Source organism: Benincasa hispida, chromosome 7 (assembly GCF_009727055.1).
Source record: "Benincasa hispida cultivar B227 chromosome 7, ASM972705v1, whole genome shotgun sequence".
NCBI classification, from domain to species: Eukaryota; Viridiplantae; Streptophyta; class Magnoliopsida; order Cucurbitales; family Cucurbitaceae; genus Benincasa; species Benincasa hispida.
The window spans coordinates 29,677,558-29,749,646 of NC_052355.1; the positions used below are offsets into that span (position 1 = coordinate 29,677,558).

Below are 72,089 nucleotides of genomic sequence, written 5' to 3' on the forward strand. Positions count from 1 at the left end.
CTCAAGTGCAAATTGAAATGTTTGGGATGCATATGACAGATGGATCAGGGGTAACGAGAAAGCTCATGCTTATATTCTTGCCAACATATCTGATGTATTGACCAAGAAACATGAGGGTATGAGTATTGCCAAGCAGATTATGGAATCTCTACGTGGGATGTTTGGACAACCGTCCTTCTCCCTAAGGCATGATACTATCAAATACATTTACAAATGTCGTATGAAAGAAGGGGCCTCTATTAGATAACATGTCCTGGAAATGATGGTCCATTTCAACATGGCAGAAGTAAATGGTGTTGTCGTTGATGAGAAAAGTCATATTGGTTTTATTCTTGAATCTCTTCCGAAGAGTTTCTTACAGTTCTGTACGAACACACTGATGAATAAATTAGAGTATAACTTGTTACACTTCTCAATGAGCTACAGGCTTACCAGACCATGATGAGAGCTAAAGGACTGGAACCAGAAGTAAATGTTACTACTGCTGAGAAAAAAGGATCGTCCTCTAAGAAGCCTGATATTGCTTCTTCTTCACAGAATAAAAGTATTCTAGTAAAGAAGAATAATGGGAAAGGATAAAAGAAACCTACTAGTAGAAAAGGCAAGACAAATGCTGCAGATAAAGGAAAATGTTTCCACTCTAGTAAAGAAGGGCACTGAAAGAGAAACTGCCCACAATACCTTGTAGAGAAAAAAGCAAAGAAAGCAAAACAAGGAAACTACTTCCTGAGGATTGCTTGTTGTGAGATAATACTCCAGATTGTGAATATAGGAGCATGTCTCAAAATGATCAGTGGGAGATGCTGCAGTTGCTGTCAGAAGATAAAATTGTTTACTTTTTGTTATTGTAATGAAAGTTATTTTATCTTGTTGTAAAGAACAAAATTGTATAATCTTTTTGTTATAAATGAAATGTCATTAGCAAAAGTTATATTTATTCTACTGTAAAGCAATTTCTGTTAGAACCAACCTAGTTAAAAGCCATTTGCAAATATTTAAATATTTAAAAACGGCTAGCAAACAATAAAGGCAAATAGTTATTTAACCTAAACTATAAGTTCAGAACACTTGAAAGGTTCAAAGTGTATAAAACTTGTTAGGTAAAATAAAATCCAGAATACTTCGATTGGATCAAAGTAAGGAATATAGAAAGTTTGAGATTTCTAGGGTTATTCTGATAGAGCATGAAATCAAATGAAAACTTTCTACACTTAGTTGCCTTAATTGATGCCCTAGTTTATTTTATTTCTCCATCAAACTAAAAAACTTAGTATTATATATTCAGATATATATGTTACCATTGGAGTTTCAGTCGTGGGAGCTCGTTGGGTTTTATGTTCTAAAACTCATGATTTGTAAACAATAAAACTTATTCTGAAAATTCAGTAAGTTGTTATTGAATATATGAATTGCTTATTTCGTTTTAGAAATAAATCCAATAAACTAAAAGATCCATGACTATTACATGAATATTTGAACTTTATGTGAAGACATAAAAGTGGATCATGTTCAAGTAAATTGTCAAAATGGTCTATAGTATATGAATAAATTTAGGTGCCTTATTTTGGTAACACTATCTGATGCGGCCCACTCTATAGTTGTTACAAGGAGTTGTAAAGTGCTACAGACGATGTGATCCTAATTCGTACATGTTATGACATGAGGAGTGGGGGTGTCCTACGCAATGGGTTTGTACAAGATTGGATCACGAAATCAGTCACTCTTACGTTATAACATTGTTTACTGTTTAAGACTAACTATTTCAAAGCGATGAGCTAGGTAACTTGAACTTAATCCTGAGCTAACTATAAACTCCTGTTTATTTGGGATTATCCTTATACTTGCATAGGTGAGGATTGGCTTAACAGCGCCGACTCAATAACCTCCATTTCAGGGGTAAGAACGGGTAGATAGCTGGGGACATAGGGTGGAAGATGGAATTCACTCCTACTTGTTTTCAAGGATATCAGAGAGGTTATTCCCTTAAGTGCTGACTCCGGGTTTTGAACAAGGGGCCCCATCCTCTCCTTGGCCCGAGAGGGACTCGGTTTGTTGATCGGATCACAAACCAATTGTTCATTAGAGGATTAGTGGGAGTTAAGGAACAAGAAGTAACCTCGGGGGTAAAACAGCCATTTGACCCAACCGTTATTACGAATAACCTGTGAAGGGTTAACTTACTAATCATGGTTATATCGAGTGGACATAATATATCTACAATGAGAGGAGTGCAACTTTGAGCTTTAGTGGAGTGACCCAGTAGTTAACGAATGAGGGCTAATTCAGTGTAAAGAGTTTAGCTAATTAATCTCGATCGTTGGAGCCCATGATTTGTACGTCCACGAGGTCCCCTACTAGCTCATAAATAGATTAGCCTTAGAGTAGCATGATAAGTTAACTTGAAACGTTCAAATTAGAATTAAAGGAATTAGTAATTATATATGATATAGTTACTAGTTTAATTTTGAAATTAAACGAAATTGGAGAATAAATTAATATTTAAATATGATTTAAATATTAAATTCATAAATAGGGATTCATGATGGTGGAATTGGTGTTAAATTAGTTTAATATTTAATATTTATTTAATTAGAATTAATTAAATTGTTTAAATAATTATTTATTATTAATTTTAGTAGAAAATTATAAGGAACTGATTTTGTAAAATTAATAAATATTTCAATTTTGAAAACAAAATTATTTTGGAAATCAATTTGTAAATTCAAAAATTGAAAAAGATTGAAAATGGAAAATCCCAAAAGTGGGATATCTCCACTTTCTATCCTTGTTGCTCACACATTCTCCACTCCTTTCTTGAGTCAATCTTCCAAGTATGAGGTGCAGTTCATGCAGATATCTTCTTGCATGATAGTCTTAAAATAAATAGAGAAGATTGAAGTGGAAATCGGGCAGGTAACTGATGCAACATATGAGTTTTTGCTGAAAACTTGAGGTTGAAGAAGGTCTTCTTCCATGGTGATGCAGTGGCTTCTTCTCCAAATTTCCTTTATTCAAGCTTATTTTGAGTCCCACAACTCAATCTAAGACACCAAGATAATCATAGGAAAGGCTTTGAGGTGGTTCACAAGTTGATTTGGAGAAGACTTATAGCTGGAATCAAAATTCAAGTGGTTCTACAAAGGTATGTCATGAAACCCTCTTATTAGTTTATGAGCATGCTTAATTTAAAGCCAAAATTAATTAATTAGAATGCTTATTGATCTGTTTAACTTCCGTTGTGCGTTCTCTGACTCTATCAGTTTGTACATTACAATTACAAACTACAGGACCCAACGAGATTTAGGGCATCAACCCCAACAATGCCTAATTTCGTTCTAATGTCTTCTGGTTAGAGAAAAATTGTATATTTCTAATAAATTTACTGAAAATGTAATATCTGGTCTTGTATTAATAACAAGTTACATAAGTGCACCAATTTCACTAAGATATGATACTTCTGGACCAAGAAGTTCTTCATTATCATCTCGAGGTCAAAATATATCTATCTTCATATCTAGTGAACGAACTTCCATTGAAATGTTCAATGGATGTGCTTTGTCCATATAAAATCCTTTCAAAACTTTTCCTGTATAAGTTGACTAATGAACAAATATCTCATATGCTAAATGCTCAGTTTACAAGCCAAGACAAAATTTGTTTTTTCGAGATATTTCATCTCAAATTCTTTCTTAAGATATTCTATAGTCTTTGAAAGCTCTTTAAGAGTTCCAATTATATTTAAATCATCAACATATATAGGAATAATAGTAAATCCTGACAGTGACTTCTTTTTAAAAACACATGGACATATTTGAGTTTAATTTTGCTTCGATTGCTTCTTTCCACTTAAGCCAATCTTTTCTATGTTAACATTCTTCAATAGATTTTAGTTCATGATCCTCACTTTCAGATATAATATCAAGAGCAACATTATACACAAAAGTGTTGTCAATAACTACATTAGTTCAGTTCCATCTTTTTCCTGTCATGACATAGTTTATTAAAATCTCATTATTATCTTTAGGCATTTCACCTTCCTCACTAGTCATGTCAAAGATTTCTTCATGGGTATTTATGTCCTCAACCAAGTCTTTTTTACTATTAATTATTTTTCATTTTCGAGGATTTTTATGTTTGGAACTCGCTGGTCTACCATGCTTCTGTTGTGTTCCAGACTCATTAATGACAATTTGCTGTGTTGGGATATCAATTTTCGATTGAACATTTACAGCTGGTATATGTGACTTAGTTACTTTCTTTGCATCTATAAATGTATCTGATAACTGATTTGCTATATTTTGCAAATGAGTTATCTTCTAAACTTCAAGTTCACATTGATCTGTACGGGGATCGAAATGAGACAATAATGATGTATTCCATGTAATTTCTTTTTCCAACTTTTTAATTCCTCCCCATAATGTAGGAAAATTTGTCTCATTAAAATGACAATCAACAAATCGTATGTAGTAAATACATCACCCGTTAGGGATTCAAGATATTTAATAATTGATGAGGAATCATATCCAATATATATTTTTAACCTCCTTTGAGGACTCATCTTAGTACGTTATGTTGAAGCAATTGGAACATATACTACACATCCAAAAATTCTCAAACGAGAGAAATATTTGGCTCATGGCCAGAAGTTATTTGTAATGGCGAGTACTTATGATAAGTTATTGGCTTAACATATACAAGTAACGCTGCATGCAAAATAGTATGTCCCTATACAGATGTAAGAAGTTTAGCTCTCATAAGTAATGGCCTAGCAATTAACTGCAAACGTTTTATGAATGATTCTGCTGAACCATTTTGTGTATGAACATGAGCTGCAGGATGTTCAACACTTATCCCAATTGACATACAATAATTATCAAAATCTTGGGATGTAAAATCACCAGAATTATCAAAACGAGTGGTCTCAATTGTATAATCAGAAAATTGTATACTTAACTTAATTATTTGAGCAAGTAATCTTGAAAATGAAAGATTTCGACTTGATAATAAGCACATGTGTCACCATTTGTTGGATGCGTCTATTAATACCATAAAATATATGAATGGTCCATTTGGTGGGTTAATAGGTTCACATATATCACCATGAATTTATTCGAAAAATGCAGGGGATTCAATTCCCACTTTGGCTGGTGATGGTCTAATTATTAATTTGCCTTGAGAGCAAACATCACTGAAGGATATCATGAATGGGGATTTCCATGAACAGCGGAAGGGATCGTTCCAAATTCCATTCAGATTGAACACAAACAATTACAGTCTTAAAATGGAAACTAATAGGTCATGCATATACAGAAATTACAGCATGCTATAAGAGAATTAAGGGATAAAGCATGCATACCTTTGAAGAACTATTTTTCGAGAATCCCTCGATTAGTCTCCAATTCGTCCAACAACAACATTCGAACGCAACGAACAGGCCACCAATAGCACGAACAACTTGATGCTCCTAAAACCCAATCAAGTCCAACTCGATTCACGAACTGAGTAAAGACATCACCACAAGTGTTACCTTGGTATTCACGGTGTGAGAATCTAGGAGTTGTGGACTCTGTATGAACTTAGCTTGAGGAAGAGAGGAGGTTTGCGATCGAATAGACGATCGAGTTAGTGGGAGATATGAAGTTGTCTATCGCATAGACGATGTACTCGATTGTTTAGTAAACTGAAGCCTATCGCATAGACGATGTACTCAATTGTTTAGTAAACTGAAGCCTATCGCATAGACTTTGCTACTCGATCGTGTAGCAACGATCAATTGAGTAACTATCATATAGTTAACTTTAAATGATCGTTTAGTCTTTCAATGGCGATCGCTTAGTAAAAACAATTTTCACTTGATAATCATTTTCGTGAGAATTATCCGAATGGATTAACTACTAAATTTAGGAAAACAATTTTCCTTTTATCTCAACGGTTACCATAAAACTTCCAATAACCTCCCACTCAATCGGTTATTAGAGAAAAAGAATTAATTATCATATAATTAATATATTATAAATAAATATGATAACCAACTTATCATATTATATTTATAGCCTATAGTTTTAATATTTCATCATGTGAAACATATAAACCATAGTTCTTTTTCTATTTTATGGTACTTAATATAAATCATATTTACATTAATTCCTCCAATTAATGTATCTCATACATCACACCAATTATATCACATATAATTGAATTTCCTCTTGTTAATTTGAACACTTCAAACTAACCCCAAAATATGATTCTCAACTTGAATCCATTGAGCTACCAAGGGGACCTTATGGACTTGGAGCTTAAGATCCAACAGTACGTGAATAACTCACTAAACTCTTTAGTCACGAGATCCACCATCCGTTAACTGTTGGGTACTTCACTAAAGACCAATAGCTACACTCTTTAGATCGACAGTTGTACTCTTCTCACTACAGATATATTTTTGTGTCCATTTTAACCAATCAACAATGCAATAACTTTTCACAAATCACTCGTAAGTACAGCTAGGCCAATTTACCGTTTTACCCCTGTAGTTACATCTAACTTCTTAAGTACCACTGATACCTCTAATGAACAATAAGTCATAGTCCTACTATGACTGAGTCCTCTCTTCCAAATAGAGGGTGTGGCCACTATGTTCAAGACCCGGAATCAGCCCTTAAGGGAGCAATTTATCTACTTACCCCTGCTTCGAGGAAAGAGTTAATTTCGTCTTGTATAACTGAGTTCCCAGTTCCCCAATCACACAAATCCCCAAAAAGGTAGGCTTGTTGAGTTGGTAATTTGGCCACTCTTACTCATACTAATCAAAGGACCGCCTTGATAGGCAGGAGTTTCCAAAACACTCAGGATTAAGGTCATGTCACCTATGGTCATTTTTGTGAAATGTAAGTCTCAATTATCAATGGCATTATATAAAGAGACTAATCATCTCATGGTCCGGTCTTATACAAACTCTTTGTATAAGATACCCCCGCTCGCATGTCTCCACATGAATGGTTAGGATCAGACCATTTGTAGCACGTTACAACACTTGTAATTATCTACAAAGTGAGCCGTATCCGTAGTGTCACCAGGATAAGGTATTCCTCATTTATCCTTATACTACAGACCACTTAGGTTATTACTTAAGGCATGATCCACTTTTATGTCTCATATACATGCTTAAGTTTACATGAAATAACCACAAATCTTAGTTTATTGGATATGAGTAAATGCAAATAAAATAATATTTATTTTATTAATAACAATGTGTACAAACTATTTACAACTACGAGACTCCGGGAGAATTAGGACACCAATCCCAACATCCCACTTGTCCTAATGCCTCGGGACACATGTACAATACATGAAAAATAGTACAATATACAATAAACTAGGGCATACTCTATACCCAAGTATCATCTCCCACTTGCCCTAGACAAGATGTCGCATGTTCCATAGACCCAGACTCTCTAGATGACCCTCGAACACTTTAGTCGTGAGAGCCTTTGTAAACGGATCAGCAACGTTGTGCTCCGATGCGATCTTCGTGACTATCACATCACTGTGATGCACAATCTCCCTGATCAAATGATACTTTCGTTCAATATACTTGCCTCTATGATGACTCCGAGGTTCCTTAGAATTTGCCACAACCCCGTTGTTATCCCAATAGAGTGTGATCGGCAACGACATATTTGGAACAACTTCTAAATTTGTAAGGAACTTCCTAAGCCAAACAGCCTCTTTAACAGCTTCACATGCGGTTACGTATTCGACTTCCATAGAGTGAAGTCCGTGATGCATCCTTGTTTGATACTTCGCCAAACTACAGCCCCTCCATTCAGAGTAAACACTAACCCTGATGTCGATTTTCGAGAATCTCTATCAGTCTGAAAGTCAGAGTATGTGTATCTTATAAGGATCAAATCCTTATCTCCATACACAAGCATATAGTCTCTCGTTCTCCGAAGATACTTGAGAATCGTTTTGACCATCGTCCAATGATCTAATCCTGGATTGGACTGATAACGACCGACAATCCCTACTGCTTAGCAAATGTCAGGTCTAGTACATAACATTGCATACATAAGACTTCCAACAGTCGAAGCATAGGGAATCCGTCTCATTTCCTCAACCTCTTGAGGTGTCTTAGGACACTATTCCTTAAACAAAACAATTCCATGCCTGAAGGGTAATAAACCCCTCTTGGAATTCTGCATACTGTACCTGATCAACATTTGGTCAATGTATGATGCCTGAGACAAGACTAACCTCTTGTTCTTATGATCCCGAATGATCTGGATCCCTAGAACATACTACGCCTCTCCCAAATCTTTCATTTGGAATTGAGCAGCTAGCCACTTTTTAATGTCAGTTAGAAAACCTACATCATTCCCAATGAGTAGGATATCATTCATTACAGTACCAGGAAAGCTACTGAGTTGTTGATGATTTTCTTGTAAACACAAGGCTCATCAATGTTTTGATCAAAGGCAAATGATTTCATCACAATGTCAAATCTAATGTTTCATGATCTAGACGCTTGTTTTAGCCCATAAATGGATCTATTAAGCTTGCAAACTCTTTGTTCTTGATCTGGAACGATGAACCCCTCTGGTTGAGCCATGTAGATGGTCTCCTCAAGATTACCATTCAGAAAGTTAGTCTTGACGTCCATTTGCCATATCTCGCAATCATAAAATGTGGTTATGGACATGAGAATCCTGATAGACTTCAACATGACAACAAGTGAGAAAGTTTCCTCATAGTCCACTCCCTCGACTTGGGTATAACCCTTTTTCCATGAGTCTAGCCTTAAAGGTCTGCACCTTTCCATCTACACCTCGTTTCTCTTGTAGATCCACTTACACCCTATAGGTTTTACCCCATCAGACTGATCCACAAGTTCCCAGATAGAATTGAAGTACATAGACTCCATTTCTTAATTCATGGCTTTAATCCACTCATTTTTGTCAACATCCTCCATTGCTTTATTATAAGACAATGGACCCTGAACTCCATCATCAGACATGATGTTTTGAGCTTCAGTCAAACCCATGTAGCGTTCTGGTGGGTTCACAACCCTCCCATTATGTCGATCCAGTCTCAACTCTTGAGATGGTTGACAAGATGAACCGACATCAACAACTCTTGTTGATCTATCAGTTTGTTCAACAACTCTTGTCGAACTCCCAGTAGTCTCATTAGAAATCTCATGTAAAACAAGCTTGCTTCGTGGTTTATGATCTCGGATGCGGTCCCCAAAATGAGTCTGGGTTAGCCACAAGCACGTGGGCCGGACACAAATCCCTTAATCTCACTTGGATCATTGAAGTATCCACCCTTCGTTTCCTTGGGGTAGCCTACAATGAGGCAAACTTTCGAACGTAGTTCTAACTTTTTAGGGTTAGCCACAAGCACGTGGGTCGGACATCTCCAAATCCTGAAGTGGCGTAAACTACCTTTACAGCATCTTCACAGCTCAAAATGCATTTCAAAAACACTTTTCGAGGGAATTTTGTTCAAAATATAACATGCAGTCTCCACTGCAAATCCCCAAAACAAGTCTGGAAGATGAGCATATCTGATCATAGACCGAACCATGTCCAACAGGGTTCTGTTTCTCCTTTCTGATACACCATTCTGCTGAGGTGCACCTGGGATTGAGAGTTTGGATGTGATTCTATGTTCTATCATATAGTTCGGGAATTTGAGGTCTATATACTCTCCACCACGATCAGATCATAGTGTTTTTATCTTCTTACCTAACAATTTTTCAACTTCACCCTTATACTCCTTGAACTTGTTAAGGGCTTTGGACTTATGTTGTATTAGGTATAGATACCCGTATCTTGAATAACCATCTATGAAAGAGATGAAATATTCATATCCACTTCAAGCCCTAACACTCACGAACCACAGAGGTCTGAATGTATAAATTTCAAGGTTTCTTTGGCTCTATAACCATTTCCAGTAAAAGATCGTTTAATCATCTTGCCTTCAAGGCATGATTCACATACCGGCAAGGAGTTTTCTTTTAAACCATTTAGAAGTCCACATTTCATCAACTTCTCAATCCTATTGAGGTTGATGTGACCTAACCTTAGAGGCCAAAGATGGGTGTTTTCTTTAGAAGAAACCTTTGGTCTTTTTGCAGTTGTCGTTGTTTTGAACATTTCAGTATTAAGCAAGGCTTTTATGACTAACGACCTTAGTACATACAAGTTATTTTCCATTGAACCAAAACCAATCTCCATACCATTCTTGAAAATAAACACTTTATTCTCAAGAAAAAAAAAAGATGGTACAACCTTGTTCAATCAGACAAGAAACTGAGATTAAGTTTCTTTTGATATGAGGAACTTCAAAAACATTATCCAGTAACAGATAACGTTTCTTGTCCAAAAATAACTACAGACTACCTACAGCAACAGCTGAAACAACCTCACCAGTACCGACTCGAAGAGTCAACTCTCCATATTCCAACATTTTCCAGGAACTAAATCATTGGTAGGAAGAACTTACGTGATTAGTAGCACTTGAATCAAGTATCCAGGCAGAATCATCATTCTCTACCAAACACATCTCCAAGACAAATAAATCACATTTATTGTCTTTAGACTTTTTCCTCTTCTGGAGAGTAGTGGGATCAGTGTCAGAACCTATATAAGCTCCAAGTTCCATTTCAGAGAAATGGTCGATGAACTTTTTCAGAGTCAGCAAAATTGCTTTCTTTTTTAGTCCCTTAACATTCAAGAAAGACTGGAGATTATCTTGGGAACTGACACTACTGGTTTCTTTGTCATCCATCTCTTTATGCTCAAAAGGTGAGAACTGACATAATTCTTGCAACGAGTCCATGATCTGACGTGCAATGATCATGTTCTCAACCCTTTTGGCCAATGCATCAGGTATGTGGTATGTAGAATTTGATGTTGTCTAAATAAGCATGTGGACAAATATGGATAATGATGAATGTGAATCATGTAAGCTCATGTTGCCATAAACTTGTTGACTTGGGATGGAAATGGAATGTGGTTGCTGTGATATGCTTATTCATACTTTATGTGATACTACTTCTAGATGTATGCATTATTAATGGAATGCTTGTAGTATGCTATGCGTTGTCACAAGTTTCCTTGCGCTGAAACCAAGTATAATTCCAACACAAGTTTCTCGGAGTGATCCGAGGTCAAACACATGGATTACTTAGTTAATGCGTTACGTTCGTGATATATGCAACCGGTGGTATTTCAATTAATAAAAGTCGTGTTTATATAAGTATTTAAAGTTGCAATAAAGTAAATATGTGCGGTAAAGTAAAGTTGCGATAATAAAATAAAGTGCGATAAAAGTAAACCTAAGCTATTATGATACAAGATACAGGATGCGTGATACATGATACTGAGTTTGAGACTGACTGTGAAGATTATACAAAGGGTCGTGTTATGCGGTGGCAAGTCTTTATGTATGAAACAGAAATAGAAAAAATAACTAGTATAAATATCGCAAGTTATTAATTGCGTTAAAGACATAACTACGGTTGCGCTTTCCCTTGGCGTACACCTTTCGGTGATCGGCCGAGTTCCCACATCTCTGTGCTGAAACAGGGATGAACGTAATGAATGCAAGGTTGCTTCCATCTCTGGAAGCACTTCTCGCTTTAGTCAATGCATTCTTTTAACCTTCTCTCGACAGAAGGAATGACATCTTCACTTCTGCTCTCACAGGTGAAGATGTCGTCTAGCATGCTTTAGCTAAACATGTTTATTTCCTAAACACAGATTAATTTACTTGTTAGATTCATGCTAATTACCAAGGGATTAAGAAAACATCGTGGATAAAGCGAATTATAGATGAACGGAAATAGACAGAAAGATGGAGATGGAAATGATCATGACATTTAATATTAATATTTAGCGTCTGATACATGGTGTGAATGATAGACTAAGAAGATGAATACAATTGATGATAAAGAGATAGAAACAAATACAAAAGAGTGCCAACGTCTTGACACAGATCTGGACGGTGGATTTGCTTGCCGGCGTATGGACTGGATGAAGAGAAGAGCTTCCCTCTCGGGCTTGCTCGTCCGGTAGAAGTGACCTTGGTACAGAGCTTCAACGGTGGGGATTGAAAGGATTTGTCCTGAGACTCACCTCTCGGCCTTGTCTCTTAAATCTTCCCGGATCTTCTCCGATCAGACTCTTCAGACCAGTATCTCTTTCAATATACAAATATCAAAATATGCTCGTATCAAGTATATTTTCTCAGTGGAATTGCCGGAGCTATTTATAGGCTCAGCTTTGACTCTCTGATTTATGGTTCCCACTTTATTGTTATGGCAGCTCCGGAAATGATGGAATAAATATTCCTTCTATTATGCAATCAATCCCGTCAAAAATGCACAACGGTTAGCTGTACACGTGTCAGGATTCTCTGCAATTGCGTTGTTCTTTTGCATCTTCGATTGTGTACCCATATGCGGTGCTAATTTTGATTACCGCATGCGGTTGAGATTGCGTTAATCGCTTAGCTCTTGATCGATTGTCGCATGCGTCGTTATTGCGTTGATCGTCTATTCATTCCTGAATGATGGGCACAATGCAACGTAAATGCGTTGTTCAGATTATCTTGAGCCATGAACGCATGCGGTGACTTGATTTCTTGCAAAGCAGACTTGAAATATTCTTTTCTACCATCGCAATGGTGTCAGTGGGTGTATTGACGAAAATTTATAATTCTCGCATTTCTTAGCTAATTTCCATACAATTGACGCAACTTTCCTTTCTTTTGGCTGTAATATCTAAGTAAAACAGTATAAATAACTTGTATTTCTACAAGTTATCAGTATGCTAGCCAAAATGTGAAGTCGGGCCAACGTGTTAGCTGTCATCCACACCTCATATGCATTACCAACATTTTGCGGTGCATCAAGGGTCGGGACTTGATGATACTTCTCAACCATGACAAACTCGAGGTTGTTTACCACGAAACATGTCTTAAAAGACTCTTTCCAATGTATATAATTAGTCAAATTAAAAGTGGCAACTAATGGAAAATCATTCATGTTGCTGAAAAAAACAAACACAATGATCTATATTAGATTTTAGCAAATACTCTTTGAAACAAAATCCAATATGGTTTAGCAAAACTTAAATAAACCCCGTGTGACATCTAGATTCGTAATGATGCTTCAGTGGTTTAGGACAAAAGCCACCAAAGGCTAGTCAATTTATCCCTCCTCTGAATTGAGACATTCTCAACCAGTCATTAATACCAGAAATACTTTTGTTCCTATAATGACTAACCATCATTGATTTGGTCAAGAAATCATTAACTTACTTAACAATTTCCCGTAAGTGTGAACCTTCATTTTAGATCCTCGAGTTCCGCCCTAAGTAGCCAATCCGAAGGGAAAAAATCCAATTGGTGAAAAAACTAAAGCGACCCTATCCATTTCTGAAGTTCACCTTGATATTGACCAACTGCACAAAAACCATCTGAAAGGGGATGCTCTCAAGGCACCAAGAGGTCGTGCAAAAAGATCTCACGGTGTAAATCAATGAAGAAGGTCGCAGGACATGTGCCCACTTACTATAAACACTCTCTTCGTCCACCTTCATATTGACTCATGCAAACACCATCCGAAGGGGGGATACTCCCAGGGCACCACGAGGCCAAGCATGAATCTCACAGCATAAACATTCAGGGAGAAACGTGAGTGGAATCAACATATCATATACATTTTTTTTCCTCCCACTAAGTATTTTATAACCTAGGGTTTAGTTTACTTAGAAAAAATATGACTAACGATTTTAACTAAGTGACTTTTTAGGTTTGCCCAAAAGTAACTATTACTTTGGAAAGTTGAACAACTTTTGATCATCATTCATTAAACTCTTTAACGAAGTCTTTAATCAACTGTCGCATGTTTGCAGTAAATCTATCTAATTCAAATTTCCAAGTAAGTTCCCAGGTAGGGGTGTTCCGTTTCCGTCAGCTTAAATACCCCAGCCTAGCCAGAACCCGCCTTAGACAAAAGGTCCTTTATAGATAGATTTAATACAAATTTAATCTTTTATGGAAATCAATTTAATCCTATTAAACCGATTTAAAAGATTAAACTTAGGTATCTAATCTCATAAGAACCAGGAGCTTAGGTCTATCTCAATCCAATTTTAAAACCTTTTTAAAACATGAGTTCACCTAAGTTCGCATGCAACTCTTTCTTATTGATTTTAGTTCTAATTTCCATTATAACTCTTATAATAGGAAACAATTAACACCAACACAATGCAAAGCTACACATACGAAGCATTCATAAATCTTATAAATAAGCCTAAGTGTCATGCTCAATGCATTGTTCATTTATTGCTACTTTTATACAACACTTATATAACAAAGTAATGAACCAAGCATACATGCTCTCATACACCCTTACACTATAACTCTTATAATATAAAGATGATGCATGAATATGCTTAATATATGCATAAATATAACTCTTATGTTTCATGATGTATACTCATGCTTTCTTGTAATTTCATCATGCTAATAACTATATTATAACACTTATAATATATGATGCATGAATAAAATGCATAACCTAAGGTGGGTTTTAAATCTATATGTCATACACTATGGCATATAACAAACATACATCTCATGTACATTAAGTAAAAGTTGATGAATCAGGATAATTAGCCTCAAATCCTCAAAAAAAAAAAAAAGAAAAAAAAAGAAAAAAAAAAGCTAACTGTTACAAAGACCAATGAATCACCGGTTCAAACAGGAGAACCGGGTCTTGAACCGTTTAGGCGAAGAATGCGTCTCCTTGATTGTGTAACAACTCCTTGTGATCGCCTACACGATAGAGTAAATTCTTTACTCAATCGTTTAGCAACATTGTATGAGCATAAACGATCATTTAGCAACAATCGTGTACCTTTGACTATGCGATGAAGCATGAAGGCCATGCGATCGTGCAGAGTGCAATGCAAGGCTTTAAACGATCAAGTAAACGGCAAGATACGATGAAGCACAATCATCTAAACGATCGCAAAGCAAGCGACAAGTATCATATACCGGGTGATCGTGTAGTCAGTGATTATGCGATGAGGCATGCTGAACTACACGATCGTTTAGTGCACACGCCTTTTATTAAACGATGAGTGTCAAAAACTCTATGCGATCATTTACCTCCAGCGTCCATGCGATCCAATGCTACGCGATAGAGTAAACTCTTTACCCCATCGTTTAGTAAATATTATACGATCGGGCACAACTTTTCTACACAATCGTTTAGCCAAATCTCAACAATCATTTAGCTAGGGCTACACGATGTGACCAACCTTTGGTCTTCTTCCTTGATGAGAGCTGCATCTCCATGCTTCGAAACTTCATCACAAACGACTCAAAAAACTTCAAACACTTTGAATATAGACTCGATTTCTTGTTAATTATGCCAAAAAACGCAAGGGCCTTTACAAATTATCACTTTGTAAACTTAAAGAAAACTTTAAATAGAGGCAATCATCCTGTAAACATCCATCAACACATCCACAAACACACTTAACTCTTAAACGCATTACAGAAAACTTAAAACCCACCACGACTGTAAAAGAAATTCAATACAACAATGGAATTTGGAATATCAGAACAATTTGGCTCTGATACCAATTGAAGGAAATCATGAACGAGGATTTCCATGAGCAGCGGAAGGGATCGTTCCAAATTCCATTCAAATTGAATACAAACAATTACAGTCTTAAAATGGAAACTAACAAGTCATGCATATACAGAAATTACAACATGCTATAAGAGAATCAATGGATAGAGTATGCATACCTTTAAAGAACCATTCTTCAAGAATCCTTCGATCAGTCTCCAATGCGTCTAACAACAACACTCGAATGCAACAAACGGACCACTAATAGCACGAACAACTTGATGCTCCTCAAACCCAATCGAGTCCAACTCGATTCACGAACTGAGTAAAGACACCACCACAAGTGTTACTTTGGTATTCTTGATGTGAGAATCCAGGAGTTATGGGCTTTGTATGATCTTGGCTTGAGGAAGAGAGGAGGTATGCGATCGAGTAGACGATGTATGAAGTTGTGGGAGATATGAAGTTATCTATCGCATAGACGATGTACTCGATCGTTTAGTAAACTGAAGCCTATTGCATAGACTTTGCTACTTGATCATGTAGCAACGATCAGTTGAGTAACTATCATATAGTTAACTCTAAACGATCGTTTAGTCTCTTAACGGCTATCACTTAGTAAAACAATTTTCACTTGATAGCCCTTTTTTTCGTGAGAATTATCCGAATGGATTAACTACTAAATTTAGGAAAAAAATTTTCCTTTTATCTCACGGTTACCATAAAAACTTCCAATAACCTCAAACTCAATCAGTTATTAGAGAAAAAGAATTAATTATCATATAATTAATATATTATAAATAAATATGATAACTAACTTATCATATTATATTTATAGCCTATAGTTTTAATATTTCATCATATGAAACATATAAACCATAGTTCTTTTTTTATTTTATGGCACTTAATGTAAATCATATTTACATTAATTCCTCCAATTAATGTATCTCATACATCACACCAATTATATCACATATAATTGAATTTCCTCTTGTTAATTTAAACACTTCAAACTAACCCCAAAATCTGATTCTCAACTTGAACCCATTAAGCTATCAAGGGGACCTTATGGACCTATAGCTTGAAGCTCCAACGGTACATGAATAACTCACTAAACTCTTTAGTCACGAGATCCACCATCCGTTAATTGCCGGACACTTCACTAAAGACCGACAGTTGCACTCTTCAGACCGGTAGCTGCACTCTTCTCACTACAGATATATTTCTGTGTTCATATTAACTAATCAACAGTGCGATAACTCTTCATAAATCGCTCGTAAGTATAGCTGGGCCAATTTACCGTTTTACCCCTGTAGTTGCATCTAACTCCTTAAGTACCACTGATTCCTCTAATGAATGATAAGTCATAGTCCTACTATGACTGAGTCCTCTCTTCCAAAGAGAGGGTGTGACCACTATGTTCAAGACCCGGAATCAGCCCTTAAAGGAGCAATTTATCTACTTACCCCTACTTCGGGGAAGGAGTTAATTCCGTCTTGAACTGAGTTCCCAACTCCCCAATCAGACAAATCTCCAAAAAGGTAGGCTTGTTGAGTTGGCAATTTGGTCACTCTCACTCATATTAATCAAAGGACCACCCTCATAGGCAGAAGTTCCCAAAACACTCAGGATTAAGGTCATGTCACCTATGGTCATTTTTGTGAAATGTAAGTCTTAATTATCAACAGTGTTATATAAAGAGACTAATCATCTCGTGGTCTGGTCTTATACAAACTCTTTGTATAGGACACCCCCGCTCGCATGTCTCCACATGAATGGTCAGGATCAGACCATTTGTAACACATTACAATACTTGTAACTATCTACAAAGCGAACCGTATCCGTAGTGTCACAAGGATAAAATATCCCTCTTTTATCCTTATACTACAAACCATTTAGGTTATTACTTAAGGCATGATCCACTTGTATGTCTCACATACATGCTTAAGTTTAAATGAAATAACCACAGATCTTAGTTTATTGGATATGAGTAAATGAAAATAAAATAACATTTATTTTATTAATAACAATGTGTATAAACTTTTTACAAACTACGAGATTCAAGGAGAATTAGGACACCAATCCCAACAATCACATGATAATTCATTGGATTGAAGAAACTTCTAGCTCTTCAATGGATGTCCATTTGAATTCTCAATAATTCTTCTCATCATTATAGATCCTAAATGACCTAATCGGTCATGTCAAATTGTAAATATGTATGGATTTATGAACTTCAGGTTCATTGTTGCATATGCGTATATGAATATAATATAATCTAGAAGATAAAGCAGACAACTCTTCCAATATACGTTTTTCATGTGAGACAATAGATATGATATAAAGATACTCCATATTATTCTTTCTATTAGTCTCAGTATGATAATCATGGAAATGTATATCTTTAAAACTAAGTAGATTTCTCTTTGATTGACTAGAGAACAATACATTGTCAATTATAAATTTTGTTCCTCTAAGCAAAACAATATTTGCTTTTCCAAAACCTTCAATCAGCTTTGTAGAACCTGATATCGTATTGACTTTTGCTTCTAACATTGTCAGTTTGGAAAAATACTTTCTACTTGTAACTATTGTATGTATAGTTGCATTGTCTGCTAGACATAGATCTGAAAGGAACTGTGAGGTTTGCAGCGGAAGGGGGATCGGTCCCAACTTTTAGATATCACAAAGTTAAAATTTACAGAACATACAATTATGCATTATACAAATTTTACAACATGCTAATTGAGGGAGGAAGAAGGGAAGAATTAAAACTTACCCTAGAAGCCAAAAGGTCTTCACGTATTCCCCTCGATCCGATCACGAACATTTTGATCTCCAAAAAAAATGTAGCAACCAATGGCTACCACCACAAGAGAACCTCCTATATTCTCCTTAGGGGATGAGAATAAGCAGGAATGGTGAGCTCTGCTAAGAATTTGGGAAGAGGGAGAGGATTTTGAGAGAGAAAGAAGAAAACATTTTTCTTCTTTGTGTGTTCTTGGGAAAATTTTTAGAGAGAACTTTTCTTCTTCAGAAGCAAAAGAGAGAGGAAGAATGATCTTATGGTAACTCCCCCCACATCACGATAGACTGAGAGAAAATTTAGGAGAGAGAAGTTGTAACTCCCTCCCCTTAATTTTTTTAAAAACAAATTAAAATAAATTTAATTTAATAAACAATAAATCTATATACATATAATAACTAACTTATTATAGGTATGTATAACTATATGTTATATCAAATATAACACATAACCTATATATATGTGTGTGTGTATATATATATATATATATATATATATATATATATATTATATTGTATCAAATACAATATAACTTATAGTTTTAATTTCTCTCAATCATTCATGGTATTTAGTATAAATCACATTTATACTAAATTTAATTATATGAACCTCATCCATACAATTAGTACTTGAATCATATTCAAATATTTAATTCCTCTCAAAATCAACTTTATATTATAATGTAAAAAAAACATTATATTAATTATACACATATATTTAATTCCCTCAATTAATTTGAACAATTCAAAGTAATCCAAAATTAATTCTCAATAATCCCTTTAAGTTACATAGGAGATCTTATAGACTTGTAGATTGAAACTCCAATTATACTTGGATAATTAATTAAACTCCTTTAATTAAATTACCCAACATTTATTAACCGTCGGTCACTCTACTAACAATTGACAACTGCATTTTTCGCACTACTGATAAATTTCTATGTCCATTAGATATAACCAATCAATAGCGCGACCACCCTTCATAAATTACTCATAAGTACAATTAGGCAAAAATTACCATCTTGTCCCTGTAGTTACATCTAACTCCTTAAGTATCATTGATCCCTCTAATGAACAATAATTCATTGGAAGCATTTATTTTCAACACTTTTTGAACTCTTATCTTGGGGAGTTTTTCCTTTGTGATCGTCATTTTGTGTGGTTCTTTTGAAATTTGAAGGACTAAAACAATCACCACAAAAATAATATTTATTTCTTCCTCTGCCACAGTCACAACCTCGACCATGACCACGATCTTGATCACGATTATTAAAATTCACAATATTCACTTCATGGAATATTGTTGTTCCAATTGGTCGAGATTGATGATTTTTCATCAATAACTCGTTATTTTGTTTGGTTACGAGAAGACATGAAATTAGTTTAGAATATTGTTTAAAACCTTTCTCTCGATATTGCTACTGTAGGAGCATTTTCGAAATGTAGAAAAATGTCTTCTCTAACATATTGATTTAAAATTTTGGAGCCTCAAGTGCATCCATTTATACGACGAGCTTTAGGAAGAAAAATTGTTTTTTCTGATGGTCACATTTTTATGACATCCATGTGTATTTTGACATCAAACACTAGTGACAAATAATTATAATCATTAATATCAAATTACAAATTCTAATTTTATAATATTTTTCATAGTAATACTATTACAAAATATTATATTTATATTAGAAATTTAATATATATCAAATATGTAAAAGAACATTTAATTTTTATTTAATTATAACGAATAGAGAAAAACCGACATACCTTTAGAACCTATCGAAAAATGATAGGAACTCTAACGTATTGTGAATTTGACGAGAAAAACAAGGCACAACGAGAACACGAATATCGAAAATATAATGTTAAAATAATATATAAATAAATAAAATAAAATAACTAAATAGCTAAATTTTGAATAAATAAGAAAAATTATAGAAAATAGAAAATTTCTCCAAAAATCTCCGCTTTCTAAAAAATTCAAAGTACCTAAACCAATCTATGTGTATCTACAAAATCCAAAAAATGACCACTTATTTATAGGAAATTTTGGAAGTAGAGAGTGACACAGATGTTAAATGACACATGGCTAACACATGTAGTAATAAAAAAAAATGATCGACGCAAAGCATGATACTAATTGGCATCTAGTATTATTATTATAGTATTTATAATAATTAATATTTTTAAGTTCTTCCAAAATATATATGAACACCTTAAACCATGGTTAGAGAATTAAGAATACATGATGGAGTTTTACGGTTCTACCCCTAGAACTGTACCAGACGATCGTTGCTCCTTAGAACTCTACACAGCCACAGAATTCCCAAATGCTTCTTCAGCTACGTTTCACTTTCAACTTTCAACTACCCATTCTTCATTTCGATTCACTACCCAAGTCAATTTCCTCAAATCCACCACTTGGTTGATCAGTAGTTTCCGGTTACACTTGATTCTAGCTACCGCCGCACCTTCCTCCGTCTTCAATGGCGGCAATGGCGATGGCGGCATCTTCGTCGTTTTGCCAACCGCTGCCTGCTGCGACCTCCGGGCAGGCCAGAAAGTTGACGTTGCTGAATAGAAGGAGACCACAAGTTTCAGCGAATTGGGGGCACTTCGCGGATGTGGTTCGCAAGGATGTGGAGTTTATAAAGGTTGGATTGAACAGAGGGATTCGTTGGGCGAATGATGCTTTTCGAATTCCGCAGGTTTCCAAGTCCATCGATGATGTTTTATGGCTTCGCAACATTGAGGACCCTCAAGCTGTTAATCTTCCTACTCCTTCTCCGCCACAACCTTCATATCCAGGTTGAGATTTCTGTAACACAATTATAATGGTTTGAATTCAACCTAGAGAATTGAGTTTAATTACGGGAATATGAAATGGTGTTTACATTCTAACTTTTTTATATAGCTATGCAGTAGCAACAACATGTTTGTAAGTGATTTTAGTGATTTTTTTTCTTTATATGTAATTTATTATAATTATTTTCATATGATCATTTTAACATTTGGTTTTAGACTTATAATTTTTATTATAGAATCAAAATTGATTTGGAATAATCAAATACATGTTTGGGAGTGATTTTCAATATTTTTTTTAATGAGAAACATTCAAACTGAATTTCATTGATAGTATGAAATTACAAAAGGACAAGAATGCCATTTGAGATTACATAATTCTATTCCATTGTGAAATAAGAGATGTAAGGTTGTAATCACAAAAAATGGGATGAATTTACACCATGTGAGAGATGTGTACAATAGGTTATAGGTGATCAAAGAAGCGAGTGAAATCCATCTCTCTGTCTTCAAAAGGGCGATGATTCCGTTCATTCCAAATGTGCCAAAGGAAGTTAATGATGAAGGTCCATAAGATCGATTTCTTGTCTTTGAACGGATAACCAGTAAGGAGCATATTTAGTAAGATGAGAGTCATTTGGAAAGACCACATGATAGTTGAAGCATGATAGCAATTTCTCCCAAAATGATTGTGCATAGTTGCAGAAGACCATAAGATGCATAATTGACTCTTCACAATGATGGAACACACCAATTCGAGGCTGATGCAATCCAAGGGGCCTTTTTAATAAGAACACCTGTTGTATTAATGCTCCCATGACTAACATCCCAAATGAAGAACCACTTTGGAAGTGATCTGAATATGAGTAAAGTGATTTTAACCATTTCAAAATCACTTACCAAACAATGAATTTATCATACAAATTGTTTGGTTGGAGCTTCTAGTTAGTTTGTGCCTCCCCAGAGGTTTCTTCTTTTTTAGTTAAAAAAAAATAATGATAATAAAGGCAGTGGTGGAACTGAATTTTAACTCCATTTTGGTAATATCTCGATTGCTTGCTTACTACTATTGGAAATTTGGAAGGATGTTTAGATTTCCTTAGAAGATTATTTTTGGTCCAAAGTTTCTATTAATTCTTTTATGGATGATAAGGCCTTAGCGAACAAATTCTATGTTGATGGTAAGTGGACGCTTTTCAGGACCTTCATCTGAAGCTTGAGCATTAGTCTAATAAGGACCACTGTCATCCGGAGTTCACTAAAAGTTATGGAGGTTGGATATTAATTAAAAACTTATATTTGGAATACTGGAAACAATCCGTCTTTGAAGCCATTGGGAAAAATTAGGGGGCTTGGTCGACATTGTCTCCCAAACCCTTAATTTTGTAGATTGTTCAACTGCTCGAATTGAAGTTTAAAAAAACATTTGTGGTTTCATTCCAACAGAAATTGTTGTTAAAGATGGTATAATTATTATTAGTAATTTCTCTCTCCAATTGGCAATATAGCTTCTGATGTAATGTCATGGTGATTTATCATTCAAAGACTTCAAATTCGGTGGATTTAAGGACGATAAAAAAGGTACTGGAAGACGAAGACTATTTTTCGAAGGAAGATAAGTTAATTTGAAGGATTTGGATGACTTTGGTCCTAATTTGGTTGTTTCAGTCTCTTCTATCAATGATATTTTTTCACAAGAAGAATCACTAAAAGAAGACAAGTATTTTTTGTCTCCTAAACCTATAGTGGATACTAACAAGGTGAAGCCAAAATTTATAGAAGTCTTCTGTCTTCATTATACTCATAAGAAAGAAGCCCTTGTTATCCTCAATGCAATTTATAAATGTTTAGAGTTCCATCATTGCGCTCTTTTGCAGCTGAGCAATTGGCATTGGCAAGCCAATTTCCTAGGCCAACTATTGTAGAAACCAAATCTCCAATTAAAGAACAAACCAGTAGGCTGCTAATGGACAACTAAGAGGCTGAGGAAGAAGGATGAAAAAGAACAGGAAAAAGCAAATTGCATTGAGAGACAAATTGTGGAGACAAATGATATGAGCTTAAGACGGCTGAAGAAGATGTTCAAGGAAAAACTCCAACTTAGCAAAATGAAGATGGACAATAATAACATCAACACAAAAGTTGTTGGAGGTGGGGGGAAGGTGAGAACTGCTTTACAGCCAGTGCCAAAAAACAGAACGACAATGGATGAATTGGAGAAGAGATTTTAGATGTTTGAGAAAAGAGAAAATTGTGCATGGTTCAAACTGTGATTTGCCTCATGTTTCTTTTTTTTTTTGTCTTGAATTTGGGTTTCATTTACTGTGGGGTTTTATTTTCCATGATTTTTTTTATCAATCAGCACAACAAAGCCCTTCTTGTGAAATGGCTTTGGCATTTTCACCTTGAAAAGGACTCCCCCTGACGTATTTTGATTAAGGCCAGATATGGCTCACAGCATTACGACTTTGAAGCTTCTGTTGGAAGACATTCTTCATCTAGAAGTCCTTGGAAGTACACTCTTATTCTTCATAGTCATAGCTTATCTTTCCTTATCGCTAATTGGAAACATTTTTTGTATACCCTCTGAATGAGGCCTCTGTATTCTTTAGTCATCTTTGGATATTTCATTCTATCAATGAAATCGTTTTTTATAAAAAAAATAATAATAATAATAATAATCCAAGATGATTTTTGAGAGGGAAAAATGAGGTAAACAATTAGTTTGTCCGATTTTTGTTCATTGGTTTAATAATGAAAGGTATGCAGTTTGCGTGTAAAGAAAAAAAAAACATTAATTTCTTCTTCACATTCAATAGAGCCTCACAATGTTGTTCTAGCGCAGGATTAGTCTCCACATCCTGTCAAGCATTTTAAGCAATCAGTTATCTCTCTCCTTGGGTTAGATGTTCAATTTATTTAAGGGTCTCCATCTCCCATTCTCCTAAAGTGGCTTTGTCCTTTTTTGGTTATGTTGAGGAATCAATTGCAAGTGTACGCAATGAGGATTTTGAAATAATATTGGTTTTTCCCCAACATGGACAGATTGAATCCTCTATTCTAAAACTTCACCTTCTTCTAGGGTTTTCGAGCTGCTGTTGCAGCTGGAGCAAAAGAAGTGGCAGTCTTTGCACCAGCCTCTGAATCATTTTCAAAATCCAACATCAATTGTAGCATTGAAGAAAGTTTTGATCGTTACCGTGCTGTAACTTCTGCTGCAAAAGAGCTTGCAATCCCTGTTTGAGGGTATGCTTCCATAAATATCTAACTTTGACATTGATCTGCATCAATGTCCACATAAAAGAAAGTATGTTTCAAGATGAAAGAAAACGAGCTTGAGCTTAAAGGTGAATCGATGTCGCTCTCCATTGAACTTGATCCTCGTTTCGGTGGTACACGAACGAAAATCACAGAAATCAACCGCAATAAATCGTTTTTCATCTCCATCACACATCCCTGTGTCAAATGGCTTACAGACCGTTTCAAGGAACTCAACTATGCACCCTTGAATCAGAGGTTTTTCGAGGAAACATGCATGGAAGAATTTACCATCTCAGTAGAAAAGACACAGAATCGATAAGGGATCATTGCAGAAGTTGCCAAACTAGAGAACAATGGAGGCTTAATAAGCTATTAGTACTCATTGGAGAAGATAGAAAAGGATGGAAAGGCTTATTATCTCTCCTCATTGCTTCTTCACCTACCTCACGGCCTCCTCCATCACTAAAGGTGCTTACACTCCAACTCTCCTTTTCACTTTTGCTGACGGCTACAATCTATGGATTTCAAGGATGTATGGTCCGTCCGTTGAACAAAACAAAGAATACTTCATCACTGAGCTCGATGATCTTTACTGTCTTGTGGATGAAAATTGGATTATTGGGGGTGATTTCAACCTCATTCGCTGGCCTCACGAAATATCAGATTGATGCACACCCAACAGTAACATGACGACTTTCAATCCCTTTATGCTCATCGATTTGCCTATCATAAACGGCCTATACACTTGGATTGATTTTAGGTCTTCTCTAACACACTCAAGGATCGACCTGTTTCTCATTACCGATTCCATCATCAGTAAGTTCCAAGATGCTTCATTGAAAAGAGTAGACAGACCAACTTCCGACCATCACCCTCTCCTCTTGACACTTGGTAAACAAAAATAGGGCCCTTCCCCTTTCAGATTCGATGTAGCTTAATTGCAAAAGCTTCCTTCCTTTTGTTACTGAATGGTGGACACACCACCCTTGTATCGGTCACCCTGGGCACGGTTTCATCAACAAATTGAAGGGGCTGAAACAAGCAATTAAAGATTGGAATGTTGCCACTTCTGGAATTATAGAGGCTAGGCGTGAAGCTCTTCAAAGGGAGCTATGCCAAATCGATCTTGTCGCGGAAACTGGCCCTTTATCAGCATCCCTCGTGAACCAGAGACTCGAGATTAAAGACCAAATTCAGTCTATTGATGTTTCTGAGGAAATCAAATGGAGACAGAAATGCAAATCTATTTGGCTGAAGAACGGGGATGAAAATACTTCTTTCCGCCACAAGTTTGCTGCTGCAAAGAAGAGAAAAAGTTGTATCGCTGAAATCATTAGTGAACAGAATGTTTGTTTGCTGCAAGATGGGGAAATTGAAGCAGAATTCATCTCTTTCTACAAACGACTATTCACCAAATTGCCTGGGAGAAGTTTTTTGCCACATCCTTTGACTTGGGACCCTATTGACAGTGAGCAAAGCCCCTCCCTTGAAGATCCCTTTACTGAGACAGAAATTTGGTTGGCTATTAAGGCATTGGGTATTAACAAATCGCCGGGGCTTGATGGTTTCACCGCAGAACTCTTTAAAAAATTGTGGAACATCCTTAAGAACGATATACTTAGTGTGTTCCAAGATTTTTTTGAGAATGGAATCATCAATGCAAATGTAAACGAGACATATATTTGCCTTATACCAAAGATGATCGATGCCAAGAAAGTGGGGGATTACCGACCTATCAGCTCAACCACCTGCCTTTACAAAATCATTGCCAGTGTTCTATCAAACCGTCTCAAGAAAGTTCACCCTTCTACCATCATGGCCTACCAATCTGCATTCGTTGAAGGAAGATAGATCTTAGATGCCTCTCTGATTGCAAACGAGATTGTTGAACATTAGCATACTAGTAAAACCAAAGGAGTGGCGATCAAACTTGAAATTGAAAAGGCCTTCGACAAGGTTGATTGGGATTATCTCGAAAAAATTTTGAAGCACAAAGATTTTGGTAATAAGTGGCGACTCTGGATTCGAGGTTGCATCTCTTCCACCGATTTTGTCATCATCATTAATGGCAAACCTAGAGGGAAATTCAAAGCCACTTGAGGCCTTCATCAAGGCGATCCTCTCTCCTCATTCCTGTTCATCCTTATTATGGACAGTCTTAGAAGGATTCTCTCTTTGGCCAGTGATACCAGCCTCATTAGTGGCTATCATGTTCCTCGATCTACCCACAACATCACCCACCTTCTCTTTGTTGACGACACTCTTCTCTTCTCCTCTTACAATGAGAGTAAGATTGATAATCTTGTCAATCTTATCAGCCTATTTGAAGAAGCTTTGGGGCTGAATATTAACAGGCACAAGTCCGAACTTTTGGGGATCAATTGGACGATACATGGGTTATTTCTATTGCTGGAACATACGGCTACAAAGTAGGACAGTGGCCTGCTACTTACCTGGGTCTTCCCTTATATGGAAGCCTTCCTCCACTTCCTTTTGGCAGCCAATCTTGGAAAAGATTGATAAAAAATTAAACTCTTGGCAGCATAACTTTCTCTCCAAAGGTGGCCGTCAGACACTTCTCAATGCCACTCTTGCAAACCAACCCATTTATTACCTCTCCCTCTTGCGTGCTCCCACAAAAATTACGGAGGGCATTGAACGATCCTTCAGAATTTTCTTATGGTCTGGCCACAGTAACAGAAAATTATCTCACCTTCTTAGATGGGATTGTCTCAAGAAATCATTGGATGAAGGGAGGCTGGGAATTATTGACATCAATCAGCACAACAAAGCGCTCCTTGCCAAATGGCTATGGCGTTTTCACTGAAAAGGATTCCCTCTGGCGTATTTTGATCAAGGCCAGATACGACTCACATCATTTTGACTTAGAGGCCTCTGTTGGAAGGCCATCATCTTCTCGTAGTCCTTGGAAGTACATTCTCCAACAAAAGGACCTCATATATGGCAACATTCATTACAACATTGGTAATGGCACATCAACTTCATTCTGGCACGATATTTGGCTTGGTGATATCCCCCTCAAACAGGTCTTTCCAAAGCTTTATCATTTGGCAGGTAACAAAGAGGCATCTGTGAAGGAGCTTTGGAATTACGAACAATGCACTTGGAGGATGAATTTTGGAAGATTCCTTAAGGGTGACGAAATTCTCGAATGGGCTGAATTCACACACACTGTCCCTAATCTCCTCCACACTGACCATGATGACGTATGGTCTTGGAAACTTGAGCCTAAAGGCTTCACTACAAAATCTCTGTACACTACCTCATTTCCAGCCCGCTTGCCTCTTCAAAAATTTTATACAAGGCGATTTGGAACTGCCTTTGCCCAAGGAAAGTAAAATTCCTTCTATGGGAACTTGGGAAGTGACCCATGCTTGCCTCAATACTATGGATAGGCTCCAAAAACGGTGCCCTTGGATTAGCCTCTCTCCCTCTTGGTGCTGCCTCTGCCAACAGTCTAATAAATCTGTTCAGCATGTGTTTATTGATTGCCCTTTCATTAGCAAGATCTGGATCGAGGTTATGGAGGCTTTTGGCTGGTCTTCAACTCTCCCTAATGATACTCAAAGCTGGCTTCGTTCGATGGTCTGTCATCACCCTTTCAAAGCTTCTAAAGGTCGTCTATGGCTGATTATTTCGAATCTTCCAAGGAAAATCTCGATCGACAAAGGACATCCTTGATATTGGCATCCAATCTGCTTCTTTTTGGTGTAAAGATTTACTGACTACACATAGTCATAGCTTATCTTTTCTTGTTGCTAATTGGAAACATTTTTTGTATACCCTCTAAATGAGGCCCTTTGATCCATTGTCTCTTTTGGATTTTCATTCAATCAATGAAATCGTTTCTTATCCAAAACAAAGTGTAAGCAATGAGGAAGATGAACTTCTTATGGAGGAAACAGACATCAAGAGTTATTATTAGACGATCTATTTTCAAGACTTATAATAATCTATTTTCAAGAGAAGACAATGGACCAATTAGATCAAAGGCTATTGTAGTAGCAACACCATCTTCTTCTCCTTTAATTCCCAATTTCTATTCCTTGGTTTAGGTTTTCTGGTTTTTAAATGCGGGCAATTCCTTTTAGGTCTCCAAGAGTTACAACTGTCTTGTTTGACTAGAATTGATAACATTCTTATGGTTTTTCTAGGGCAGTTTATTTGACTGTTAGAGAATCTTAAAGTCCTAATTGATTTGGCTCTTGTTTCTAGTTCTTTATTTTTTGGTATGTGGTGGTTTCCCAGCTCATTTTCAGTTCTCATTCTTCTCCTTGTGAATTTTTACTGTTTTTTGACATGTTGCAGTGAAATCTTTCTAGTTAGTTTTTTGTTTTGATATTTCGCTGTGGCCCGCACCCTTTGGTTTGGTCTGTCTCATGGCTTCTTTAGGGTGCTCTCTCTCCATGTTTTTGGTGTTTTTTAGATTCAGGCTTTTCGTTTATTTGGCTTGTACTCATAATCTCATCATCAGTTGTAAATGTTTCTTATATATTTCTTATCTAGAAGATTTTGTATATTTAAGCATTAGTCTCTTTTCATTATATCAACGAAAATTGTCGTCTCCTTTTAAAAAAAAAAAAGGGTTTGTGCCGGTTACACATGGTTGTCTCTCTTACCATCTATATCCCATTTTATTGTAATAATGTTCATTGTTACTTATACATATTCACACATATCCTTTGGCGTGCAGAACTCTCTGGTGTTGATTTGGTCATGGCTGATCTTAAGGCCTTAGAAGCATATGCCGTTTATTATTATTCTCTATCTAAAATTTGGACAAAGCCACTTCCTGAGGTCTATGATCCACAAAGTGTTGCTGAATATTTCGGGTGCAGGCCTCATATTGTGGGTCTTCGATTGCTAGAGGTATTAGTCCAATCTTATATGTATCATGTTTATGTATATTTGTTTATCTGTGCGGATGGATAAAGGCAACAGCATTGCACACACCAAGGGTTTTAATTCCATCCTGAACTAGCCATTACCCTTGCAATTGGATGAACTAGATGCTTATTGCATTTACCATGTTTGCTATTGGAAGGTATTTTCTTCATTTGCTTCCGCAGCAATAAGGATTCGAATGTCTAGAGTGCAAAAGTTTCCGGGGACAACTTCAGATGGAGACAATGATGAATCTAAATCCAAATTCGGGTTGGTGCTTAAGGAAACCCTCTTAAACTTGGGCCCCACTTTTATCAAAGGTTTTTGTAACTCCAAATTGTTGAACTTGTCCTTACAAACCTCGTTAATATTTTATCCATGGCATGCTAACTTTGTCACTCTAATGCAGTTGGTCAGTCCCTTTCTACAAGACCAGATATCATTGGTAGTGAAATTTCAAAGGTTAGACGAAAGAATCTTGCTTGCATCTCTTTAAAATACTTTTGGTGGCAAGATAAATGTGTGTCCTAACTTTTCTGTCTTTTTCTTCTTACCTGCCCATTGCTGTTTTCCTGGATATCACCGAACCTAGATTTGTTTTCTCATCACTGTAATGATAGAACTTTAAATATTGAACTCTCTACATTTTTAATGTTTGTTGTCCATTCAAAGTAAACTGTAATGACTAGTTTGTTATTTGCTTCTTTATCTTGTATTTCAAAATTTTAATTGCAGGCTTTGTCTGAGCTACATGATCAAATTCCTCCTTTTCCCAGGACCATTGCTATGAAAATCATTCAGGAGGAATTAGGTTCTCCCATAGAATCATTTTTCAGCTACATCTCTGAAGAACCTGTGGCTGCAGCATCTTTTGGTCAGGTGTCTGTCTTTGAAAAAAATATCTGCTTGTAAATATTTATTCAGATTTCAATATGGGGATATCTTGAAGATTGAGTTTTTAAACATATAGGTCTATCGTGGAAGAACCCTTGATGGGATTAGTGTGGCTGTGAAGGTTCAACGCCCTAATATGCTTCATGTGGTAGTGCGTGATGTCTATATTCTTCGACTTGGGGTGTGTATTGTCTTTCAATGATGTCTAATTTTCTTTATGTACATTTATATTACACGTTGCTTTAATATAAATGGTTTTTTCAGCTTGGATTGTTGCAAAAGCTAGCAAAGAGAAAAAGTGACCTTCGCCTGTATGCTGATGAACTGGGGAAAGGTTTGCTTGGGGAATTGGATTATAATTTAGAGGCCACGAATGCAACAGAGTTTCTGGTTGGCACTTCATACTACCTTCAATGTTACACTTCTTTTAGAATTATGTCTAAGAAGAGCTTTAGAAAATATTCAGAATTCTTGCTGTTTGGTTTAATGCTTCATTACATTTAATTTTATTAATGCACCTTTGTACAACATACCCTTGGACCTTGGTGGTTGCCTAATTAATCATTTTTTCTCCTGTCATTTTCAGTGGCGTGTTTTTGTTTCATTTTGTTTAGGAAGAAAATAAATCCGTCGTGTTAGACACACCTAGCTCTTCTTGGACATGATGATATAAATTCTTATTTGATCTTGGTGTTTAAGTATGTAAAATATTGTTGACAAAAAAACCACATTCCTTGAAAATCCAACTCACTACATTCTACTTTTTGTTTTTTTTTTTTTTGGTGTCTGACATTTGATGCTGACTTTGACTTTTCCTTCCCTTCTGTTCATCTCTCATATATGCTAATAAGATTATATCAAATGGTTTTACTGCTTGTGCAGGAAACTCATTCCCGTTTTCCATTTATGCATGTGCCCAAAGTTTTCAGACATTTAAGTCGAAAGAGAGTCTTGACTATGGAGTGGATTTCTGGTGACAGTCCAACTGATTTACTCACTATATCTACTGGGAAACCTAGCTCACCATATTCAGAAAGGCAAAAAGTTGATGCCAAAAGGCGTCTTCTTGATTTGGTGTGCTGAATTTGCATTGCACAGACAATTTTGTGTTCCCAAGACCCCCATTGCTTGTATAAAATTAATTAATAGGTTGTTATTCTTCTAGGTTAACAAAGGAGTTGAGGCAACATTAGTTCAGCTTCTTGATACTGGATTACTACATGCTGATCCACATCCTGGAAACTTGCGTTACATACCTTCTGGACAAATAGGGTAATTTTCACTGCCTGGTGTAAGTATGGACTATTTTCTGTTGAAAGGTCTATCAACATTTCATCCTGCCAGGTTTCTGGACTTTGGTTTACTTTGTCGGATGGAGGAGAAGCATCAAGTAGCAATGCTTGCATCCATTGTTCACATTGTAAACGGAGAATGGGCTTCCCTTGTTGAAGCTCTTTCTGAAATGGATGTCGTGAGGCCTGGGACTAATATGCGGCGTGTTACTTTGGTATCACATCTGCTTTCTCCATTCATTAAGAATTCTGCAGTTTGTTTAAGAGAGCCAATGCTTTTCCCAGATAGGAATCTCTGCAAGGCCCTGCATTTGCATTGACATGTGACCAATAATCATGTTTCAGGATTTGGAATATGCCTTAGGAGAAGTAGAATTTAAAGCTGGAATTCCTGATGTAAAGTTCAGTAAGGTGAGATTGAGTGAGATCTTGCCATTTATTCTTTCGAACGTATCATAAGACCTTGATAGCGGTATTGCGTATTACAGTTATGGTGTTTAATTCTTGCTATGTTTAAGAGTTGAGGAAATGAATAGAATTAACCTTATGAAAGAAGATGGTCTGTGTTGGTTTATATCCTTGGTAAAGGGATTGCAAAATCCTCTTATTATTGCATCATTATTGGCCTGATCAGTTAATGGAATATTGAAGTAAAAGCTATTCCTTATCATTTTTATAGGTAATCAGACATATATTGGTACTGATCACTCAGTGCTTGGTTTAATTCATGCACTTGATTTCATTCTTGGGTCTTATTATATGGTCAATGTTTGTGAGCGATTTTAAAAGGGTCAAAATCAATTTTTTTTCCCATTTTTAAAATTACTCCCAAATATGCTTTTAATTCTTCCAATTTAATTTGATAGCATGAAATAACGTTTAAAAGTATAAAGCTAAAGATTAAATTGATTTTGAATGATTAAAAGCATATTTAGGAATGATTTTGAACATGGCATGTGATTCCATTTCAAATTCACTCTCAGTCAGTTTTAAATAACCTCATGACAAGGACTAAGCCACTTGAAGGAAGTGTCCTAGTCTCCTCTATCCCTAATCTATTATTTGTATAAATTGGCCGAGAAATTATGGAAGGAAATGTAAACACATTCCTAATTCCATTGCCAGTGAATTAGTGTAAATTCTGAATAAACATGCATTGTATTACTCTTATTCTTCTTATAACTGCATTGTATTACTCTTATTCTTCTTATAACTGCATTGTTTAAATATACTGTGATTGTTACTTCTCCTAGATACATGGTCATCGTTGTTAAATATGCATTATACTTCCTGCATTCGAGCTATAGCTAACAGTGTTTCTACTTCATATTATTGCTGGCTGAATGCTGGCGAATACTTCCATTTAGGTTCTTGGCAAAATCTGGTCTGTAGCCCTTAAGTACCAGTTCCGCATGCCTCCATACTATACACTAATGCTACGGTCTCTTGCCTCCTTGGAAGGTGAGCTATTACATGCCATTTTTAGAACTTATTTTGCTTTTAACTCAGCATATTTGTTAGAAATTTTTACATTGAGTATACTAGATCATTGTACCCTTGGTTTTGTTTATATATGAATCCTCAAGACTATAACAAGAAGGGTTGTTATTTAATGAGACTCCGATATAATAAAATAAAGCATCTTTATGTTAAAAAGTAGGTTAAATTACAAGTTTAGTTTAGGTACTTTTAGGTTTGTGTATGTTTAAAATAAAGCATCTGCATGCTAAAAAACAGGTTAAAATCTTTTACAATTGGTTTATAACATTTTCATCCCTGTTTCTATCTATCCCTTGCTAATATAATGACCATCGAATGTTCAAATTTATTATTATTATTATTTTTTCTGTCGTATCCTCAGGTTTGGCATTAGCCGCAGATAAAGATTTCAAGACCTTTGAAGCTGCATTCCCTTATGTTGTTCAGAAACTTCTTACTGAAAATTCAGTTGCAACCCGAAAAATATTACATTCGGTATTCAATTCTCTAGAAACTTTGATAAATAATTTCCAGGGTTTTACTTGGTCGATATTTGTTGATGATAGTGATATTTTTGAAGTTATAGATAGCGATTGGAATGTCTAATATTCATTCTTGTTTCTACTTTCTAAATTCTCATAATATCATATTCAGGACATGTTTTATTTGATGATAATACTTTTTTTAATGATTGAAATGATGCAGCTATAAGTTTAATGCTTCTGGATGTTATGAACATTCCTATTTTTCTCACTGTTGCATCAATTACATCTTCTTCTCAATATTCACTGTGCATTTTGTTAATACAGCATACCCTGTTGAAGTTGTCGTCATTCTTTGTAGAAAATGTTAGACGATGGATCAGTATTTCAACTTTCACCGTTTGTTTTTCTTTGCAGGTGGTTCTAAACAAAAAGAAAGAATTTGAATGGCAAAGAGTTGTTCTTTTCCTAAGAGTAGGTGCAATGAGGTATGTAAGCTTATGTTTCATTTCACCATCTGCTGAATTCGTAATGCTCTTCTACACTCTCATAAGTCGTTCATTTATTGGGAGAAGTGTTATATCTTTCAAATGTACCCATAGTTATTATTTATACTCTTGTTTGGGTTGAAAAAGCGTCTCCAAGATTATTGGTGATAGGGGAATGAGATCCTTCAATTAAGAAAAGGGGTGATAAAAAAGCAGAGTCGTATAGAGATGTAGAAACTTGTAGGAGTTTCCTGCTTGGGGCTGATGGCTGAGTACTTTACATCCAAAGACAGTAAACTTGCTTTAAGAATAGCCAGACCTCCAAGATAGTCTATTTTGATGAATTTATCATTCAAACTTAATAGCATATGAATCCAACACCCTTTTATGTATTGAATTTCAGGAAAGGTTTGCAACGAGTGATAGCTCCACATAATGAGGCAGACATTGAACATTCAACCGTTAAAGCTAATAATTGGGCAGCCACTGAATATTCAACCGTTAAAGCTAACAGTGACCTCGATGTTGTGAATTTAATTACAAGGCTATTAGTATCCAAAGAAGGTGCAGTGCTTAGGAGACTCATAATGACAGTAGTAAGTGTAACAAACAATCTTCTATCTTAGTTAAATAATATTATGTTCTAGACCGAGCATCTGTGGTAAGTTGAAGTATTCTTAAAGTCTCATTATCAAAGTCAAAGTCACACAGTTGATGATTCTAAATGCCAATCCATTTTCAAACAACTTGTTTAATTCACAACCTTACTTGAACAGGATCAGTTGTATAGACTATATAACTGTCTTTGCGTTCTAAAAAATCTACCAGTTGAACTCTTATCTTTGCATCTTGATGAACAGAATGGAGCTTCACTGATCCAAGCAATGGTTTCTAAAGAATCAAAATTCTTCCGTCAACAACTTTGCACGATCGTGGCTGATACAATATACCAATGGGCACTTAAAACGCTAGGACAGAGCACCCGAGCTACCGCTACCGAGCTGGGTACAACGGCTAGAATGGGAATTCCATCGGACAGGAAAGGGAGAAGTAGTTCACAGTTAACAACAGGCCAAATTGATTACAGTTCGTTCTTGAATGACCGGCGGATCAAATTGCTTTTCTCTAAGGTGCTCAAATCCGCTAGCACAAAACCAACTTTAATGCTTAAGTTCTTGTGGACATCCTCCATAATCTTTGCAACAGCTTTGGCAATGGCTTGCCATCGGATAGTCGTGTCCTTGTCTGAAGCGTATTTGGGCCCCTTATCGCTTAGTCCCAAGCAATACGCAGTAACTGCAGGCTGAGTCCTTTGTTTGCAGTCTCCAGAAAGCTTATGAAGACTGAATGCTTAGTGGATAATTTGCTCAATCTCCTCTTAATTCATAGGTGTATTGTATTCCATCCAATCCAAGGCCATTATGGCTGAGCTGTACATCTTGTATTAATTGCATTTTTTTTTTCTTTCCTAATGGATATATTACTATAGGAATTTATTGTCTGTAATAACTCATGTACAATAGTCTAAATATCAAGATCTTGCTCGATCATCAAATGAGCAAAGTATACCTAAAATTCTAACTTTAACTAGTGTCTTATTTTCTTCTCATTAGATCGAAAATATAGATCATATTCTCAAATGTCAATAGTCAACGTAGTACATTAAAAACACTAGAAAGTAAACATCAATCTGAACATTTCTAAATTCTTGGCATCGTTTTCTTCCCCTTCATGTCCATTCTTTACATTCACCACAGTCTGAGGAACAAACAACCAACAAACCAAAGGAATGATCGAAAAGAACTCATCTTAATTAAAAAGTTTTTAATATTTTGTTAGTGCGATAAAATTAATATTTATTAAAATGTTTTTGACCACTTTTACTAACTCTCAAATGAATTCTTGAATTTTCAATTTATGTCCAGTAGACCTAAGCATTTCAATCCCTACTCCTTGGACTCTCGCTACTCTTTCTAAATACTGAAACACATGTTGTTAAGACAAAATTCATTCTCCAAATATTGCAGTCGTGGCCAGATATAATGGTACCCAGCAATTAATTACAGAGGAGTGGAATTAGCCATAGAGGTTAACACGTAAAATTCATTCTCCCAATATAGCAGTCATGGCCAGATCAAATGGTACAAATATCCAGTTCAAATCTTACTATAATCTCTCTTTTTCTCTCTATGTTATAAGGTCTCAGACCTTTTTATCTCGAAGCTTTACAGTATTTGTATGCCAACTCACGATATGGTGTCCAATGTTTTGTTCTCTACTTAGGCTTTCCGAAATCAGCCGTCTAAGACTGCCCCAGAAAAATACTGTTTGTGGACCATCTTTCTGTAATCTGGACAATAAGAAAACAAATAATCAGCAAAGACATCGTCATTAAAACCAATTCTGGAACAATAGGGAGGTACTTAAGTCAAACCTTCCTTGTTATTCCACAGAGCAGCAGCATAGCTATTGAGAGGACTCTCTGGATTGGGCTCTGCAAGTAAACACGAGAATTCATAAGGGTGAGAAAATCAAGATTAGAAAAATGCCAAATATGCGGGCAGAAATGAGCAAACCTCCTAATAGGCTTTGGATAGACAAAAGAATGGTTCTGCAATCATAAGCCGAAGACCACTTGTCCTATCGAAAAAGGAAGTTACATCAAATATCAGGAGGAGATTTGAAAAACCAACTAAACGATTTTCGCAGTGTGTTATATTCCTTAACAAACTTGAAAACATAAAAAAAAGACATCCCAGATTCAGATTGCGGGTACTTTCCCCTTCCTGTACATTCAACTGATACCTGGAGAATATCGAGACAAATGTTACCATATTGATCAACATTTGGATGGAAGCACATCGTCTCAAACTTAACAAGGGGTGGCTTGAAAGGGTACTCCATGGGAAAATGTAAGGAGAGTTTGTAAGACAAACCCTCGTATGTAGTCCCTTTCCCACCCTCAATCGTGCCTATCCATGTGAAAATGCTCTCACCATCTGGAAAAGCCGATACTCCTAGATCACCTCCACTCATCTATGGTAGAGAGCATCACCAAACAAATATGGTTAATGAACAATCCAGAAGGCAGGCAATTTGTAACCATCTCATGGCTGCAAAACCCCATTTAACTTTCTAGAAGACAACAAACCTAGTAAAGTTAACACATTATTATGGCATAACAAGACAGAGTAGAAACAGATATTCAGCATGATCCAATACGAAGAAATACAAAGTTGAAATCCCAGAAGCCATCATTTGCCTAATTATTGTGCATACATGATATTAAGAAGCATAGCATCTGCAAAACAGAATGTGAAAGTTCAAAGATTCGAGGTCGGGACAAACTACACGTTCTAAAAAAAGATCAAGGATTGTGGATGGGACCATGGTGCTACGATAAAAATTACATATTTTCCAAATGTTGCCATATTGATCACCAAACCAGTCCCCACTCTGCAGAGAGAAACCCAAAAATTGCCTATTCTCAATGTTTCAACCAACATGCCATGAATACCGACTCAAGATGACCCTATAATACCAAAAATTCAAGAAGAAATGAAAAACCAGAATGAAACATACCATCAGTGACATTAATTCCTTTTGCAGCCTGCAGCCAAATAAAGGAAAAAGTCAAAATCCCAAAACCATAGCGGCAATTAATAAGAATCCGTAAAGAGCTTGAATCTGCAGCCTACTACAGATTTGATAATCAAAACATGGAAAAGCAGCCAATAATTAACATAGCAGAATAGTTTAAGTTACATCAAATCGTACATTCCTCAATTTCTTGCTATCGTTTTCAATCCTTTCTTGTCCATCCTTTACATTATCCACAAATCTCGGGCACGAATCAATCAACAAACCACAAGAATGATAAACAAGAAGTTTCACCTCTGCGCAACAGCGTTGGAATCGATAGGATTAGAAGAAGCGGCAGGTTGCTTCAATGGAGAACTGATTAGATGATGCTGCAACATCGACGAGTTGTCGGAAGTCGGATTGGGTCTCACCTCCATATATATCCACAACGATCAATAACACCAACAAAAAGAAAATCCTCTCAAATTAGATCCAACCACGAACCAAACAGACGATCAAATGCAGAACACCGCCGTCTTAGACTCGAAAGATTTCGATTCGATGATGAAATCGAGTGAAAATCACTGATCTTTCACTTTCTTTCTCTCTTTTTTTTTCTCAAGAAAATTCTCCGGTTAGTGGAGAGAGTGGGAAGGAGACGGTGACTTATACGCAGCGATGTGTATTTTGGCGAAACGAAGCGAATAACAATAAAATGGGTAAAAAGAAAAAAAAAAAATGAAAAAGTATTTTTGGTAGGTTTTGAGTTCAACTTTTATTTCAACCATAGATTAAATCTAACACGTTTTGAGTTTTATTTTTATTTACGTTTTATGTTTTAAGAGGTTACAATTTTTTGTTTCAATTCGATCTTTAAATATTAAAATTTAATTTTTTTGTTAGAGATATAGTCTGTTGATTAATTTAAGATAATTATGAATTAAAATTTTAAAATTTTAAAATTTATTTTAATAGTAATGAAAAAAATAGTAAAAATTAATTAATTAGAATTCTTTTAAATTAATTAATAAATATTAAAACTGATTAATAAAAAAAATTAAAAGTGAGTATTTAGTGAACACTTGATATTAGAAGTCCAATTTTTGAAACCTAAGAACTGAGTTGAAACAAAATTCAATTTTAAAAAGTAAAATTATAATATTTTAAAATTTATGTATTAAGTTGAAATCAAACTTAAAATTTGTAAAATAAAAATTAAATTCAAAATAACCTATTTAAAAAGTATTTTCGTTAAAAAAAATAGATAATGAGATATGGAATGACATTTTTCCGACAAACATCATTAAAATTTATTTTTTTTATTTTTAGCAACCATATAAAATTCCATTTGTCAAAAAAAACAATATAAAATTCCAATTATTCAACTTTGTGTTAGAAAATTGAAACTATACTCGTGGAATCTTTTTCCTAATAACAAACATAATCCATCGTATCTTATTATTTAATCTTATCAAAGTTTGTTTTAATAAGGTAAGTTTATTTATTTATGTAAAGTCGTGTGATAAAAGTGGACTAATGTGAAGTATCAGTAACTTAAATGTCAATATCAAAATGAGTATATCTCAATTGGAATGGTATCACCAGTGTAACCTGGCTTTGTCCCGACAATTGGATATAGGTCATACACTTCTAGTCCATTTTTTAGGCTAGTTGATTCAACAGGTGAATTAATACACACTCAATGGATTTCGAATTTCATGACCATTGTCTTGCGATCTTAATCGACCACCCTTTGTGAAATCTAGATTATCATGCAGTTAGGCACCAAAACCCAACTTAGAGTTCATCTCGCGTTGCATCGTCAGTTCTACTTACTTTAAATTGCTCATTCTGAACTTTCGATTATGTAGCATGACTCAACAAAGAAGTCAGATTCAGGGACAGATTTAGTAAGGGCCCAATAACTCTATGCTCTTTATATATATATATAGGATTAAAATTATTAACTAGTCTAGTGATAAATATGTCTCCCAGTTCTCTCTAGACTCAAGTATAAGTCTCAATCATTATAATTATTTTTACTAAATTATATAAAGTCCCCTGTGAACAAAATTTTTGGATTCAACATTGATCAGGCCATTTGAAGAGAAAAAAAAAATTTGTGGTGTCAGGTCCACCATTCCTATTATAACGAAATAAAAAAAATATATACATCTAAATCCATAAGGTGTTAATATTGATCGACATAAATATTCAACTAAAGCCCTTTCGGCCTTCTTCTCCTTTTTAATTTTTCTTCTTCCATTTTTTCTCCTTATTATGTGATCAATGTGATGTTAGCCATTGATTGATAATCCTCCAAAAATTGACTTTTATTTTGGTTTAATTTCTTCTAGGGGATAAGGCTTTAAAAAGAAAATCTCAGTCTTATCAAATAAGATGTGATAAAAAGGGAATCTACAATATAAACCACCCACTCATACATTAATAATTATACATCAAAATCAAGCATCTTAAGGTAGTTGGTGCTCAATTTTCCAATAAAGATAAAGCATTGTTCTCTCTTTTCCTTCTAATTGCTATCTAAGCTTTTTGTAAGCCGACCATTGCCTAACATTAATTGATATATGCTCCTTTTGTGATTAGAAGTTCAAATTCTCATTACTCACTTTTCATATTATAAAAATCTCAGAGGGAAAAGAATGACTTCTTGTAAATTAATACTCAGAAAATTGGGAAAAGCAGTTGGTTGTTTTCTCCCTATCTGAAGCACAATAAATGAAGCTAGTTGCTATGAAGTAGTCATGATACTGTTTTCAAGTGTATAAAGATTATACATATGTAGTATTTGCTGCCCTGTACATGAAGAACATGCAAGAATATCTGATGTGGATGATCCCATCTCCCATGGATAAATCATTTGCCAAATGAGAAGTCTGAGGGACTCCTAGTGATTTCATGTTGGAGGTGAGCAGGACGCATCGTGGAACTGGTTTCTGTTGAACTTGACTGTTGAACAGTCATCTCCTGTTCTCTATTTGTCTCGGAACGTTCTTGTTCTTGATGATCATGGGCTCTATTATGGTGTGAAGAAGGAGGCAACTCTTCCATGTCCCAACGATCGGGTTCCGCATCAGATAGCCTGGGAGATGTGCTGCCATGCTGATGTTTGTGCAGAAGGTGAATAGGAGACATGCCGTGTGTTGGAGTAGTTGGCCTGCTTGAGAATGGCGAGGTACTGTCTGGGTTGCGCTGGTGCTTCATGTTCTTCTTGGCAGAGTGGTGCCAGTTCTTCAATGCCGTCGCCACTCGGTCGTTGAAAATGGTTGGTCTCATGTTAGAGCCCATCTGGAATCAAGAGTGCACACAAGGTGATGAATTATTCTATTTGAACTATTTTGAGTTCCAGATTTGCTCAAGAAAACAGTTCATATTATAAATGATCTTAAAAAGGGTGAAAAGTAAAATAGAAGGAATTTTTGCTTGATGCTTACCTGAGTCACCAAAGCATAGAGTGGGAGTGTCACATAACTGCATAGAACTTGTATGATAACCCTGTAGAAGTTGTTGATTTCGGTTTCAGTTAGTGGATCATATAACAGGATGAAACTCAAGTTGTTTACAGATCTTCTTGTGAACTTACCCCATTGAGAGCCTGATGACAATATCTTCAATTCGCTGATGGAAGCAGGCTCTCCACTTAAATGCGTACTGAAAGAGAATTAAACACAGTATTAGAGGGAAGCTTGCTTGATAGTTCTCAGTATAGATAATTTCTAAAGTGAGAAAAAAAGGAGAGAAATAAATACTATCAGATAAAAAATGAGAGTGGGATGGTCTCAAAGGAATTCCTTACTGTGGTCCAAGCAAAGAAGGCAATCTGAAATGCATTCTGCAAGCACAGAGTGAATGTCATTTTTTCAGAGAGGAAAACAAATTATTGGTAGAAACATAGATACAACTTTGAAAAATAGTACCATGAAGAGAACAAAGTGAATCAGAAAGAGAATAAGTTGCGGACGTCCAAACCAAAACAGGTCATCTCGGGGTTGCACGACGGGAACACCCTTCACAACATGACCCCTTTCTTGAATTGTCAATCCCATCTGAGTTATAATAACATGGAGCTTCGTTCCCACCAATAAAATTATCTGCATTATATACAAAAGGCAAAAGTTGAATGAAGAATGAAACAAGACTAGTGCTTGAAAATAAATGAAGTATGGATAGCAAAATGCTTACAATTAAGGAGATGAAAGGCAGCCATAGATATGAATACCACCCTGACATTGAATAAAAATGAAGCATTCCACAATAAGTACTCAGAGATTGAAAGGAACTAAAGAAATGACAAGAACATGAAATGCTTACCATTTGTATTGGTTAGGATGAAGAGAACAGCAAATAGCCACATTGCTGGACTGCAAGGATTAGAAGATTGGTAAAGAAAAAAAATTATAATAAATATAAAAAAATGAAATCAAATTTATGTATATAATTAAGAAACAAACCTAATCCCCACAACAACTTTAAAGTCATCTTCGAGAGATCTGCTAATGTATTTGTGGAAATCAAATTTTACTTCACTTCCGGGCGCTAGATGTGCCTGAAAAATGGCTCAAGTTAAGAAGTATGGACTTGCAGAATCTTGATTATATGAAAAGTGGAGTCGATGCAATTTCAATTTCACATATTTTACTTACAACAATGAATCCATGTCTCAGTGTCATGTAATCAACCTTGGTAACTGATCCAAAGAATTGTCTGAAGAAACAAACCTACGAAACAGAATACAAGGCAATGAACATCATGTATTAACGTCACTGTGGCCAAAAATTTCGCTGCAATTAAAACCATCAAATACATAAAGAAAAACAGTGGGGAATTCAACTACATGATTGTACACAGATGTGAATTAGGAGACTAAAGTTCAATTAGAACATTGTGAAAGCCATCCATCTACATATCTCTTTGAATCTTTTTCAATCAAAACATTGATGTATGACTCAAGAGCCATCACCCTTTATAATAATTTACTAAGAATTTTTAGGAAGAGAGAACAATTTTAGATCTTTTCAGGTTGTCAAATTCATACACATGAGCAATCAATTTGTGACAAACACTCACAATCCAGAGGGAAATTGGTGTACGACTCCAAAAGCTCAAGTGTCGGCGTCCAAACGTTGTATCTCTAGCAAATCTAAATCTTGCTGGATCTGCAAGACATAATTTATCATTTCACAAGTTATGAATTGCTTAGGATTTCTAATGAATGCATCTGCAGTAAGAGATGTTGACAGCATGACAAAAAGATATTGTGTGTCTAAAAGAAATGAAGCAAAATATTAACTATCAAAAAAGTACTTCATCTCATGCTGTTCGAAAATTATCTGCAACTTGTATGAGATTCTATCAATTAGTCATCATAGAAAGCTCACTTTAAGGCATGTGTGTGAGTGATTTTAAGAATAGTGATTTGAGTATAAATGATTTCTTTATAAGTTATTAGAAGTACTTTCCATATAATCAATAAAGTACTTTCCATATAATCAATATAATGTTTTCACTTTTAAATGTGATTTTCATACAATAAAAATTAATCAAATGATTAAAGGCATTTAGAATTGATTTTGAACTTGCCAAAAGTTATTTTAACTATTTCAAAATCACCCCAAACATACCCTTAGTAGCTGGTGTTGTTAATTGATATTTGAATCCTTACGTGTGCTTTAAAGCACTGTAAAATATAATCTACCATTCCATATGGATTTTGAAGTAAACTATACCATTATAGTACTGGTATTCAATTGTCTTTGTCTCATCCTCCCAGGCCTTCCATTTGCTCATCTACAATTGAAAGGAATTCATGAGCCAGATCAAGAGAAAAGGGAGATAGAGGCGTGAAAAAGGTTAAAGATTACCTTTGTTCTGCCGAAAGCCAAAGTGATGATGCAGTATAGGACATGGAAGACAGCCAATACAAAGATGAAAATATGGAGCTGGTGGATTCCATATGCCGACACAAAAGCGAGTTGGCCCTGCAAAATTGTTCACAGAAAGTTCCAATCACTTGGGAATATAAGCTCGCTCAATTTCTACTTAATGCCAAACACATTTTTGCTAGTCTATTATTAAACAGAAAAATGAAATACTGCAATAAGGAATGTGTTTAACGTTTAAAGAGATGGTTTTACCCTCTTAGCGCACGCATCGTCTCCTTTTGAGGCTAAAATACGCCTAGAACCATAGTCAGGATCTAAAAATTCAAAAAGTTTAAGACGACTGTTCTTCGCAACTTTTACTCCTGCTTTAGCTTTTGCTGCACAGGGAAGCCAAGTTTTCGCAAGCTCCTTTGAAACGCAAATTTGAGTGACAGCATCTTGGCCTACCGTTAGAAGTAGGGATATAAATCCCAACAGCATAAGCTCTTCACGAAACCATCAACAAGGGAGAAGGGAAAGAAGAGAGAAACAGTCAGCTTTTGACACGAGGAAAAAAAAACAAAAACAAACATTCACAAAAAATTGTGGTGACTAGATGCGCCTCCTACCTGCTTTAACCTTTTCTAGAGCTTCAACAAGAGCTGGCTTGTGCCTTTTCTCCAGCCACTGCACAGGTTCGATTGACATAACATATTAGATTAATGCAGCTATACAGAAACAGAACTTCAGCAAATGATACAAACCTTTCCAATACCAAATAATGAAAATGCACAATAAAGTTCTCGAATCAAGCCAAAATCAGCATTCTAACGAAGTTCTCTATTGAAAAAAGCATGATACTTAAGTCCAGATTTAATAATTTAGGAGCCAATCTGTGTATAGCTCAATTAGTTATGACATATGCTCTCAAGTTCCATTCCCCTCATCCCCACATGATGTTGAACTCAAAAAGATTTAACAGTTCGGGGCATTTCAACACATAACTGAGGAACTATTAGAGGAACAATTACCTTTCCAGTGAGGTGAATGACATGTTCAATGAAAATTGAAATAACAACCAAGAAAAAACAAACAACCGCAACAGCCCAAGTTGAAGTATCTTCCAAAGTACGCTGCTCTGTTCCACATTCAGCCATTGAGAACGGAAATTGTCTCCTTACTAACAGAAACAAAGCTCTTAAGCTTACAGCAAAGAAATGAAATTCTAGGAGGAGAAGGATGAGACAAGTTGATGCAAAGCACCACTGTCTTCGTACTGTATTTATATTTTCTTATGCATGTGGAGAGGCAGTTAGTTAAAGACTTAAAATTAAGCACGAGAAGGTCTGCAACCAATAAGGGAAGAAATAAATGATGACTCATTTCATGTTGACCCTTTCCTAGAAGGGTTAGTCAAAGGATGAGAGAGAAAAGGGACCATCTTATGTTGTGTTAGACTTGAGGCTTCACTTTTTGAAAAATGAAATAATAAATTATGTATTACTTTTTTTCAAATCATAAGTTAATTTTCATATCTATATGTTTTTTAGATTGTTTCTAAGTCAAAGTATGGGGTTCTGGAGTTATTTTGAAGAAAAAAGAAATATAAACTTGAACGTGTATATATATATATATATATTATAATGTAGAATTATAAATGTGTGGGTGGGATTTCAAGCCTTCTCTTACCAGAAATGAAACTAATGGCTTCATTATTGAGATAACCCCGTTTGATAACTATTTGATTTTTGAAACTAAGTTTATGAAACACTATTTTCACCCTTGAATTTCTTTATTTGTTATCCACTTATTAGGATTGTTTTTAGAATCCAAGCAAAGTATTAAAAAAAAAAAAAGTTTCCTTAGGAAAGTAAAGAAATGGTAAGAAAACTAATATAATTTCTAAAAATAAAAAAACTAAATAGTTATCAAATGGGTATAAGTTATCTCAAGTTGACACGTTTGAAATCATTATTTACAACATAAACTTGGAAGATCAATGTGCTGCATTATTTTAAGAAACTATAGGGAAAAAAAGAAAAGATAAATAAACTACATTTTAACCATGTGGCATATAGTTAAGATGAATGGGCTACAATCAACTGTTAAATTAGGGACAGAAGCAACCAAAATATCCTCTTCAAGAGGCTGAGGAAAAGATATTAAACTACAACAAACAAATAAACAATAATCAACCCAAATCAGGAAATTAAAGCACGTAACCTAATTTCAATAAGTTGATCAATCAATCAATCATCATGGAATTAAATTACTTCATTGACTAACATTACGTATTAAGACTTTTAAGTTCTGTATAATTCTCTTGCAAACCGCTGCTTTGAACTTATCATATATATCCGAACAGTTCAACAAAAAATTTATTGACCTTACCAAGTCGAGCAGCAAAATTATGAGGCGCCAAAGTTGAAAAGTCTCTCACCACTCCACATCGCAGAAGGGCCCTCCAATAATTCAATGCTGGTTAAACCCCTCATCCCAGTGGCTGAAAACGAGGGCAAAACAGGACAATTCCACACACGGTACAATCGCATCCATATCGGCTTCTTGTTCTGTACCTGAAATTCTCAAACAAATTAGGGGACATTGACGAAATAGCCAAAAATTTTGGAGTCTTTTTTGGCCGTCGATTTTCGGGAACTCGTCGCTGTTGGACTTTGATGCAGAAAACTTGAGGGCAAGGCAGCTCCCGAAAATTGACCGTAAATTGGCAAGACAAAAACAAACTGATCAAAATAATTTTCATTTCTTGCTTGAAATTTTCTGAACTGCTTCGTTTAAACGAATCGTCTTCGATTCCAGAAATTAAACGATCTTTTTGGATGTAAATTTTGTTGTTCGTGAATTGGTCTCTTTGGATCGTTCCTTGGGGTTTGAATGAAAGCTATGCATGACCTGAACTTGAATGTTCTTCACACTGAAAAATTAGAATTTTTCTGGGAATTTATTCATTTATACAAATTTATTCCTTCTTGTTAAAAATGTTGTTTTTGTAAGATGAAAAAATGTGGTTAAGTTTTGGAAGGGATTCTAAATACATGTAATTAGACCCAAAGTATTTGTCGATATAGTACAATATAAATAAAATTATAGATAAAACAAAATTTATATTTGACTTTTGAACTCTATTCGTGAGAGACCATATCATCTGTCGATGTTAAATCATATTACTTGGTCAGGAGTTTATCACCGACAGATTTTGCTATATTTATAGTTCTTTAAAAATGTTGTTATATATTTAATTATTATTCCAAAAATGTTATCCAATACAATTATCCATTTGATGAGATTTTGTATAAATAGATTAAATTGTTATCAATCTTAAGTTTAAATAATATATTATTGTATACATATTATTATCGAGAAAGTTTATTAACTAAATTGTTATAAAAAGAATTATAACAAAAAAAATATTAGTCTACTAATGAGGTTGGTTGGAGAACCTTTGTTCTTGTGTAAAAAAAATTAAAAATGTATATATATTTTTGTTCTCAAGAAATTTGAAGATTTTTTTAGAACTATGAGGAGAGGATATAAATTTAGAACTCCCTATCAAACAGACAACTAGTCAATAAGTGTCAATGTTGCAATGTGGAAAATAATGATGGGTAAAAGAATGTTTATATATCAAACATCATCATTTTTTTTTATAATATGTGTGTAAAAAAACCTACAGGATATAGAGAGAGAGTTGGATCATTTTGCTTATTTGGGTCAATTAATGTTGTTTTAATTCATTGATAAAGAGTAAAAAAAAAAAACTTCATATAGGTTTGTTTTATTCATTGTTGAGTATTTTTATTGGGTTGGTTGCACAAATAATACTCAGATATAAAATGATAAAAGATATAGAATAAGAATAAACATATTAGGGATATAGTACAAAATTAGCACAAGATATTACTAATAGCAACTATTAGTGATAAATATATAGGTAAATGATCAAAAAGTTATACGTAGCCCATCATTTCGTGCTTCTTCTTCTAGTTTTCTCAAATTAAAAACTATCACTGATAGCAACTGATAGCAACTATCAGAGACAACTACTGATAGCTACTATTAATTGCTATCATTGATAGCTACTATCAACGATAGTTTTCAATTTGAGAAATACCAATACAACCTTAAAATAGAAATACTTGAAATATCACCTTTTAATAATTTGCTATCAATTTTCAATGGCTATCATTGATACACTTGATCAATTGGAATCAAACTTAAAATATTAACACCTAAGGTTGTCAGTGAATATCAATTATATGCTTTTATAAGTAGTTATCAACTTTTGAAAGGAAACTATCATCTTTTAAAGATTAACATCTATTAATAAGAGGTTTATAAGTGACTATATCTAATATTTATCTAAGTCATATTACCATATCATTAACATCATTCATTTTATTAATATATACCTAAGTCATATCACTGATATACAAATATCATTGATATATGGATATCACTGATATATAGTTTTATCACCTATATCACTTATATCGTAGTTATCGGGTGATAGCTTCTATTATTGATGACATATGATTAGAGATAACTTTTGTCATTCTTTTTTGCCATCAAATAATATGTCATCGTTGACAGCTTCTATCCCTGATAAAAATATTATTAGTGATAACTTATAGGCATTTCAGTTACACTTTAGTTGGAGAATCAACTTTATTAATTAAATTCACTAAGTTGGCTATCAATGATAAACTTCTATAAGTGGCTATTAACTATGAGAAAAATCATCAAAGATTAAGCTACAATGATATAAAATATTAGTGGCTATCACTGATAGACTTTCGTTTGTTATTTATATTTAATATTTCGTTATAATAATCAAACTTGATGATTGACTTGTTGTTGTGTAAGCCATTTATGAATTGGGTATTTTTCAAGTCTTAGGTATGAAACTCAGCCTCATAATTCATGTGAAAAAAAAGGAAGAAGCAAAAATCAGATAAAGGAAAAAAATAAAAAAAGAAAAGGAAGAGAAGAAGCAAAAACTGAAGAAAGGAAAGAACATTAATAAAAAGTAAAAATTGGAGAAATGAAAGATTCTTTTAAAAAAAATAAAGAAGCAAAAAATGGAGAAAAATGGGGGAAAAAAGAGAAGAGAATAAACAAAAATTGGAGAAAGGAAAGAAAATTAAAAAAAAAAACAAAACAAAAAGGAAAGGTAATAAGCAAAAATGAAAGAAATGAAAGTAAATTAAAAAAAAATAAAGAAAATTAAAAAAAAATTAAAAAAAGAAAAGAAATAAGCAAAAATGAAAGAAATGAAAGAAGTAAAAACAAAAAAAAAAAGATTTAAAAAAAAAGATGTGCAACAATATGAGAAGGGAAGGCAAAATTAGTCAACATTTATATATTTACAAATATTTGAAAGATGTGATATATTTGTAGATTTTTTCCTCGGATTAATAATCTTATGTATCAAACATTTGATTCTATTTTCTAAACAATAAGTCTTGATGGATAACCATTTTTTATTTTTTTTAATTTTTTTAAATTATGTTTATTTCCTTTTAGTTTTTCTGGTAGGGTTTACTTCAATTCCAAATCAAAATTTAAAAATCACATGAAGTTTTTAAGTATTTTTTAAATAAAAAAATTGACTTAATTTAAAAAAAAATAAAAGATAGAAAATAAATAATAAATAATACAACATATAAACTCAAGTATGAAAATAGTGTTTATAAACTATTTAAAAAAAACTAAAAATCAAGAATAATTGTTTTAAATGGTAAATCTACTGAAAATATTTTCAAGTAGAGCAAAATGTCACTGTCTATCGACGATCTATCACAATCTATCATAAATAAATAGTAATATATTGTTATATTTATAAATAAGCTGACTCATTTTCCTTTATCTAAAAATAGTTCAAAATTCGATTAGATTTAAGCTCATTTAAATGGTTTGATCGACTTATACGGAGCTTAAGGAGAACTTTGATCATTTCAAATCAAAATGATTAGGTCTAGGTCGATTTCAAATTTATCAACGTATTTTGACTAACTCATTTAATCTAGCCCCTAATTTTAAATTAATTGACTTTATAGATAGATATCAACCACATTAATTTTTCATATATATATAGTCCATGCGTCCAAACATGGCTAAATTTCAAAACTAATAATAATCTTTTTTTTAATTAAAAAAAATGGTCAGAATGACCAAATCTTTCAAAAGATTTTTAAGAAATACTATATCATATAAATAAATTATTAGGAAGCACTTCAATTTCTAAATGAAAACTAATAAAACCTCGTAAAAAGAAAGAGGTCATAAAATTAGATTTTATCATTTTTGATACAAATTCGTTAGATACAATATTGAAAGTTTAATCTTCTATTAAAACATAAAATTATTATGAAACACAAATTTTAATTTTATGTCTAATACATATATCGATTTTAAAAAAGTATTGAATATGTCAAAGATATGAAAAATCAGTAATATATTTGACATTTTTAAAGTTTGATTTATTTAACATCGATTTAACATATCATATACTTATTAGATATAGTTTGATGTAGCATTTAATGTGTCAAACATAAAAATTAAGATAGAGGGCATTTGGGACAAGAAGTTGATTATTATAGTCATAGGTTATTATAGTTAGTTATAATAATTTGTGTTTGTGGTGTAGATTGTTTTAGTATAAGCTACAATAATATGTCTTTGTGGTATAAACTATTTTAGTTTAAGAAGGAAATAGTAAAAATTGTAACAAAGAATAAAAAAATAATGAATGTAACAAATTGGAGTTTTGAAATAGTATTAGATGTAACTAATCGAGAGTTTTGAAATAGTATTTACGATAGAAAGAGGTGGTTATTAGAGTCTTGCGATAATTATTGTCTCAAACATACCTTCAAGGAGACTAAATTAAACTAAAATTGTATTTGAATGTTAAGGAAAATAATAATTTAATTCTTATTGCTAATTTGTTCTTCTGTTTTCTTGTTTAAGTTCTTACATGTATGTTCATCCAAGTATAATTTAATTGAGTAGACAAGATATTAATTAACATCTTAAAAATGGATAGTTGGAATCCACCAATATTGAACTAAAAAAAGATGGTGAAATAAAGAAGAAAGAGAAACAAATATCTAACACAAAATTGAGTATTTCATAATAAAATAAATAAATATACAAGAAGAACAACTAAGAAAGGGAACATTATCCCAACCTTAAGAATAGAAGTTCTATCCATTTAAATGTTCACTCCAACCATTTATTGATAGAAAAGATAGAGCTTCTGACACACAAAAGTCACATCCCCTAATAAACTAGGCCATTCCAACTTGCAAATTCAAACAAATATCATTCAGAAATAGCCATTTTTTTTTAATTTCTAAATAAATNTCTTTTAAACACTGGATTTTGATTTCTGTATATGCATTCAAAATTTTATACTTTTGGATTAAACATTACAAAGAAATAATATATATTTGACTTTGATGTTGCCAAATCAAATGTTTTTTCCTTTTTTGTTTAATATGATATCAACATGATGTCATCATAAACTCATTTAAGTACATCAAAAGTGACTCTTCAATCTCATTGGGAGCTTGTTATATTATTCATCAGAATTTTGTGAATGGCATGAAAATAAGAAAATGTGATTTCTTTCTCTTAATTTTAAAATTTATAAGTATAGATGAGAATGAAATGATTTTTTTTCAAGTATAGAGTAATATTTAATAGGCGAATATTTACGAATATTAAATTTTATGTAGTTTAAATGTTATATGTTAATTTATCAATCACTTTTTCTTTTTTAAAGATATTAATGGTATATGATTTGATTTTAAACTTTATCTTTACTATTATACATTTGTAAATTTTTCATGACAGGATATAAATTTAGTATTTAAAAAGCCACTTGTAACAATATGGTATGAGTTTAAAAATAGATTACCTAAAGTTGAATGCAATATAATAATTCAATCATAACTTTTTTTAATGAAAAATTTTGGTTAAAAAGTTAAAAACAAGTCAAGATAGTTCTATGTGAAAAATGCTCAATAAAGCCACAATCTGTAATTTTATACAGAAAGTACTTCGCTTGAAAATAAAAGAAACCTAACAACAACATTAAATTAATTCACTATGACTTTTCAACACTACAACATGAAAGAAACGTTATTAACAAATCTGATTTAACCACAACACATCAAATATAGTTTGTAAATTATGTAATACATATCGATAAGACGTATCTAATAAAAACTTTGAACTTGACCTAGCAAGTATTTCAACTAAGACCAAGCTAGCTATGTTTGTAATTGTATTGTGGTCCAAATTTATTGTCCTTTGTAATTACTTGGTATTGATTGAATCCAATCCCCTCTTTGTAATGGCCACTTGCAATAGCACAAAAGGCATGCAATTGGATGGTAGGGTCATGGTTTTGTTTGATGTGAAATTTAATGTTTTGCCTATGAGGATGATGGTAATAAACTTAAATGCATTGTTTTCCCTTTTTCTTTAATGGTCATTTATTGCCTCAAATGTTGAGTTGATGATACTTTTAACCTAAAAATAGGTGCATAAAAATATTGATATCTAAGCTTATTTTTTGATAATGGAAAGGAATGTCATTGAGACAAAAGTATTTTGAAGGAGAAAATTAAATTTTAATGGGTAGACGTCATAAATAATTGATAGAAATTATCTAAGATTCTCTTTGATTAACCATTTTTAATGAAATAAAGTTTATAAACACTTCTTCTACCTCTAGGTTTGGAGAAGCTTTGACTCAAATACCTAAGTTTTTTATCTGTTTATAACCAACTTTGTAAATAGTCAGTTGGTATATCTATAAATACCACTGATTTTAAATTCAAATGAGAGAGAGTTATCATCATTTTCTTAGTTTTCTGTAAACAACAAAAATCTATATGCAATCTTCATCAATAAAAGAATTCAGATCTTCCCGTGGACGTAGGCAATCTTGCCGAACCACGTAAACACTATGTCTCCATCTTCTTGCCTTATCTTTCTTGTTCATACGAGTGTTTTCTTTACTGCAAATCGTGCGTCATTCAATTAACTTTCAAATCGCATCGAGTAATCTGAATATCAAGTCAATTTGTGGTATCAGAGCTTTTAAGGATCATCAAGGTCAACTTTCTTGGAGCATCAAGATTCTCAAGAAATCAAGACTCGGTACTCGATCGGATCAGAAATGGCTACTGCAAGGTATGAGATTGAGAAGTTTGATGGATAGGGCGATTTTGGCCTATGGAAGGCCAAAATCAAAGCCATTCTTGGACAACAGAGAGCACACAAGACCCTTTTGGACCCATCAACTCTGCCATCCATTATATCAACACAAGAAAGAGAAGACATGGAGCTTACAACATATGGGACTCTAGTTCTGAATCTCAATGACAATATTTTGAGGCAAGTAATTGATCAAGACACGACCTACAAGATGTGGGTTAAGCTGAAAGGTCTTTTTACAACTAAGGATCTCCCTAACAAGATGTATCTAAGGGAGAAGTTCTTCATGTTCAAGATGGATTCTGCTAAGCCTCTTTTAGATAATCTGGATGAGTTCGAGAAGATAGTTTTAGAGTTCAAGAGCTGTGGTGAGAAAATTGTCGACGAGAATGAGGCTTTTGTGCTCTTAAAATCTCTACTCGAAGCCTATAAGGAGGTGAAGAATGCCTTGAAATATGACAGAGAATCAGTTACCACTGATGCCATCATTTCAGAATTAAGAACTAGAGAGTTAGAGCTTCAGTCAGTCAAGAAGGAGCAGCCTAGTGCAAAGAGGTTGTTTGCCAAGGGGAAGAACAAGAAAAACCAGTCTAAGGGGAATAAAAACCAGTTAGGTGAAGAGCATAAACCTAAGACCAAGTTGAGATGCAACTAATGCAAGAAGAAAGATCACTTGATGAGAGATTACTACAGCTTGAAAAGGAAAAACCAAGAAAAAGAGAAGGATCAGAAGGAAAAACAACCAGAAGCTTCAATGGTTGAAGATTTATACTGATGCCTTAGCCTCCACTAGAAATCAAACCAACCAAATCAGTCCTCTTGAAAAGGACTCCGCTTGTACCTATCACATGACACCTTTCAAACCTTGGTTTAATACGTACAAGGAAATAGATGGAGAATCTGTGTACATGGAAAATAATGAAGCCTGTAAGATCAAAGGGGTTGGTTCAGTATCTTTGAAGCTAAAGGATGGATCCATCAAGCTTCTAAGAAATGTGAGACATGTACCTTTTTTCAAGAGAAACTTGATATCTCTGGGCATGTTGGACTCCATTGGGTGCGAATGTAGAGGAAAATGTGGAGTTCTTGAGGTGATCAAGGATTCCAAAGTTGTGTTGGTTGGTGAGAAGGTCAATGACCTTTACATTGTGAGAGGAGTAGAGATGATGACAAGTGCCTACACGGTTTCAACAGCAAGCTTAACAGAGGTTGATTTGTGGCATAATAGACTACCTCATATTAGTGAAAAAGGGATGCAAGCACTGTCCAAGCAAGGAATTTTGCCCAAAAGTATCAGTGAGCACCTTACATTTGAACATTGCATTTTAGGTAAAGCAACCAGGCAAAGTTTCACAAAATCTCAGCACACCACCAAAGAAACATTGGACTACGCCCATTCTGACCTATGGGAACCATCTCCTACACCAAGCCTTAGTGGTTCAAGGTAGTTTCTAATCTTTATAGATAATTTTTCTAGGAAGAGCTAGATATACATTCTTAAAACTAAAGACCAAGTTTTTGGGAAGTTTAAGGAATGGAAAGCCATGATAGATAATCAAACATCTAAAAGGTTAAAATACTTTAGAACCGATAATGGGCTTGATTTTTGCAATGAAAACTTTGATAAATTTTATAGGAGAATGGTATAACTAGATATAGAACAGTGAGGTATACACCTCAACAAAATGGGGTTGCTGAGAGGTTAAATAGAACCATAATGGAAAGGGTTAGGTGTTTGCTCTCTGATGCTATCTTAGGGGGAAATTATTGGGCAGAAGTTGCAACCTATACAGTGTATACCTTGAATAGGTGCCCTCACACATCTTTAGAGTTTCTTAACCCTGAGGAAAAGTGGACTAATCATCCTCCTAACCTAGATAACCTCAAGGTCTTTGGATGTGTAGGGTTTGTACACCAAAATAAGGGAAAGTTAAAAGCCAGAGCAGTCAAGTGCATGTTTGTAGGCTTTACAGAGGGTGTAAAGGGGTCTAAAATGTGGCATCCAGTTGAGAGGAAGTTCATAGTTAGCAGAGACATCACCTTTAAGGAAGAAGAGATGTTTATGCAAAAGGAGAAAAAGGTTGAGGATGAAGGAGAGTCATCCAACACAGGAATTGAGGTGGAGTTACCAACTAAGCAACCAATTGAGTCTAGCCAACCTAGTGACACAAGAGAAACTGAGGAAGTCGTAGGGGAACATGAGGAGACAACATGTGAGCAACTTGATTTAAGCCAGTATGTCTTAGCTAGGGATAGACAAATGAGAACTATCACACCTCTTACTAGATATACTTAAATAAATTATATGAATCTAGTTTTAAATGTTGTGGTAGCTCCTACTTACCAAGAACCAACTACCTTTGAGGAAGTAATAAGTTGTGCTAATGCAAGGTATTTGCTCAAAATAACCAACTACCTTTGAATGACACTTGGTCCTTAGTTCCCCTACCAAAGGATTACAAACCTATTGCCTCTAAATGGATTTTCAAACTTAAAGAATGAGTATCCTGTGATCAAAAGCCTAGGTATAAAGCTAGATTGGTTGCAAAGTTGCAAAGAGGTTCACTCAGAGGGAAGGAATAGACTATTATAAGATTTTCTCTTCTGTTGTCAAACAGACTTCCATAAGATTTCTTCTATCCTTAGTTGCTCAAAATAATCTAAAATTGTATCAACTAGATGTCAAAATTGCTTTTCTACGTGGACATCTAAAGGAGACAATCTATATGACGCAACCTAAAGGATTTGAAGTTAAAGGAAAAGAAAATCTCTTTTGCTTACTCAACAAGTCTAGATATGGGTTAAAACAATCACCTAGGTATTGGTATAAGAGATTCAATGACTATATTTCTAGCATTGGGTTCAAAAGAAGTTCATTTGACATATGTGTTTATGTAAATATAGGTTCTTACATGGACAAAGTTTACCTACTTATATATGTAGATGACATGTTGCTGGCATGTAGGTCCAAAGTGAAAGAAATCAGATATGAGGATTTCCATGAGCAGCGGAATGATCATTCCAAATTCTATTCGATATTGAACATACACAATTACAGTCAAGAAACGGAAACTAACAAGTCATGCACAATACGAAATTACAGCAAGCTTTAAGATAATCAAGGGATAACAATACGTACCTCTGAAGACTCATTCTTCAAATTCCCTCGATCATGAATGCTCATTCAATCTTCAAGACAACAGTACATGAATGCTCAAACACAATAACCGCAACACAACATGATCAACAGCAACTACCACACGAACAACGCGAACACGCCGAACGACCTCCAAACCTCAAACTCAATCGAGTTGAGTGAGAACACCACCACAATGGTTATCTTGGTATTCTCGATGTAGGAATCTAGAAGTGTGGGCTCTGTATGATCTTGGTTAGAGGAAGAGACTGGAGGAACAACAATCGTGTAGACGATTGAACAAGTGGGAAATGAGAAGTGTCTATCGTATAGACGAAATGCTCAATCGTGTAGAAGAAGGTAGCCTATCATATAGACAATGTCCTTCGATCGTTTAACTACGACCGTCTGAGTGAACTATCGTATAGTGACACTCCACGATCGTTTAGTCTCTCTATTAGCTATCGTGAAACACTTTCACTTGATAGCATTCCGTGAGTTTCTTTCCGAATCGAGTAACTCTTCTAAATTTTAGGAAAACATTTTTCCTTTTTATCTCACGGTTACCATAAAACCACCAATAACCTCCCACTCAATTGGTTATTAGAGAAAAAGAGATAATTATCCAATAATTAATATTATTATAATAAATATATATGATAACCAACTTACCATATTATATTTATAACCTATAGTTTTAATATTTTATCTCATGAAACATATAAACCATAGTTCTTTTTCTATTTTATGGTATTTAATGTAAATCACATTTACATTAATCCTTCACTTGATGTATCTCATACTTCATACCAATTATATCATATATAATCAAATTTTCTCTTGTCAATTTGAACATTTCAAATCAACTCCAAGAACTAATTCTCAACTTGAATCCATTGAGCTACCAAGGGGACCTTATGGACCTGTAGCTTGAAGCTCCAACGGTACGTGAATAGCTGACTAAACTCTTTAGTCATGGGATCCACCATCCATTAACTGTTGGGCACTCCACTAAAGACCGACAACTACACTCTTCTCACTACAGATATATTTTGTATCCATATCAACCAAACAATAGTGCGATGACCCTTCACAGATCGCTCATAAGTACAACTGAGCCAATATACCATTATGCCCTTGTAGTTATATCTAACTCCTTAAGTACCACTGATCCCTCTAATGAACATTAGTCATAGTCCTACTATGTCTGGGTCTTCTTTTCCAAAGAGAAGTTGTGGCCACTGTGTTCAAGACTTGGAATCAGTCCTTAAGGGAGCAATCTATCTTCTTACCCCTGCTTCAGGGAAGGAGAGAATTTCATCTTGTATAACTGAGTTTCCAGCTCCCAAATCAGACAAATCCCCAAAAAGGTAAGCTTGTTGAATTGGCAATCTGGCCACTCTTACATATACTAATCAAATGACTGCTCTCAAAGGCAGGAGTTCCCAAAACACTCAGAATCATGGTCATGTCACCTATAATCATTTAGGTGAGATGTAAGTCTCAAGTATCAACGGTGTTATATAAAGAGACTAGTCATCTCGTGGTCCGGTCTTATATAAACTCTTTGTATAGGACATCCTCGCTCGCATGTCTCCACACGAGTGGTCAAGATCAACCATTTGTAGTAGTTCACAATATTTGTAAACCTCTACAAAGTGGGCCGTATCCATAGTGTCACCAGGATCAGGTATCTCTCCTTAATCCTTATACTACAAACCTTTTTATGTTATCACTTAAGGCATGAACCACTTGTATATATCATATACATGTTTAAGTTTACATACAATAACCATGGAGCTTTGTTTATTGGATATGAGTTAATGCAAAATAAAATAACTTTTATTTTATTCATAACAATGTGTACAGTTTACAAACTACGAGACCCAGGGAGAATTAGGATACCAATCCCAACAATCTCCCACTTGTTCTAATGCCTCGGGAGACTAATGTACAATTCATGAAAAATACAAATACAATATACAATAAACTAGGGCATACACTATACCCCAGTATCATCTCCCACTTGCCTTAGACAAGATGTCACATGTCCCGTAGACCCAGACTCTCCAGATGACCCTCGAACACTTTAGCCGTAAGAGCATTTGTAAACGGAACAACAACGTTGTGCTTCGACGCGATCTTCGTGACTATCACATCACCGTGATGCACAATCTCCCCAATCAAATGATATTTCCATTCTATATGCTTGCCTCTACGATGACTCTAAGGTTCCTTCAAATTTTCAATAGCCCCGCTGTTATCACAATAAAGAGTGATCGACAAGTCCATATTTGGAACCATTCCAAATCTGTAAGGAATTTCCTCAACCAAACAGCCTCTTTGGCTGCTTCATAAGCGGTTACATATTCGGCTTCCATAGTGGAGTCTACGATGCATCCTTGATTGATGCTTCGCCATACTACAACCTCTCCATTCAGAGTGAACACTGACCCTGATGTCAATTTACGAGAATCTCTATTAGTCTGAAAGTTAGAGTTTGTGTATCCTGTAAGGATCAAATCCTTATCTCCATACACGAGCATGTAGTCCCTCGTTCTCCAAAGATACTTGAGGATCGTTTTGACTGCCATCTAGTGATCTAATCCTGGATTGGATTGATAATGGCTGATAATCTCTACTGTATAGCAAATGTCGGGTCTGGTACACAACATTGCATACACTAAGCTTCCAACAGCTGAAGCATAGGGAATCCGTTTCATCTCCTCAACCTCTTGAAGTGTCTTAGGACATTGATCCTTAGACAATACGATTCCTTGCCAGAAGGGTAACAAACCCCTCTTGGAATCCTGCATTCTATACCTGATCAACATTTGATTGATGTACGATTTCTGAGACAAGGCTAACCTCTTATTCTTACGATCCCGAATGATCTGGATCCCTAGAACATACTGTGCCTCACCCAAATCTTTCATTTGAAACTGGGTGGCTAGCCACTTTTTAATGTCAGTCAGAAATCCTACATCATTCCCAATGAGTAGGATATCATCCGCATACAGTACCAGGAAAGTTATTGAGCTTTTGATGATCTTCTTATAAACAGAAGGCTCATCAACGTTCTGATAAAAGCCAAACGATTTGACCACACTGTCAAATCTAATGTTCCATGATCTAAACATTTGTTTCAGCCCATAAATGGACCTATTAAGTTTGCAAACTATTTGCTCTTGATCTGGAACTACGAACCCCTCTAGTTGAGCCATGTAGATGGTCTTCTCAAGATTACCATTAAGAAAGGCAGTCTTAACGTTCATTTTCCATATCTCATAATCATAAAATGTGGCTATGGACAAGAGTATTCTGATAGACTTGAGCATGTCAACAGGTGAGAAAGTTTCCTCATAGTCCACTCCCTCGACCTAGGTATAACCCTTTGTCACGAGTCTAGCCACAAAGGTTTGCACATTGCCATCTACACCTCGTTTTCACTTGTAAATCCACTTACACCCTATAGGTTTTATCCCATTAGGCTGATCCATAAGTTCCCAAACTTTATTGAAGTAAATAAACTCCATTTCCTGGTTCATGACTTTAATCTGCTCATCCTTGTCAACATCCTCCATTGTTTGCTTATAAGACAATGGATCCTCAACTCTATCATTAGAAATGGCGTTCTGGGCTTTAGTCAAACTCATGTAGCAATCCAGTGGGTTCATAACCCTCCTACTACGTCGAGGCAGTCTCAACTCTTGAGATGGTTAACTAGATGAACCGACCTCAATAACTCTTGTTGATCTTTCAGTCTCACTAGAAGTCTCATGTAAAGCAAGTTTACTTTGTGGCTTATGATCCCTGACGTGGTCTTCTTCCAAGAAGATAGCATTTGTAGAAACAAACACTTTGTTTTCACTCGGATCATAGAAGTATCCACCCCTTGTTTCCCTGGGGTAGCCTACAAAGAGGCAAAATTTCGAATGCGGTTCCAACTTCTTCGGGTTAGTCACAAGCACGTGGGTCGGACACCCTCAAATCCTGAAGTGGCATAAACTACCTTTACGGCCTCTCCACAACTCAAAAGGTGTTTCAGAAACACTTTTCGAGGGAACGTTGTTCAGAATATAACATGCAGTCTGCACTGCAAAACCTCAAAATGAGTCTAGAAGATGAGCATAACTCATCATAGATCGAACCATGTACAACAAGGTTTTTTTTCTCCTTTTTGATATACCATTTTGCTGAGGTGTACCTGGGGCCAAGAGTTGGGACGTAATTCCATGTTCTATCATATAGTTTTGGAATTGGAGATTCATATACTCTCCACCACGATCAGATCGTAGTGTTTTTACCTTCTTACCTAACAAGTTTTCAATTTCAGCCTTGTACTCCTTGAACTTGTCAAGGGCTTCAGACTTACGTTGCATTAGGTAGAGATACCCGTACTTTGAATAATCATCTATGAAAGAGATGAAATATTCATACCCACCTCGAGCTCTAACACTCATCGGACCACATAGGTCAGAATATACAAGCTCCAAGGCTTCCTTGGCTCTATAACATTTTCCAGAAAAAGGTCGTTTGGTCATCTTGCCTTCAAGGCATGATTCACACACCGACAAGGAGTTTTCTTCTAAACTCTTTAGAAGTCCACATTTCACCAATTGCTCAATCCTATGGAGGTTGATGTGACCTAACCTTGGATGTCAAAGATGGGTATCTTCATTAGGAGAAACCTTTGGTCTTTTAGGTGTTGTCGCCGTACTGAACATTTCAGTATTAAACAAGGCTTTTATGACTAACGGCCTTAGTACATATAAGTTATTTTGCATTGAACAAAACCAAACTCTATCCCATTCTTGAAAATAAACATTTTACTCCCAGAAAAGGAAATGGTGTAACCTTGTTCAATGAGACAAGAAATCGAGATTAAGTTCCTCTTGATATGAGGAACTACAAAAACATTATCCAGTAATAGATAACGTTTCTTGTCCAAAAATAACTTCAGCCTGCCTACAGCAACAACTGAAACAACCTCACAATTACCGACTCGAAGAGTCATCTCTCCCTGTGGCAACGTTTGCCAGGAATTAAATCATTGGTAAGAGGAACTGACGTGATTAGTCGCACCCAAATCAAGGATCAGACAAAATCATCATTTTCTACCAAACACGTCTCCAAGACCAATAAATCATATTTACTGTCTTTAGACTTCCTCCTCTTTTGGATAGTAGTGGGATCAGCATCAGAACCTAAATATTCTCCAAGTTCCATGTCAGAGAACACTTCTCGTCGATGAACTTCAACAAAGTCAGCAACACTTGCTTTCTCTTCCTAGAGTTTATCTTGGGAACTGACACTCCTGGTTTTGTCATCCATTCCTTTATGCTTGAAAAGTAAGAACTGACGTTCAAACAATTCTTGCAATGAGTCCATGATCTCACGTGTAATGACCATGTTCTCAACCCTTTTGGCCAAAGCATCAGGTATGTTAGCCAAAATGTGAAGTCAAGCCAATGAATTAGTCTTCATCCACACCTCATATGTATTACGAACACTTCGTGGTGCATCAAGGGTCGGGACTTGAGAACACTCCTCAACCATGAAAATTCGAGGTCATTTACCACGAAATGCGTTTTAACAAACTCTTTCCACTGTATGTAATCGGTCAAACTAGTGGCATTTAACGAAAAATCAAACATGTTGCTTAAAACAAAAACACATGGACCTACATTAGGTTTTAAGAAAATACTTGTTGAAAAGCATACAACATCTAATACAGTTTAGCAAAACTAACATGAACCCTGTGTGACATCTAGTTTCACAATGACACTTCAAAGGTTTAGGACAAAAGCCGCCAAAGGGTGGTCAATTTATCTCTCCTCTGAATTGAGACATTCTTAACCAACCATTAATACCAGAACAACTCTTGCTCCTATAATGACTAGCCATCATTAATTTGGTCAAGAAATCATTAACTTACTTAACAATTTCCCATAAGTGTACCTTGTCATTTTAAGGCCTAGAATTCCGCCCCACCAGGCTAATCCGAAGGAAAAAAAAATCTGATGGGGCAAAAACTAAAGTGACCCTATCCATTTCTGGAGTTCACCTTGATATTGATCAACTGCACAAAATCCATTCGGAGGGGTATGCTCCCAGGGCGCCCGAGGGAGTACAAGAATGATCTCACGGTGCGAACCAATGAAGGAAACCGCAGGACGTGTTGACACACACCCTTCACCCACTTACTATAAACACTCTCTCCGTCCACCTTAATGTTGACTCATGCAAACACCATCCGATGGGTGATGCTCCCAAGGCACCACGAGGCGAAACATGAATCTCACAGTGTGAACATTTAGGGAGAAACATGAATGGAATTGACATATCATATATATCTTTTCCTCCCACCGAGTATTTTATAACCTAGGGTTTAATTTACTTAGAAAAACACGACTAACAATTTTAACTAAGTGACTTTTTAGGTTTGCCCAAGAGTAACTTTTACCTTGGAGAGTTGAACAACTTTTGATCATCATTCATTAAACTCTTTAACGAAGTCTTTGATCAACTGTCGCATGCTTGCAGAAAATCCATCTAATTCACCTTTTTAGGTAGGTTCCCAAGTAGGGGTGTTCCGTTTCCGTCAGCTTAAGTACCCCAGCCTAGACAGAACCTGCCTTAGACAAAAGGTCCCTTATAAATAGATTTAATACAATTTTAATCTTTTACATCAATCAATTTAATCCTACTAAAATCGATTTAAAAGATTAAACTAGGCTGCTAATCCCATTAGAACCTTTGGACTTAGGTCTATCTCAATCCAATTTTAAAACCCTTTTAAAACATGAGTTCGCCTAAGTTTGCATGCAACTCTTTCTTATCGATTTTAGTTCTAATTTCTATTATAATGCTTATAACATAAACAACAAAAACAATCCACAATGCGAAGCAAACACATACAAGGCATTCGTAACGCTTATAAATTAGCTTAAGTGTCATGCTCCATGTATTATTCATTCATTGCTACTTTTATATAACTCTTATACAAATAAGCGACAAACCAAGCACACATGCTTCCATTCACCCTTATACTATAACTCTTATAATATAAAGATGATGCATATATATGCTTATTGCATGCATAAATATAACTATTATATTTCATGATGCATGCACATGCACTCTTGTAATTTCATCATGCCATATTATAACACTTACAATACATGATGCATGAATAATTACACAACCTAAGGTGGGTTTCAAAACTATATGTCATATACTATGCCATATAAACCACATACATCTCATGTATATTTAACAAAAGTTGATGAACCGGGATAATTAGCCTCAAATCCTCAAAACCAAAGCTAACTATTACAAATAGCAAAGAGTCTCTAATTCAAACAGGCGAATCGGGTCTTGAACCGTCTGGTCAAAGTCTGCATCTCCATTGATCGTGTACCAAACTCCTTGTGATCGCCTACACAAAAGAGTAAACGCTTCACTCAATCATTTACTAACGATCGTTTAGTAAATACTACACGATTGTGTAGAAAAATATACACGATCATTTAGCCAAATCCCAACGATCGTTTACCTTAGGCTACACGATACGACCAACTCTTGGTTTTCTTCTTCGCTGAGAACCGCATCTCCATGCTTCGATACTTCATCACGAACAACTCAACCAACTCAAACACTTTGAATTAAAGACTCGATTGCTTGTTAGTATGCCCAAAAAACACAGGGGCCCTTACAAATTAACACTTCATAATCAAAAGAAAGCTTTAAACAGAGGCAATTAACCCATAAACATTCATCAACAACCATCCACAAACACATTTAACACTTAAACGCAATGTAGAAAAACCCACCACGACTATAAAAGAAGTTTAAAACAGAAGTGAAATTTGGAATATCAAAGCAACCTGGCTTTGATACCAATTGAAGAAAATCAGACATGAGGATTTTCATAAGTAGAAGAATGTGAACGATCTCAAACCGAGAGTTCCATGAGCGGGCTTAGATCGCTCCGATTTCACAGTGACTGAAACATAAACGATATACATTCCATAAACAGTTATGCATATTAAATTCATCAACAACATACTCAAAATACGATAAAACATAAAGAAAAGGGGTTCATACCAGAGGAAGACTGTCTTCGTATGTGTGAACCCACAGCAGCAGAAAACTCTCACCGATCTACTAGCACCCGACGAATTACTGTACAATCCGAACGTACACGAACAAGGTCGCGGGGACAACACCACCACAAGGGAAACCCGGGTATCCTCGACATCAAAAACCCAAAAAGTGGGCTCTGGTGAGTTTAGTAGAGGACGAAGGAGAAGATTTCGTGTAGGCGATAAGCGCGTGCGAGAAGAACTCTGCTATCATATAGCGAAGACGCTTTATCGTTTTATAGTAGAACTACACGATTGTTTTAGGAAAAATTGGACAATCGTTTAGGAAAGAGGTATACAATCGTTTAGAGAACGCGTGAACTTAGACGATCGTTTTAGATGAATGAGATTTCTATCTATAGGCTCTCGCGATCGCTCTTTCACGGTCTCTTTTTTGGGCGGGGTGAAGAGTATGCACCAACTGAATTCTTCCTTCAAAATGAAAATTCATTTTCAATCTTTAAACCCGTCGGTTACCTTAACCTTCGGGGCCCCACGTTCCCACGTTCATATGTGAATAATTGGTTAATTATTAAATAATTAATCAATTAATTTAATTAATAAATATAATCATATTATATTATATCCTAATAGTTTGATATCAATATATCTACTATAGTATTTTTTCTCTACTTGATATAAATCATATTTATATCTAATTTCCTCCAAAATAATGTATCTTATACATTTAGCCAATTATATCATATATAATTAACGAGTCTAATTATATCATATATAATTAACGAGTCTAATTATATCATATATAATTGAACTTCCACTTGTCAATTTAAATAATTCAAATTAACCCAAACACTGGTTCTCAACTTTATCCAAGCTACCTAGGTGACCGAATGGACCTGTGGCACGAAGCTTCAACGGTACGTGAATAGCTGACTAAACTCTTTAGCCACGAGATTCACCATCCGTTAACTGTTAGTGATTCCACTAAAGACCAACAGTTGAACTTTTCTTACCACAGATATATTTCTGTGTCCATTGGATATAACCAATCATGAGTACGATGATCCTTCACAGATGCTCGTAAGTATAGTTGGGCCAATTTACCATTTTCCCCCTATAGTTACATCTCACTCCTTAAGTACCACTGATTTCTCTAATGAACAATACAACATAGTTCAACTATGTATGAACACCTCTCGGGCCAAAAGAAGGTGTGTGGCGCCACATCGTTTAAGCCCCGGAATCAGCCCTTAAGGGAGCCATCTATCTACTTACCCCTACCTCGGGGATGGAGTGAATTCCATCTTATGTAGTTGAGTTCCCAGCTCCCAAATCAGACGAATCCCCAAAATGGTAGGTTTGAATCGGTAACTTGGCCACTCGCATCCATACAAATCAAATGACCGCCCTCAATGACAGAAGTTCCCAACTCACTCAAGATTGAGGTCATGTTACCTACGATCATCCTAGTGAAGTGAAGTCTTTGTCATGAATGGTGTTATATAACGAGACATTAACACTTTGTGGTCAGGTCTTATACAAACTCTTTGTATAGGACGCCCCCGCTCACATGTCCCCAACACGAATGATCAGGATCAGACCATCTGTGGTAGGTCACAACACTTGTGACCATTCCACAAAGTGGACCACGTCCGTAGCATTACCAAGATAAGGTTTCCCTCCTATATCCATATACTATAGACCATTTTGGTTATCACTCAAGACATGATCCACTTGTATGTCACCACATACATGCTTGAGTCACTTACAGATAACCAGGGATTTTATGTTTATTGGTTTGTGGTAAAGCAAATAAAACAAATAACCGAGCAAAACAATAAGATGTGAAGTAAATATCATATATTAACAATCACAAGTGTTCGTATATACTGTTTACAAACTACAGGACACGAGACTTTAGGGCATCAACTCCAACAGAATGATCGTTCCAAATTCCATTCCATATTGAACATACAAAATTACAATTAAGAAACAGAAACTAACAGGTCATGCACAATACGAAATTACAACATGCTTTAATATAATCAAGGGATAACAAATACATACCTTTGAAGACTTATTCTTCAAACTCCCTCGATCACAAACGCTCGTTCAGTCTCCAAGACAGTAGTACACAAATGCTCGTACACAACGACCGCAACACAGCACGATCAACAGCGACCACCATACGAACAACGCGAACACACAAGAACGGCCTCCAAAACCTCGAACTCAATCGAGTTGAGTAAGGACACCACCACAATGGTTACCTTGGTATTCTCGGTGTGAGAATCCAAAAGTGTGGGCTCTGTATGATCTTGGTTAGAGGAAGAGACCAAAGGAACAACATGTTGAGATTGGTGTCCTAATTCTCCCGGAGTCTCGTAGTTTGTAATCTATACACATTGTTATGAATAAAATAAAAGTTATTTTATTTGGCATTTACTCATATCCATAAACAAAGCTCCATGGTTATTGTATGTAAACTTAAGCATGTATATGAGATATACAAGTGAATCATGCCTTAAGTGATAATCTAAATAGGTCTATAGTATGAGGATTAAGGAGGGATATCTGATCCTTGTGAGACTACGGATATGGTCCGCTTTGTAAAGGTTTGCAAGTGTTGTGAACTACTACAGATGGTAGATCCTGACCATTCATGTGGAGACATGCGAGCGGAGGTGTCCTATACAAAGAATTTGTATAAGACCGGATCACGAGATGATTCGTCTCTGTATATAACATCGTTGATACTAGAGACTTACATCTCACCTAAACAACCATAGGTGACATGACCTCAATCCTAAGTGTTTTGGGAACTCCTGCCTTTGAGGGCGGTCCTTTGATTAGTATGGGTGAGAGTGGCTAGATTGCCAACTCAACATGCCTACCTTTTTGGGGACTTGTCTGAATTTGGAGCTGAGAACTCAGTTACACAAGATGAAATTCACTCCTTTCCAGAAGCAGGGGTAAGTAGACAGATTGCTCCCTTAAAGGCTGATTCCGGGCCTTGAACATAGTGGCCACAATTTCTCTTTGGAATAGATGATTCAGTCATAGTAAGACTATGACTTATATTCATTAGAGGGATCATATATCTGTAGTAAGAAGAGTTCAATTGTCGGTCTTTAGTGGAGTGTCTGCCAGTTAACAGATGGTGGATCCCGTGACTAAAGAGTTCAGTCAGTTATTCATGTACCGTTGGAGCTTCAAGCTACAGGTTCATAAGGTCTCCTTGGTAGCTCAATGAATTCAAGTTGAGAATCAGTTCTTGGTGTTGATTTGAAATGTTCAAATTGACAAAAAGTAATTCGATTATATATGATATGATTGGTGTAGTATATGAGATACATCAAGTAGAGGACTAATATAAATGAGATTTACATTAAAGACCATGAAATAGAAAAAGATCTATGGTTTATATGTTTTATGAGATGAAATATTAAAACTATAGGTTATAAATAAAGTATGGCAAGTTGGTTATCATATATATTTATAATAATATTAATTATTAGATAATTATCTCTTTTTCTCTAATAACCAATTGAGTTGGAGGTTATTGGTGGTTTCATGGTAACCGTGAGATAAAAGAAAAAATATTTTCCTAAATTTAGTAGATTTGAGAAAGTTGCTATTCTCAGCAAGTTACTCACGGTTGGCTGTCAAGTGAATAAGATTTACTAAATGATAGTTGAAGAGAGACTAGACGATCGTGGAGTGATACTATATGATAGTTCACTCAACTGGCCTTTAACTAAACGATCGCGGAGCTTTTGCTAAACGATTGAGCATCATCTATACGATAGACCTTGTCATCTCTCACTTGTTCAATCGTTTACACGATTGTTCCTCCAGTCTCTTCCTCTAACCAAGTCCACACAGAACCCTCACTTCTGGATTCTCATACCGAGAATACCAAGGTAGCCATTGTGATGGTGTCGTACTCAACTCGACATAGTCGAGGTTTTTGGAGGCTATTCGCTGTGTTTGTGGTCTTGAAGATCATTGTGCTCGTGGTCGCTGTGATCGTGCTGTGTTGCAATCGTATAGTTCGAGCATTCGGGATTTTCGTCTTGCTGATTGTTCGAGCGTTCATGATCGAGAGTGTTTGAAGATGAGTCTTCAAAATTATGTAGAATTCTATCCTTTGATCTTATGTAAAGCATGCTGTAATTTTGTATTGTGCATAGCCTGTATGTTTCCGTTTCTTGATTGTAATTGTTAATGTTCAAATACGAATGAAATTTGGAACGATTCTTCCGCTGCTCATGGAAATCCTTATGTCTGATTTCCTTCACAACAATCACGTAGACGATTGAGCAAGTGGGAGATGAGAAGTGTCTATCGTATAGACGAAATGCTCAATCGTGTAGAAGAAGGTAGCCTGTCATATAGACAATGCCTTGCGATCGTTTAGCTACGACCAGCTGAGTGAACTATCTTATAGTGACACTCCACGATCGTTTAGTCTCTCTATTAGCTATTGTTCACTTTCATTTGATAGCATTCAGTGAGTTTCTTTCCGAATTGAGTAACTCTTCTAAATTTTAGGATAACATTTTTCCTTTTTATCTCACGGTTACCATAAAACTACCAATAACCTCCAACTCAATTGGTTATTAGAGAAAAAGAGATAATTATCCAATAATTAATATTATTACAAATATATATGATAATCAACTTATCATATTATATTTATAACCTATAGGTTTAATATTTCATCTCATGAAACATATAGATCATAGTTCTTTTTCTATTTTATGGTACTTAATGTAAATCACATTTACATTAATCCTCCACTTGATGTATCTCATACATCACACCAATTAAATCATATATAATCGAATTTTCTCTTGTCAATTTGAACATTTCAAATCAACTTCAAGAACTGATTCCCAACTTGAATCCATTGAACTACCAAGGGGACCTTATGGACCTATAGCTTGAAGCTCCAACGGTATGTGAATAACTGACTAAACTCTTTAGTCACGGGATCCACCATTTGTTAACTGACGAGCGCTCCACTAAAGACCGACAACTGCACTATCCTCACTACAAATATATTTTATGTCCATATCAACCAATCAATAGTGCAATAACCCTTCACAGATCGCTTGTAAGTACAGTTGGGCCAATATACCGTTATGCCCTTGTAGTTACATCTAACTCCTTAAGTACCACTGATCCCTCTAATGAACATAAGTCATAGTTCTACTATGACTGAATCCTCTCTTCCAAAGAGAAGTTATGACCACTATGTTCAATACCCGGAATCAGCCCTTAAGGGAGCAATCTATCTACTTACTCCTACTTTGGGAAAGGAGTGAATTCTATCTTGTGTAACTGAGTTTTCAACTCCCAAATCAGACAAATCCCAAAAAGGTATGCTTGTTGAGTTGACAATCTGGCCACTCTCACCCCATACTAATCAAAGGACCGCCTCAAAGGCAGGAGTTCTCAAAACACTAAGGATTAAGGTTATATCACCTATGGTCGTTTAGATGAGATGTAAGTCTCAAGTATCGACGATGTTATATAAAAAGACTAGTCATCTCGTGGTCTGGTCTTATACAAACTCTTTGTATAGGACACCCCCGCTCGCATGTCTCCACATGAATGGTCAGGATCAACCATCTGTAGTAGTTCACAACACTTTTAAACCTCTATAAAGTGGGCCGTATCCGTAGTGTCATCAGGATCAGGTATCCTTCCTTAATCTTTATACTACAAACCTTTTTAGGTTATCACTTAAGGCATGATCCACTTGTATATCTCATATACATGCTTAAGTTTACATACAATAACCATGAAGCTTTGTTTATTGGATATGAGTAAATGCAAAATAAAAATAACTTTTATTTTATTCATAACAATGTGTACAGTTTACAAACTGCGAGACTCTGAGAGAATTAAGACATCAATCTCAACACAAAGAAGATCTAACCCATGTTAAAAACCTCTTAAAAAAAGAGTTTGATATAAAGGACTTAGGAAAAGCAAGCAAGGTCCTAGGAATAGAGATCTATAGAAACAAAGAGGAGTCTATTCTAAGCATCAATCAGTCCTCTTACTGTGAGAAGATCCTTAAAAGGTTCAACATGAATGATGTTAAACCTGTGAGCTTACCTTTTGCTCAGCACTTTAAGCTTTCCTCAGCTAACTCTCCTAAGGATTCTGACTAAGAACGTCAGAAACAGATGGCTATCATACCCTATAGTCAAAAAGTCGGAAGCCTAATGTATTTAATGATTTCTACCAGAGCTGATCTCTCGTATTCAGCTAGCTTAGTTAGTAGATATATGTCTAATCCTGGTAAAAGACATTGGCAGGCTACTAAATGGATCTTAAGGTACCTTGTTTGGTTTAAAAACTCAAAATTAGTCTACCAAAGGTCAGCTGAACCAAACCTAGATCTTTATGGATATGTGGATGTTGACTATACTGGTGATTTGAACAAAAGGAGGTCCTTAACAGGTTACCTTTTCCTTTTTGGTCCTAATCTAATCAGCTGAAAAGCATCATTACAGCCTATAGTAGCCTTATCTACAACAGAAGCTTAATATATGGCTTTAACAAAAGCAATCAAAGAGGCATTATGGCTCAAGGGATTGCTGAAAGACTTTGGAATAGATCAAACAGTAGTGAAACTCTATTGTGACAACCAAAGTGCTATCCATTTGTCTCGAAATTCACAATTCCACACTAGAACTAAGCATATTGATATCAAGTATCATTTCATAGAGATAAAATTGAGACAGGGGAGATATAAATTTTAAAGCTTCATACTTCAGACAATGCAGCTGACATGTTAACAAAACTTGTTTCAAAACTTAAATATTTAAATGTTTAGAATAGATTGGCTTTGAGCTTCCAGACACAGGGTAGACAAACCGGTCAGAATTAGGAAGATCAAAAGATTGCAAGGCATTGGAGTCAAGGTGGAGAATTTGAAGAAGTTTTGACTCAAATACCTCAGTTTTTTGTTTGTTTATAACTAACTTTGTGAATGGTCAGCTAGTATACTCTATAAATACCACTGATTTTAAATTCAAATGAGAGAGAGTTATCATCATTTTCTTAGTTTTCGGTAAACAACAAAAATCTATACGCAATCTTCATCAATAAAAGAATTCAAATCTTTCCATGGATGTAGGCAATCTTGTCGAACCACGTAAACACTATCTCCATCTTCTTGCCTTATCTTTCTTGTTCATACGAGTTTTTTCTTTACTGCAAATCGCACGCCATTCAATTAACTTTCAAATCGCATTGAGTAATCTGAATATCGAGTCAATCGTACATCGATTTTTTGCTACGGAGTAGCTTCGAGTACATCGTTTTCACCTTCGAGTCACACTGAGTATCGTTCAAGAACCTTCGAGTATGGTCGAGTATTAGTTATGTTGCATCGAGTTCCATCGAGGATTTAATAGAAACTCGTCAGACGAAGAAGGCAATTCTCATCGAGGATCGAGTAGGAAGACGTCGAGCATCGAGGATTTGGCCGAATATTTCTAAGTCATTTCTTCATCTCTCCAGTGTTGATCTTGAGTATTTGGCCCTTGTGAAGAGTGGTCAGCCCAACAAGGTTTCTATCTTTAATCATTTACTTTCCTATCAATGTTCTTAAAATTTATATATATATGACTCTTTAAAAAATATTTTTGAAAATATTTGGCTAAAAGTTCAACTCTTTTACTTAAACATGGAAACATATAAGAAATTAAAAAGAAACAAGCATAATTTCCAAACTAAAAATTAAAAACCAAATGGTTAATAAAACCGGCCTAAATTTTTTAATTGTGTGCATGTTGAATAAAATTTCAAGTGTGTTTTGTTTTATTTTCAATCCAAAAGTATATATTTAAATTTTTTTTTTACTAATAAATTTGTTTTTTAAACATAAAATTATATAATAAAAAGGGTCTAATGACCCCCTTAAAACTCAGGTTTTGAAAAATATTGGAATGGTGACATGAATAACACCATTTTGAGATCATATCTAAGAAATAGCCCCATTTTTTCCGTGTTTAGTGTTTCTGTTTACCTTTCTTTATGTTAATTTACGAAAA

General features: G+C 35.2%; 3 protein-coding genes across 4 annotated transcripts; 1 reads left to right on the top strand and 2 right to left on the bottom strand.

Moving 5' to 3' along the window:
- The first annotated feature begins 20,756 nt into the window (after nt 1–20,756).
- On the top strand, nt 20,757–35,641 carry LOC120082243 (uncharacterized protein sll0005). The gene is made up of 16 exons (XM_039037521.1): nt 20,757–21,262; nt 29,232–29,407; nt 29,583–29,742; nt 29,832–29,884; nt 30,158–30,301; nt 30,393–30,497; nt 30,581–30,706; nt 31,199–31,390; nt 31,482–31,588; nt 31,661–31,823; nt 31,954–32,019; nt 32,976–33,069; nt 33,470–33,582; nt 33,987–34,057; nt 34,461–34,653; nt 34,918–35,641. Exons 1-16 carry the CDS (start codon nt 20,941–20,943, stop codon nt 35,362–35,364), a joined length of 2,532 nt encoding a protein of 843 aa, XP_038893449.1. The 5' UTR covers nt 20,757–20,940; the 3' UTR covers nt 35,365–35,641.
- Nucleotides 35,642–36,052: 411 nt separating this feature from the next.
- On the bottom strand, nt 36,053–38,336 carry LOC120082244 (ubiquitin-conjugating enzyme E2 20-like). 2 transcript variants are annotated; one of them, XM_039037523.1, is made up of 6 exons: nt 37,952–38,051; nt 37,640–37,667; nt 36,863–37,513; nt 36,634–36,697; nt 36,492–36,551; nt 36,053–36,407 (listed from the first exon to the last, which is right to left on the bottom strand). In XM_039037523.1, the coding sequence occupies exons 3-6, from the start codon at nt 37,091–37,093 to the stop codon at nt 36,352–36,354; spliced, it is 411 nt and encodes a 136-aa protein (XP_038893451.1). In that variant the 5' UTR covers nt 37,094–37,513; nt 37,640–37,667; nt 37,952–38,051; the 3' UTR covers nt 36,053–36,351. The 2 variants fall into 2 exon arrangements, with proteins under 2 accessions (XP_038893451.1, XP_038893450.1); XM_039037522.1 differs by having other exon boundaries at nt 36,134–36,407; nt 36,863–37,093; nt 37,952–38,336.
- A 1,903-nt stretch (nt 38,337–40,239) lies between these two features.
- LOC120081587 (MLO-like protein 6) lies at nt 40,240–44,842 on the bottom strand. Its single transcript, XM_039036610.1, has 15 exons — nt 44,553–44,842; nt 44,151–44,208; nt 43,795–44,027; nt 43,522–43,638; nt 43,387–43,447; nt 42,728–42,816; nt 42,304–42,378; nt 42,112–42,206; nt 41,972–42,021; nt 41,843–41,883; nt 41,578–41,751; nt 41,457–41,492; nt 41,244–41,311; nt 41,095–41,155; nt 40,240–40,948 (listed from the first exon to the last, which is right to left on the bottom strand). The coding sequence occupies exons 1-15, from the start codon at nt 44,676–44,678 to the stop codon at nt 40,517–40,519; spliced, it is 1,716 nt and encodes a 571-aa protein (XP_038892538.1). The 5' UTR covers nt 44,679–44,842; the 3' UTR covers nt 40,240–40,516.
- Between the last annotated feature and the right edge of the window lie 27,247 nt (nt 44,843–72,089).

Coding starts and splice junctions, on each gene's coding strand:
- LOC120082243 (XM_039037521.1), top strand. CDS start 20,941: ATGGCGGCAATGGCGATGGCGGCATCTTCGTCGTTTTGCCAACCGCTG. Junction 31,391..31,481: donor AAAGGCGTCTTCTTGATTTG/GTGTGCTGAATT, acceptor TTATTCTTCTAG/GTTAACAAAGGAGTTGAGGC. Junction 32,020..32,975: donor CTGATGTAAAGTTCAGTAAG/GTGAGATTGAGT, acceptor ACTTCCATTTAG/GTTCTTGGCAAAATCTGGTC.
- LOC120082244 (XM_039037522.1), bottom strand. CDS start 38,076: ATGGAGGTGAGACCCAATCCGACTTCCGACAACTCGTCGATGTTGCAG. Junction 36,698..36,862: donor TTTGTCTCGATATTCTCCAG/GTATCAGTTGAA, acceptor CTTTTTCGATAG/GACAAGTGGTCTTCGGCTTA. Junction 36,552..36,633: donor TATCCAAAGCCTATTAGGAG/GTTTGCTCATTT, acceptor GTTTACTTGCAG/AGCCCAATCCAGAGAGTCCT.
- LOC120081587 (XM_039036610.1), bottom strand. CDS start 44,678: ATGGCTGAATGTGGAACAGAGCAGCGTACTTTGGAAGATACTTCAACT. Junction 42,022..42,111: donor AAAGTTGTTGTGGGGATTAG/GTTTGTTTCTTA, acceptor TAATCCTTGCAG/TCCAGCAATGTGGCTATTTG. Junction 41,884..41,971: donor CATCCTAACCAATACAAATG/GTAAGCATTTCA, acceptor ATTCAATGTCAG/GGTGGTATTCATATCTATGG.